This window comes from Hyla sarda, chromosome 4 (genome assembly GCF_029499605.1).
Source record: "Hyla sarda isolate aHylSar1 chromosome 4, aHylSar1.hap1, whole genome shotgun sequence".
Classification (NCBI taxonomy): Eukaryota; Metazoa; Chordata; class Amphibia; order Anura; family Hylidae; genus Hyla; species Hyla sarda.
Genome location: NC_079192.1, coordinates 386,067,318 through 386,139,406, shown reverse-complemented (window position 1 = coordinate 386,139,406; position 72,089 = coordinate 386,067,318). Strand labels below are relative to the sequence as shown.

The following is a 72,089-nucleotide window of genomic DNA, read 5'->3' as shown; positions in this document are numbered from 1 at the left end:
CAAAGCCTGTGTTCCAGATCTTCTGCTATCGTCATTGACTACGAACCTTGCCGCCTGCCCCGACCTTCTGCTACGTCTGACCTTGCCTCCGTCTAGTCCTTCTGTCCCACGCCTTCTCAGCAGTCAGCGAGGTTGAGCCGTTGCCGGTGGATATGACCTGGTTGCTACCGCCGCAGCAAGACCATCCCGCTTTGCGGCGGGCTCTGGTGAATACCAGTAGCAACCCTAGAACCGGTCCACCGACACGGTCCACGCCAATCCCTCGCTGACACAGAGGATCCTCATCCAGCTAGCCGAATCCTAACACATGGTATATAGCATGAGATGATAAATGACTGCAGCCCTCCCACGTCCAATGGTATAATCATGCAAAGGAGCCTCCAAGGTTCGACGGGATAGCAAGGTGCTGACACAGAGGTAAAATGGGAACTGACATTTTAATCATCCATGATGCAACGCGTTTCACAGTACAACTGCTTCATCAGGCCTGATGAAGAAGTTGTGCTGTGAAACGTGTTGCATCATGGGTGATTACAATGTCAGTTCCCATTTTACCTCTGTGTCAGCGCCTTGCTATCCCGTCGAACCTTGGAGGCTCCTTTGCATGATTATATTTCTCTTCTGAGCATTGTAGTTCGCCAGTAGTGCACTTCACGTCAACTTATGGGGTACCTCCATACTCAGATGAGATGGGGTTACAAATTTTGGGGGGGTAGTTTCAGCTATTAACCCTTGCAAAAATGTGAAATTTGGGGGGAAACACATTTTTTTTTTTACATATGCAAACGTCGTGAAACCCCTGTGGGGTATTATTGCTCACTTTATTCCTTGTTACATTCCACAACGGGTCTAGTTTCCAAAATGGTATGCCATGTGTTTTGTTTTTTTGCTGTCCTGGCACCATAGGGGTTTCCTAAATGCAACATACCCCCCCAAAAACCATTTCAGAAAAACGTACTCTCCAAAATTCCCTTGTCACTCCATCGCTTCTGAGCCCTCTACTGCGCCCGCCGAACAATTTACATAGACATATGAGGTATGTGCTTACTCAAGAGAAATTGGGCTACAAGTATACATTTTCTCCTTTTACCCCTTGTAAAAATTCAAAAATTGGGTCTACAAGAACATGCGAGTGTAAAAAATGAAGATTGTGAATTTTCTCCTTCATTTTGCTGCTATTCCTGTGAAACACCTAAAGCGTTAAAATGCTGACTGAATGTCATTTTGAATACTTTGGGGGTGCAGTTTTTATAATGGGGTCATTTGTGGGGTATTTCTAATATGAAGACACTTCAAATCCACTTCAAACCTGAACTGGTCCCTGAAAAATAGTGAGTTTGAAAATTTTGTGAAAAATTGGAAAATTGCTGCTGAACTTTGAAGAACTCTGGTGTGTTCCAAAAGTAAAAACACGTAAATTTTATCATGCAAACATAAAGTAGACATATTGTTTATGTGAATAAAAAAAATTATTTGAAATATCCATTTTCCTTACAAGCAGAGAGCTTCAAAGTTAGAAAAATGCAAAATTTTCTAATTTTTCATAACATTTTGGGATTTTTCACCAAGAAAGAATGCAAGTTACTACAAAATTTTACCACTATGTTAAAGTAGAATATGTCATGAAAAAACAATCTCAGAATCAGAATGATAACTAAAAGCATTCCAGAGTTATTAATGTTTAAAGTGACAGTGGTCAGATGTGCAAAAAATGGCCGGGTCCTAAGGTGTAAAATGGCTGGGTCCTTAAGGGGTTTATAGATTATGTTAATGAGAACAAATCAGGTGAACTCCAAGATATGCTTTGCATTTTTTGATGCCTGGAGGCCATATACTGAATTATTTGATTTTTATAAGTATTCATCAAACTAAATGAAACATTTACATTTGTTTCCAAACATTCAGCAAAAATTACTGAATATTATCAGCTGATCTAGAAATAGTATTGTTATTACAGGATACATATATAGCACCTGTCAAAGATTTCCAGTAAATTTTCTCTAAAGCTCATTGTAGTTAAGGACATATATTAAATATATTAAATGGTCTTTACTAAATTATTATTAGCCATTTTCTTGTAATATATTGAACAGCATATATTTATAGCAATGAATAAATGGACAAAACTTGAATTTTACATCAAAATGACACATCCACCTCTCATAGCAAGACATTGTGATTTCCAGCATTACACGACGGCTCAGTAAGTTTATCACATGCATCAGTTGGTACATTATACTCAAGAGGAAAGGAAAAAAAAAAAAACATTTTCAGAATATTTTTACAAAAATAAATATAGAAGAAGTAACATGCATTTAGAGACAACTTTCCGAAAAAAATATAGAAATTGAAAACATGATTTTTTGGGTTTTTACCTTGAGGCGACTATAAAATATTTAAAGGGTAGCTCCCACCATCATGTTTTTTTTTTTCTGTCCCTGCCTATTGCCCTTCTATCCCTAACACCCTCCCTGCCTTTATTTTTATTTTTTACTATTTTAAAAATGGCATTTCGTCTGCCTGGTAGTGTGCTCACTACCAGGCAGACTTCCCCAGCAGGCACCACGTCACTGATGCCTGCTGGGGGCCAACCTCCGCCCTTAGTTCTCCTAACAGGGTGCCTCCAGCTGTTTCACCACTACAACTCCCAGCATGCCCTGACATCTACTGGCTGTCAGGGCATGTGGAAGTTGTAGTGGGGAAACAACTGGAGGCACACCGTGATGGCCGCTCATCCTGCTCCCTGCCGCGCAGCCCGCAACCCCCGCCCAGCCCGGCCCCTTCGCGCCGCTCAACTCCCTCCCCACCCCCCTTAGTTCACCTATTCAGCGTCCCTCCAGCTGTTTCCCCACTACAACTCCCAGCTTGCCCTGACATCTATTGGCTGTCAGGGCATGCTGGGAGTTGTAGTGGGGAAACAACTGGAGGCACACCGTGATGGCCCACCCCGCTCCCGCCGCGCAGCCCGCAACCCCCTGTCCCCGCTGCGCCGCACAAACCCATAAACCCCCCCCCCCCCACGTCCCCTCCCCGCTTCCCGCAAAAACATTCAGTAACAGACACATAGATAATCTTACCTGTCGCCGGGGCCTGCCAGGGAGCCTGCGCGCGTCCTCTTCATTCAAAGCGCTCGCTCTGATTGACAGGCGGGAGCGAGCACCGCAGTAAATGAATTCCGACTCGTTGCCAGGCTTCAACGAGTCGAAATTCATTAGTGACGCCACTGCCCAATGCATTCGGCCACTAGGAGGGCGACCCCTAGTGGCCGAATTTAAAAGTGATTTTAAACTGTTTTAAAATCACTTTTTTTTTTTATTAAAGTATATTAGAGATATGTTGTAGTACTTAAGTACTACAACATATCAATTTTTTTATTTCATGACAGTGGCCATTTAAATATTTAACCCGGGACTGGATTTTTTGATAGATTTTTTTTTTTTTTTTTTGCATAACAACTTTATATTACATGTTTTTAAATCAACCTTGAGGGCTTGCTCCCACAGTTAAAGGGGTTATCCACCATAAGGGGACTTTAGTACTTACCTGCCAGAAAGCAATGGACATGCCTAAGAAGGATCTGTGCTTATCTAGGAGCTAAATGTTTGTGTTGTGAATCCACCACAAAGCTGCTGCTTTCTTTATGTGAAATGGCTATTTCCTGTTGGAGTCCCCTCGCACCATGTCCCATGATCCCTTGTTTGTAAGTGTGAGGTCACGTTTCTTCCTCCCACACATCAACCACCCCATCCTTTGCAGTATAGCTGAGCTATTTGTTCTGTTTATGAAAGTATAATTCCCTGCAGCTCTATTGAGAATGATCTCCCTCCCACCCAGCGCTCGCTCCACCCATTAAAGCTGACAGGCTCCCCTTTTAAAACCTGGATAGTGATATAATGTCTTGGGCTGCACTGCAACCTGGGAAAACCTGAGATAAGACTGATTTTGTATGCGGCTAAAAATTGAATACCCCTGGAATTCCCTTGTAAAATCATGCCTCTGACGTGGAATCTGCATTGGTTTCCTTAAAGGGTTACCCCGCCCCTCGACATCTTAATACCTATCCAAAGCATAGGAGATAAGATGTCTGATGTCTGCAGCTGGGAACCCCCGCAATCTCTCCTGCTGCACCCCCTGTCATCTGCTGCACGTGCCTGATGATGTGCGATACAGGGGCCGGAGGATTCACAGACCCGCCCCCTCATGATGTCACAGCCGGCTCCCTCAATGCAAGTCTATGGGAGGGGGCATGGCAACCATCATGCCCACTCACATAGACTTGTATTGAAGGGGCGGAGCATCATGAGGGGGCGAGGCCATGACATCACGATACTCCGGCCCCTGTATCACCCGTCATCAGGTACGGAGTTCAAAGTTTGCTCCGTGCAGCAGATGACATGGGGTGATGCAGGAGAGAATTTGTGGGTTCCCAGCAGCGGGACACCCGCGATCAGACATCTTATCCCCTATCCTTTGGATAGGTGATAAGATATCTAGGGGCGGAGTATCCCTTTAATCTTCTTTATTTTTTTTCTTCATAATTTTTTACTTGCAATTGTTCCAGATTGTCCACACCATGTTTATTATCTTTATCCAGAGAAGAATACAGCTATGATTCCAATCATTCACCTGCTGTCACACTACCGAAACTCGGCTTGTAGCAGCCTTTTATTGTTTTCAATGGGATTCTGTTACTCTGTGCACACTGCAACATCTTCAAGACAGAAATTACGGCCTCTGGTCTTTGTCGAAAGAATGACCATGTTCCGCAATGCATTGCTGTTAATAGGGCGTCGCTTAGAGTTTGTGCAGTCATTAGCGGACCCACTCCTAGTCAGAGTGGGTCCCTAACCTAATACTGGCATAGTGCCGGGGAGCAACCACTGCTTCTGTGGCACCAAGCCCACAGGGGGAATGACCCAGTGGTTAGGCAGCCCCATGGCTGCCCAACTAAGCCCGGCTGCAGGACACACCACTCCACAGACAAAGCATCACAGCAACAATGGCCACCACAGAGCACCACACCAGCGTGAACACCTACCGGGGGAGATTTATCAAAACCTGTGCAAAGGAAAAGTTGCCTAGTTGCCCATAGCAACAAATCAGATTGCTTCTTTCATTTTGCAGAGGTCATGTTAAAAATGAAAGAAGCGAACTGATTGGTTGCTATGGGCAACTGGACAACTTTTCCTCTGGACAGGTTTTGATAAATCTCCCCCACCATGTTTCTGTCTGACCACAGTACTCTTTGCTGACACCTCTTTCCATGTCAGAAACTGTCCAGAGCAGGAGCAAATCCCCATAGCAAATCTATCCTGCTCTGGACAGTTCCTGACATGGACAGAGGTGTCAGCAGAGAGCACTGTGGTCAGACAGAAAAGAAATTCAAAAAGAAAAGAACTTCCTCTGTAGTATACAGCAGCTAAGTCCTGGAAGAATTAAGATTTGTAAGCAGAAGTAATTTAAAGAACCATTTAAAGGGGTATTCTGCCAATAGACGACCCCTCCCATAGACTTGCATTAAAGGGCGAGGTGTGATGTCATGAGCGGGCAGAGCCATGATGTCACGAACCGACGACCCCTGTATCGTGAGTCATCAGCCACAGAGCAAACTTAGCTCCATAGAGCTGATGAATCAGGGGGCTGCAGGAGAGATCGCAGGGGTCCCCAGCAGTGGGACCCCCGTGATCAGACATCTTATCCCCTATCCAAGCACCAGTTGATAAAAAAAAACAGTTGATTAAAAAAAAAGGTTTTCACAAGAGTACCACTTTAATAGCATGGCAAAGCTTTCATGGAGAGAGGAGGGGAATATTGCAAGACATCTTAACTTCTTGGGGACCCAGGGCGTACCTTTATGTCCTGATCCCGCTCCCACGATATAAGGCGGGTGACCCCGTGTCATATTGGGTCGGTCCTGGCAGCTAACGCTAGCCGGGACCCGGGTCAATAGCACGCGTGACCGATTGGGGTGACGCACGCTATTAAACCTTTAGACGCTGCGTTCAAAGTTGATCGCCGTGTCTAAACTGTAAAAAAAAGCATTCCCGGGAGCTCAGTCGGGCTGATCCGGACCACCTCAGTGAAACCGCGGTGCACCGATCAGCTAGGACGCGAGTGGAGGGTCCGTTACCTGACTCCAGCTCGTAAGATCCAGGCTTGAGCAATCAACCGCCGAACACACTGATCGATGCAATGCTTAGGCTTTGCATTGAACAGTGCTAGCAGTCAATGTACTGCATGTTATAGCCCCCTATGGGGGCTATAACTTTGCAAAATAAAAAAAAGGGTAAAAAAATACTTAATAAATGTGATTTTACCCCTTCCCTAATAAAAGTTCAAATCACCCCCCTTTTCCCATTTAACAAAATAAATATAAATGTACATAAAAATAAATATAAACATCTGTGGTATAGCCGCATGCGTCCAAACTATGAAAATATACAATTAATTTTTTTCTTTAATTTTGATGCAAGTCCTATTACAACTTTGCACAACCCCATATTTTAGCCTGCCACATCCCTAAGCATAAAGCGAAAGGTGATGTGACCATTAATTGGCCCAATAAGTTACCATGAAAAGCCTGGTTTAACAACTTATATATTCCTTTTACACCAGGTTTATAGTATACATATTTCTCAATACAAGAAGTATTAAAGGGGTACTCTGCTATTAGACATGTTATCCCCTATCCAAAGGCAGGCCCCCTGCAATCCCCCCGTAGCAGCTCGCTACCTCAGCAGCCTGGACGGGGCATTGTGATGTCACGGTCCGCCCCTTCGTGACATCATGCCCCCCCCTCATTACAAGTCAATGGGAGGGAACGTGATGCCCCTTCCATAGACGTGCATTGAGGGGGGTGGACATAACATCACAAGGGGGTGGGGCTGTCATTAGCCTCAGAGAAAACTTAGCTCCAGGCTGCTGAGGTACCGGACTGCTGCAGGGGGGATTGCGAGGGTCCCCAGCGGCTGGCCCCGCGCGATCAGACATCTTATCCCCTATCCTTTAAAGGGGTACTTCGGTGCTTACACATCGATAGGGGATAAGATGCCTGATCACGGGGGTCCCGCAGCTGGGGACGCCCAGGATCATGCACGCGGCACCCCGTTTGATAGCTGTCACACCCCCTCCCATAGGCTTGCATTGAGGAGCGGAGCGTGACGTCACACGGGGACAGAGGCGTGATGTCACACGCCGCCGGCCCTGCGGTCGACCGTAATCAGACCCGGAGCAAACACGCTCTGGGCACTGATTACAAACGGGGTGCCGCGTGCATGATAGCGGGCGTCCCCAGCTGCGGGACTCCCGAGATCAGGCATCTGATCCCCTATCCTTTGGATAGGGGAAAAGATGTGTAAACACTGGAGTACCCCTTTAAGCTCTCTACACATTGACTGGTCCCTCTAAATGTGTTCCTTAGAAAAAGGCTGGCATTTCATATTAAATATAGACCTTGCTAAGTAGAAAAGATTGGATTGTTCTGTATTTATTAGAAGATTATCAGTTAGATGATAAAAGTCCTAAAGTATTTGTTTGAAGGAATGTGTCCCATAGTATAGCAAGTACATCTCCTCATTTATCCCTGACCCTTTACTGCTGAAAATATTATTCTAGAACTCAAATAGATGAACATGCTATAGTTCTTGTGTTACTCATTCATGTATTATATTGTACTACTACGCTGTATTGTTGCAATGCAATACAAATAAATGCATGTTTCTCACAAATAAAGCTTTTTATCATCATGCTTCATGGCCACTTGCAAACTCTACGTGAAAGACAAAATAGTGAATGGTATTTCAACATCTCTTTATATTGCGTTAGTGCTCCAAGTTCAATAGCAGCTATCCTCCTCAGTGGTGACCTCTGGACAACTACAAATCCTCTGAGAATCATAGTGTAGAGTCGAGTGTCTCCGTACAGTGCATGACCGAATGGGCTGAAACACCTGTTGAAAGAAACAATCTGTGTTTGGTGTCAAAATATATAACAAAGCAATTTTGCTAATATAATGTTATTAGCCATAGTGCACAGTTTTTCCATATTAGCATTGATGTCACTAGAGATGAGCAAACTTTTGAAAAATTTTATTCAGCCAATTCGCCAAATTAAAAAAAAAAAATTTGGTTTGATCCAAATTTATTTGCGGTGAATCTATATTAAAAATGGCTATTTCTGGACTACAGAGAGCCTCAATAGGAGTGTAGAATATTTTGCCTTGTTCTAACACGCATATGGAGTGTGCTGGGGTAGTGAAATAATACTGTTATTCAGAATGGCATGCAGATTACAGGCATCGCTTTTAGAATCACTGCCATAGAGTGGCACAATGACAGAGCCTGGAGGTGGCATCAGTATGAGGAGACCATATAGTGGCTGAATGACACAGCGTAGAGGTGTTGGCAGTATGAGAAGACGATACAGTGGCTAAATGACACAACGTGGAGGTGTAGGCAGCATGAGGAGACCATATAGTGGCTAAATGACAGAGTGTAGAGGTGTTGGCAGCATGAAGAGACCATACATTGGCTGAAGACACAGCATGGAGGTGTTGGCAGCATGAGAAGACCATATAGTGGCTGAATGACACAGCATGGAGGTGTTGGCAGCATGAGGAGAGCATATAGTGGCTGAATGACACAGCATGGAGGTGTTGGCAGCATGAGGAGACCATATAATGGCTGAATGAAAAAGCTTGGATGTGGCTGAAGCATGAGGAGACCATATAGTGGCTGATTGACACAGCATGGAGGTGTTGGCAGCATGAGGAGACCATATAGTGTCTGAATGGCACAGCCTGGTGTTGGCAGCAGTATGGGGAGACACTAGGGCTTAACAATCCCTAAGATTAAAAGACGAATTTTGAAATTTAAATTGAAGATTTAGGGTAGCTATTGCTACCATAAAAAATGTTTAGGCCCAGAACCAGCAGCTTCAGTAAACCATATATTGTCTGAATGACACAGCCTGGAGTTGGCTGAAGCATGAGGAGACCATTGACATTTAAGATTTTGAAATTGAAATTAAGGATTTTGAAATTAAAATTTCAATACTCTTCCTGACATACGGTACTTATTGCATATATGAGGGGAGTACAATACACTTCACTATGCTTAAAACAGTATTTATCTAGAACAGCAGCAGGTGTGTACTATTGGCTGTCCTTTCACAGTATATAGACCCTTGACAGATTAACAGGTACAGAATAGTACACTACTTAGATGTAGGTATGTGGTATGCACTTTTGAGGGCAGAAAAATGTGCTACAGTACACTTAAAAATACTTATTTTTACCTGTGTCGCAGATTCCAAAATTCCTTTATAATCAGAAAATTTCAGAATACCATCTGACATTCAAAATAAGAAAATGATACATACATTCTCTGAAGAAAAGGATCCTTCATGATACAACTTAATTCTGCAAGTGAACAACGACAACAAAGAATGAACGACTTAAAGCCTACTGGAACTGAGGAACTTCAAAATGGTAAATCTACCACCTGGGATAGTCAGTCAATTCCAAAAGCCGATGGTCAGTATCCACAGTTCCCTGTTTCTGCTAGTCCTTGGCAATATTCCTTTTGTTACTGGTATCAACGTGGCAATAATGCTGGGAGAGTAACTCAAGGATATAGTGTCTGAGACCATTGAAATTTAAGATTTCTAACGTGAAATTAAGGATTTTGAAATTGAAATTTTAACTCCCAAGTTTTAGTGTCCCAGGCCCCAGCGTATGGGTACAAAGGACCAAATCTAACAAGGAGTCACATGTCACATGGCAGCACAATGACAGAGCCTGGAGGTGGCATCAGTATGAGGAGAACATAAAGTGGCTCAATGACACAGCATGGAGGTGTTGTCAGCATGAGGAGACCATATAGTGGCTGAATGGCACAGCCTGGAGGTGGCTGAAGCATGAGGAGAGACCAAATAGTGGCTGAATGGCACAGCCTGGAGTTAGCGGCAGCATAAGGAGACCATATAGTGTCTGAATGGCACAGCCTGGAGTTGGCAGATGAGGAAACAATAGGGCCTCACAATCTCTAAGAATAAAAGATGAATTTAAAATTTTCAATGAAGATGTGTGATAACTAGTGCTACCATAAACATATATAGGTAATGTCCAAGGCCCAGCAGCATCACTAAAGCATGTAGTTGCTGAATGACACAGACTGGAGCTGGCTGAAGCATCAGTAAACCATATATTGGATGAATGGCACAGCCTAGAGGTGGCTGAAGCATGAGTAAAACATATATTGGATGAAGGGCACAGCCTGGAGATGGTTAAATCATCTGTAAACCATATATTAGATGAATGGCAAAGCCTGGATGTAGCTGAAGGATCTGTAAACCATATATTGGCTGAATGGCACAGCCTGGAGGTGGCTGAAGTCTGAGGAGACCATTGAAATTTAAGATTTTTAAATTGAAATTGAGGATTTTGAAATGGAAATTTAAACTCCCAAGTGTTTGTGTCCTAGGTCCCGGCATGTGGGTACAAAGGACAACATTTAACAAGTCACATGTCACATGTCACATGGCAGCACAATGACAGAGCCTGGAGGTGGCATCAGTATGAGGATAGTGGCTCAATGACACAGCATGGAGGTGCTGGCAGCATGAGGAGACCATATACTGGCTGAATGACACAGCTTGGATTTAGCTGAAGCATGATGAGACCATATAGTAGCTGAATTGCACAGCCTGGAGGTGGCTGAAGCATGAGGAGAGACCAAATACTGGCTGAATGGCACAGTTTTTTTCCCTGTTTCCCTGTTGTATATGTTTTTAGTATTAAATATTATACTATAATTTTTATTTTCCTAACCAAATGACTCCATAGTTCTTGTGTAGTGTAGTTCAATCAGGAGTTCATATAACGAGCCCCAAATCTACCCAGTTAACCTTGATATATTTGATAATATATGGCATGTGCTGTATCACATAGACCTATTTATACATTAACTGTGTCTGGTAGAACTATTGAGGTAGCTATTTGTATTTCCAACATGGCTGAATGGCACAGCCTGGAGTTTGTGGCAGCATGAGGAGACCATATAGTGGCTGAATGGCACAGGCTGGAGTTTGTGGCAGCATGAGCAGACCAAATAGTGGCTGAATGACTTCCTGAAGTTTGTGGCAGCATGAGGAGACCATATAGTGTCTGAATGGCACAGCCTGGAGTTGGTGGCAGATGAGGAGACAATAGGGCTTCACAATCTCTAAGAATAAAATATGAATTTTGAAATTTCCATTGAAGATGTATGGTACCTAGTGCCACCATAAACATATATAGGTAATGTTCTAGGCCCAGCAGCATCACTAAAGCATGTAGTTGCTGAATGACACAGACTAGAGCTGGAAGCAGCATGAGTACACAAGAGGGCTTCACAACCCCTAAGATTAAATTATGAATTTAGAAATTTCCTTGGAAGATGTATGGTACCTAGTGCTACCATGAACATATATAGATAATGTCCTAGGCCCAGCAGCATCACTAAAGCATGTATTTGCTGAATGACACAGACTGGAGCTGGCCGATGCATCAGTAAACCATATATGGGATGAATGGCACAGCATGGAGGTGGCTGAAGCATGAGGAGACCATATAGTGTCTGAATGGTACAGCCTGGAGTAGGCAGAAGCATGAGGAGACCATTGAAATGTAAGATTTTTTAATTCAAATTTAAGATTTTTAAATCAAAATTGAGGATTTTGAAATTAACATTTTAACTCCAGTCAGTTTTAGTATCCCGGGCCCCGGCGTGTGGGTACAAAGGACCAAATTTAACAAGGAGTCACATGTCACATGGCAGCACAATGACAGAGCATCAGTTTGAAGAGACCATATAGTGGCTGAATGACTGCATGAAGTTTGTGGCATCATGAAGAGACCATATAGTGGCTGAATGGCACAGCCTGGAGTTTGCTGAAGCATGAGGAGACCATATAGTGGCTGAATGGCACAGCCTGGAGGTGGCTGATGCATGAGGATACCATATAGTGGCTGAATGAGACAGCCTGGAGGTGGCTGCAGCATCATCAGGAGTCCTTAAAGTGACCCTAATGCAGAGGAATTTCTGAAACTGGGGACCAGCACCTTAATTATGTTTTGCAGTATCCATGGCAGCACAATGAGAAAGCCTGGAGGTGGTAGCATCAGCATGAGTACACCATAGAGCAGCACAATTAGAGAGTCTGGAGGTGGCAGCATCAACATGAGGAGACCATATGGCGGCACAATGACAGTGCCTGGAGGTGGTTGCATCAGCATGAGGAGACCATATGGTGGCACAATGACAGAGCGTGGAGGCGGTAGCATCAGCATTAGGATACCATAGAGCAGCACAATGAGAGAGCCTGAAGGTGGCAGCATCAGCATGAAGAGGCCATAGAGCAGCACCATTAGAGAGCTTGGAGGTGGCAGCAGCAGCATGAGGAGATCATATGGTGGCACATTGACAGAGCCTTGAGGTGGTAGCATCAGCATGAGGAGACCATATGGTGGCACAATGACAGAGCATGGAGGATGTAGCATTAGCATGAGGAGACCATAGAGCAGCACAATGAGAGAGCCTGGGAGTGGCAGCATCAGAATGAGGAGACCATATGGCGGCACAATGACAGAGCCTGGAGGTGGTAGCATTAGCATGAGGAGACGATAGAGCAGCACAATGACAGAGCCTTGAGGTGACAGCAGCAGCATGAGGGCCATGTCAAGTGATGGTTGATTCTGAGGAACCCACCAACTGTTGACTGGGGGTGTCGGATGTCACTTGGGAAGAAGTGGATGACCGAGTGAACTGATCAATCACGGCTGCTGGGTTGTTGGTCGAGACACAACTGCTAGCTGACACCGGGAGCTCAGACCTCTCGCTGCGACTCTGGCTGGCACACGCTCCTACTCTGCTGCCAAACTCTGCCTGCGCCTGATGAATTTAGGCCTCTGCCACTCCACTGTGCACGTCTTGGCACTACTCTGCCTGACATACTTATTGCGTATATCAGGTGAGTACAATTCGCTTCACTACACAGAAAACAGTATATGCCTAGAACAGCAGCAGGTGTGTACTATTAGCTGTCCTTTCACAGTATATAGGCCCTTGACAGATTAACAGGTACAAAATAGTACACTGCTTGGATATATGCATGTGGTATGCACTTATGAGGGCAGAAAAAATGCATTTCTGTACGCTTCAAAAATTATTTTAGTAAAACACCAGCTGGTGAATACTTTTGCTTGGACTTTCACTGTATGTAGGCCCTTGACAGATTAACAGGTAGAAAATAGTACACTACTTAGATGTACGTATGTGGTATGCACTTATGAGGGCTGAAAAATGCGCTACTGTACGCTTCAAAAATTATTTGAGTAAAACACCAGCGGTGATTACTTTTGCCTGTCCTTTCACAGTATGTAGGCCCTTGACAGATTAACAGGTATAAAATAGTACACTACTTAGATGTAGGTATGTGGTATGCACTTATGAGGACAGAAAAAATGTGTTTCTGTACGCTTCAAAAATTATTTTAGTAAAACACCAGCTGGTGATTACTTTTGCCTGGACTTTCACCGTATGTAGGCCCTTGACAGATTAACAGGTACAAAATAGTACACTACTTAGATGTAGGTATGTGGTATGCACTTATGAGGGCTGAAAAATGCGCTACTGGACCCTTCAAGTACAGTTCACTTAAAAAAACATATTTTAGTAAAACACCCGCTGGTGATTACTTTTGTCTGTCCTTTCACAGTATGTAGGCCCTTGAGCGATTAACAGGTACGAAATAGTACACTACTTAGATGAAGGTATGTGGTATGCACTTATGAGGGCAGAAAAAATGTGTTTCTGTACGCTTCAAAAATTATTTTAGTAAAACACCAGCTGGTGATTACTTTTGCCTGGACTTTCACCGTATGTAGGCCCTTGACAGATTAACAGGTACAAAATAGTACACCACTTAGATGTAGGTATGTGGTATGCACTTATGAGGGCAGAAAAATGCTGTAAGGGCTGTGACAGGGCTGTGACATCCCAGGGGTGACTGGCTGCTGAAAAGGCTGCATCCTGCATGTGATTCAGGGTCACCCCACCTTCTTCCCTCCCCACCTTGCCTTCCCGCCTTCCTAGCGATCACCACAATATTCGTATTGTTGCAAATCGAATATAATTTGAATATAATTCGGGTTTGTCAGCTTCGATTTGCTCATCTCTAGATGTCACATCACAGGCTATGAAAGCAGATAGCTCTGTCCCTCCTACCCCTTTCACTCCTGTCAGCACGGAACAAGACCACTGATTGGAAGGGGTAGCTGGTATTACTGCTAATCAATAAACCAGCAGTGACCCTGTTTTCAGTGACAGTAGTGTTCCATCAAAACAGGCTTCCGCTTGCCTTATCTGAGTCATGAGCAAAATGTGCAATTTTCAAATGTGCAATATTCAAATTATATTCGATTTGCAACGTATTATACTTTTTGACACCAAACATAGATTTCACTAGGGATGAGTGAATCGAATCTGACGAATCTGAATTTGTTATGAATTTCAGGAAAAATTTGATTCGTGATGAATGCGAACATCGCCTCGATTCAATCGTGCAAATTGCTTCATTAAACTCCATTTAGTTCGATCCAGGCATCTAAAATGGTGGATCCACATGTGAGGACATGGGGCAAGGAATCCTGGGAAGGCCGGAACCAGGGTCGGTGGGATGACGCTGAATCACATGTAGCATGCAGCCTATCAGCAGCCCCTGTGATGTCACATCCCTATATAATCCATAGCCATCTTGTGGCCAGTCACATCAGCATTCTATTACAGAGAGAGGGACAGAGAGCAGTGTGTGTTGCACAGAAAAGCATTTTTACAGTAGTGATTCACCTCAAGCCCAAATCCAGCCTAGAAGCACTGACAGGAAAGAGAGTGAGACTGAGAGAGAAAGTGCAATTTTGGGTGTAGTACACAGCGACTATGTGCTGCAGCATTGGTCTGTACAACAACTGAAAAGCTAATAGTAGTCAGCCAGTTAGGGTGAGCAGAGCACTAAAAGCATATTGTCCTCTATTAAGTGTAACCTGTGCGTACATCTAAGTGGTGTACCATTTTGTTCCTGTTAATGTCTTTAGGACTTAGATACTGTGAAAGGCCAACCAAGAGTTAGTGTTGCTCACGAATATTCGCATTTCGAATATTCGCAGCGAATATCGTATATTCGCGAATATTAGGAATTTTGCGCAAAAAAATCGCTATTACGAATATTCATCTTTTTTCAAACTGTTTTAAAAACTGAGCACATTGTAGGGTTCTCCTTCGACTGATAAATGCAATGTTTGTATCATTAAAGACCCAGGGATGAGACTGTGAGGCGAAAGGTTTATGCATGCGAATATTCTTTGAAATTCCGCCCTACTTATGCCTGTGAGCCAATGAGAGTTCTGCAAGCACAGTTGTCAGAGCTTAGCAACGTCCCTAGCAACCAATAGAAACTTGCTGGCACGACCAGTATATAACATCACTCCCCACCAGCATTCCGTTGCAGATTCACATGGTGGTTTAGAGAGGAGAGTGTTTCTGTGTTTTTGCTTGCGTCCTTTGTGCCTTGTATCCTGTGACAACCAATTGCTTTTTTAAAAGCAGAAGAGAACCAAATTGTTTTTTTTTTTTTAAACAGAAGAAGCACAACTGATAATACAGTGATAACTGTATTGAGTATAGATAATGTTGTAGATGTGACTTGCAGTCCTATGTAACACCACAGATAACACAGTGATAACTCTCTGAGTACAGATAATGTAGTAGATGTGACCTGCAGTCCTATGTAACACCACATATAACACAGTGATAACTCTCTAGTACAGATAATGTATAGATGTGATCTGCAGTCCTATGTAACACCACAGATAACAGTGATAACTGAGTACAGATATTGTAGTTGTTGTGAACTGCAGTCCTATGTAACACCACAGATAACACCGTGATAACTCTCTGAGTACATATAATGTAGTAGATGTGACCTGCAGTCCTATGTAATACCACAGAAACACAGTGCTCCAAAGTGAGAGTGCCTTGCGCATTTGAGGACTAAATTAGGGAATTGCATAGGGGTGGACATAGGGGTATTGTACGCTAGTGCTTCCCAAACAGGCTGCCTCCAGCTGTTGCTAAACTCCCAGCATGCCTGGACAGTCAATGGCTGTCCGGTAATACTGGGGAGTTGTTTTGCAACAGCTGGAGGCTCCGTTTAGGAAACAGTGCCGTACCAGATGTTTTTCATTTTTATTGGGGAGGGGAGGGGGGCTGGGTAGGGGTATGTGTATATGTAGTGTTTTTTACTTTTTATTTTGTGTTAGTGTAGTGTAATGTAGTGTTTTTAGAGTACAGTCACACGGGCGGGGGTTCACAGTAGTCTCCCGCTGAGAGTTTGAGCTGCAGCGCAAAATTTGCTTCAGCTACAAACACACTGTAAGCCCCTGCCCATGTGAATGTACCCTGCAGCGAGTTGCATGCAGGGAGTTGTAGTTTAGCAACAGCTGGAGGCACAATGGTTGCGAAACACTGAGAGTTTTTTTACCTAACTCAGTGTTTCACAACCAGGGTGCCTCCAGCTGTTGCAAAACTACAACTCCCAGCAGGCATGGTCTATCAGTGCATGCTGGGAGTTGTAGTTTTGCAAAAGCTGGAGACACACTGTTTGGGAAACACTGCTATCTGATCTTATATCATAACTTTTAAACTAGTCTAAAATGCAGTTAAATATAATGAAATAACTGTGGTGAAATTACTTACACAAATCAGCAGTTTTTCCTCACTTGGTGAAAAGTTACTCCCCACCATCTTCGCTTCGCAGTGCAGCAGAAAATCGCGATGCGAAAACAACTGGCAAAGATCCAGGAAATGATCTCCGTTCTCGCATGATGTCATAGCGTGCATGCGCAGACAAGCGAAATTTCGCAATAGCAAAATTTCACAATGGCGAAATTTCGCAATGGAAAAAAAAAACTCACAAATATCACGAATATTCGAATTTCACTAATATGGGACAAATTCTAATATGGCATATGCCGCTCATCACTACCAGGAGTACACACCTGCTTTTGTTGTAGACAAATTCTGTTTCAAGCGTACTGGAGCGCATTGTCCTCCCCTCATAAGTGCATATCACGTACGTACATCAAAGTGGTGTACTATTTGTTCCTGTTATAGTCCTAAGGGCCTAGTTACTGTGAAAGGCAAGCCAAAAGTACACACCTGCTGGTGTTGTAGACAAATACTGTTTTAAGCGTAGTGGAGTGCATTGTCCCATTGTCAGGCTGTTGCCATCTTCAGGCTGGATCATTCAGCCACTATATGTTCTCCTCATGCTGCTGCCACCTCACGCTGTGTCATTCAGCCACTATATGGTCTCCTCATACTGATGCCACCTCCAGGCTCCGTCATTGTGCCACTCTGTGACAGTGATTCTAATCGAGACGCCTCTAATTTGCATGTCATACTGAATAACAGTATTATTTTACTATCCCAGCACACACCCTATGCGTGTTACAGCAAGGCAAAGTCTACACCCCTATTGAGGCTCTCTGTAGGCCAGTAATAGCCGTTTTTAATAGAGATTTGCCACAAATAAATTTGGACCAAACCAATTTTTTTCAGGAAATTCGGCAAATCGGCAGAAACGAATTTGTCAAAAATTCACTCATTTCTAATTAACACATCTATCCAATCCTCTTTAAAAAGAATATCAGAGAAGGACCTACTGATTAAATCAGGTTTTTATGTTAATCATATTTTTTAAGAATTTATGTAAATTGTTTTTTCAAAAAGGTCACAGATAATACTCAGTAGTGTCTCCAATTCATCTAAATTGGACATGTCCTGCCTTTTGCTGATGTCCATGGGTCCGTAAAGCAGATCTCTAAAGACAAAATAGCTAAAAATACTCATCAAAATGATGTGTGTGAACTCAGCCTAAAAGTTTTCTCATATCCAATGCTTACTTTATTCTGAATGGAACTTCTAAACATCAGCTATGCCTGGAAGTCCCATGGAAGCACTGCCCCTTTATTCACTCAGAAGACAATTTGCCACCATTCTTGTAATCAGCAGGAGTCTCACCAGTCAACCCCAACCAATCATGTCCTGTTTATTTACTTATTTTCCTTAAAAGGGTACCTCTAATGCACTGTGCACAATAGTCATTTTTCACATAGACATGTATTTCAAATAAACACTGGAACAAAGGGCTATTCCTCATGTTGCCATTGTATATCAATATTCATATGATATAGAGCTTCCCACTTTATCTCCATAGCAGCTGCCTCTAATATGAGACCCAGCAAAATGCTATTTTATAGCAATAGGTCTTGCGATGGAGATGGCTGCTATAGAGATTATTATAATGCAGGCGGAAAGCAGAGAGAACGGCGCACCGTCTCAGTGTTTCTGTTTCTGTGTCATTCTCAGAAATACCTAATATACTTCAAAAACATGTTATCTCCTTTTTATATAAAAACAAATACCACTAGGGGTCCCCATACCATCTACAACTTAATCCTGTCATGCTGCAGCATCATCTTTCTCCCAGCTGAAGCACACTTTGGGACAAAGTTCAGGAAGTAAGGGTGGGACTAGAACTTCTCTGTGCTCACTTCTGTCCTATCAGACTGCAGCATGAAAATAGAGAGGAGGGTGTTACAGAGCAGCTTGAAATGATTGGATGAGGAGATCTAGCACAGCACAGCAGACTCAGGGAGGAAGTGAATGCATGGTAAGTGAGGGGGGCTTAGTGTTTGCCTCAGACACGCCCCTTCCTGAGCAGTGGATGTCAGAATGAGTGAGCAGCAGAACTGAGGGATTTATTAATACAATACAGAAGCTAGACACATAAAAAAAAAACATGTAAAGCATCTGCATGATCTAGTGAGCAACATATAGAAGCATTTTTTCTTTTTTTCTGTGATATGACAGGTACACTTTAATGCAAGATCATAGCTGTAAATCCGGATTTACATAATACTTTGAATGTATATTTTGATTTCACATTTTTTTTTTCTGCAGTCAATATCAAGAATGAATAAAAAAAAGAAAAAAATCCCTATAGCAAATCTCTCCTGCTTTGGACAGTTTCTGACATGGACAGAAGTGTCAGCAGAGAGCACTGTGGTCCGACAGAAAATAATCAAACAACTTCCTTTGGAGCATACAGCAGCTTATAAGTACTGGAAGGGTTATGATTTTAAATAGAAGTCATTTACAAACCTGTTTAACTTTCTGGCACCAGTTAATTAGAAAATAATAGCTTTCCATCGGAGTACCCCTTTAAAGGGGCAGTAGGGTGCTGCTGATGAGTACAAACTGGAGAAACAAAACACTGAGACATAGAGATGTGCTATTATTCTAGTGTTTGAGGCTTTTATTGTAGAATTGTCCGAGAAATATACGTTTCCTTCTATTCCGATACTTCACATTCTAATTTTTTTTCTCCCATTCCATCAAGAGGGAACGTGACAGGCCTTGTGATAATTTCCCTATTGTTTTAGGGATAACAGCATGATAATAATAATGCTAATGCATTTTGCTCTGACATCCATTAGCGACAAAGGAATTCGGCTTGGTGACATAAATAAGGCACGGTCAGGTGATCCCTAAGAATATTCACGGCGTTACAAGTGTGACGGCACTCACATCAGGCGCTGTACGAGTCAAGGGTCAAAGGTCGCTTGTGCATTTACTCCCCTTTTCTTCCGCATACATGTTCTTATGGTTTGTTAGGAATGTTTTTTTTTTATTTATTGCACTTTCCATTAACCTTTTCAAGTCTGTTAAGCGTCCTACTCAATATCTTAATGGTCATATACCTAATATGTGCATAAAAGCTTCAGGAGAATTTATAGGCAGTCGAGAAGGATGACAGATGTTCTACAATTTGAAGGCAATTATTGTGATACATAACCCTATCTGACCTTATCTACAGCTATACTCCACTGACTAACATTACCATCAATGCACAGAGCTGCATGTCAGTACATAGTGCCGTGTCCATCAAGAAGGAGTGTTTGAGTAATTTAAAGGGGTACTCCAGTGCTTAGACATCTTATCCCCTATCCAAAGGATAGGGGATAAGATGCCTGATCATGGGAGTCCCGCCGCTGGGGATGCCCGTGATCTTGCACGCGGCACCCCGTTTGTAATCAGTCCCTGGAGCGTGTTCGCTCTGGGATTGATTACCGGCGACTACAGGGCGGGCGGAGTGTGACGTCAAGCCCCCGCCCCCATGTGATGTCATGCTCCGCCCCTCAATGCAAGCCTACGGGAGGGGGCGTGATAGCTGTCACACCCCCTCCCGTAGTCTTGCATTGAGGGGCCGAGCGTGACATCACACGGGGGCGGAGGCGTGACGTCACACGCCGCCCGCCCTGTAGTCGCCGGTAATCAGTTCCGGAGCGAACACGCTCCGGGGACTGATTACAAACGGGGTGCCGCGTGCAAGATCACTGGCGTCCTCAGCGGCGGGACTCCCATGATCAGGCATCTTATCCCCTATCCTTTGGATAGGGGATAAGATGTCTAAGCACCGGAGTACCCCTTTAAGGTGGTGTCTGCCATCTTTTTTTTTTTTTATCAATAATGTATTTTCCGTAATATAGATGCAATGCTAGATTTGTTATGATCTTCTTGATATTTTTTTAAATTCCTAATGTACAATTAGTTATGAAGGTTTTTAATCCACTCAGGGCCGGCCTTAGGTGTTCAGGCGTGAGAGCTAACCTTGTGCCCCCTCCCCCTTATTACCCCATAAACATACACAAAAAGGAAAAAAAATCTTTGAAACAAATATTATTTTTTAATATTTAATCATTCCCCTGCCCCCTTCACCAGTCCCCTGCCCCCCTTAATCAGATGCAGTACAGTTCCCCCACATTAGGTGCAGTATAGCTCTCCACATTAGGTGCAGTATAGTTCCCCACATTAGGTGCAGTATAGTTCCCCACATTAGGTGCAGTACAGCTCCCCACATTAGGTGCAGTATAGTTCCCCACATTAGGTGCAGTATAGTTCTCCCACATTAAGTGCAGTATAGCTCTCCACATTAGGTGCAGTATAGCTCCCCACCTTAGGTGCAGTATAGTTCCCCACATTAGGTTCAGTATAGTTCCCCCACATTAGGTGCAGTATAGTTCCCCCCATTAGGTGCAGTATAGTTCCCCACATTAGGTGCAGTATAGTTCCCCCACATTAGGTGCAGTATAGTTCCCCACATTAGGTGCAGTACAGCTCCCCACATTAGGTGCAGTATAGTTCCCCACATTAGGTGCAGTATAGTTCTCCCACATTAAGTGCAGTATAGCTCTCCACATTAGGTGCAGTATAGCTCCCCACCTTAGGTGCAGTATAGTTCCCCACATTAGGTTCAGTATAGTTCCCCCACATTAGGTGCAGTATAGTTCTCCACATTAGGTGCAGTATAGCTCTCCACATTAGGTTGGCAGTATAGTTCCCCACATTAGATGCAGTATAGTTCCACACATTAGGTGCAGTATAGTTCTCCACATTAGGTGCAGTATAGCTCCCCACATTAGGTGCAGTATATCTCCCCCACATTAGGTACGCAGTACAGTTCCCCCACATTAGGGGCAGTACAGTTCCCCCACATTAGGTACGCAGTACAGTTCCCCCACATTAGGTGCAGTACAGTTCCCCCACTTTAGGGGCAGTACATTTCCCCCCACATTAGGTGCAGTATATCTCCCCCACATTAGGTACGCAGTACAGTTCCCCCACATTAGGGGCAGTACAGTTCCCCCACATTAGGTACGCAGTACAGTTCCCCCACATTAGGTGCAGTACAGTTCCCCCACTTTAGGGGCAGTACATTTCCCCCCACATTAGGGGCAGTACAGTTCCCCCACAATAGGCGCAAAACAGTTCCCCACATTAGGTGCAGTATAGGTCCCCACATTAGGTGCAGTACAGCACCCCACATTAGTTAGGCAGCAGTTTCCCCACATTAGGTAGTAGCAGGTTCCCCACATTAGGTAGTAGCAGGTTCCCCACATTAGGTTTTAGCAGGTTCCCCGCATTAGGTAGAAGCAGGTTCCCCACATTAGGTAGTTGCAGGTTCCCCACATTAGGTAATAGCAGTTTCCCCACATTAGGTAGAAGCAGGCTCCCCACATTAGGTAGTAGCAGGTTCCCCACATTAGGAAGAATCAGTTTCCCCACATTAGGTAGTAGCAGGTTCCCCACATTAGGTAGAAGCAGGTTCCCCACATTAGGTAGAAGCAGGTTCCCCACATTAGGTAGTAGCAGGTTCCCCACATTAGGTAGAAGCAGGTTCCCCACATTAGGTAGAAGCAGGTTCCCCACATTAGGTAGTAGCAGGTTCCCCACATTAGGTAGTAGCAGGTTCCCGAAATTAGGTAGTAGCAGTTTCCCATATTAGGTAGTAGCAGATTCCCCACATTAGGTAGAAGCAGGCTCCCCACATTAGGTAGTAGAAGATTCTCCACATTAGGTAGAAGCAGATTCCCCACATTAGGTAGTAGCAGGTTCCTCACATTAGGTAGTAGCAGGTTCTCCACATTAGGTAGTAGCAGGTTCCCCACATTTGGTATCATTGTCATTCCCCCCCTCCCTCCCGACTCGCGGAGGAGGGCAGGGTAAGTGAAGCCTTCGGGTGTAATGAAGAAAACTGAACCCTGAAGCGGAGTGTGATTCTCCGCATAGGGACACAGTTGAGGGAGGGTAGTGGGAATGGAATGAGAGGGAGCGGCCTGCAAAGCAGAAAACTGTGTCCCTGTGCGGAGGGTCACATTCTGCTTCAGGGCACAGTTTTCTTAATTACACGTGCATTTAGCGCTGCTTGCCCGAAGCAGGGCTAAATGTCTGAAGACGTTACCTACCCGGCGCCCGGCACTGCATGTCCCGGGCATCGGGCAATACAAATTACATATACATGGTGGGAGCTGTGTCAGCCGCCCGGCGCCCCTGTTGCTATGGCGACCTGTGTGGCCGCACAGGTCGCACACCCCTAAGGCTGGCCCTGAATCCACCTGTTTCTAATATAAGTGAATAGTGTGTCCCACTTATCCAGCCCAGTAGTGGTTAACCCAACATAATACTGGGACTTTAGCTGCTGCTTTTAAAGAGGATGTCCAGTTTAAAATACCCATTTCCATGCAACCTATTAGGGACTAATAAGTTAATAGGGGGGGTCCTCTGTTCAGCATCTTTATTAGGTGACCATAGTGGAGATCATCTGGAGGACCTGCCCTGTGCTGCATAACATCAACAGTCCATGGTCATTGTGTCAAGCTTAAAGGGATATTCCGCTGAAAAAACATTTTTTTTTTAAATCAACTGGTGCCAGAACATTAAACAGATTTGTAAATGACTTATATAAAAAAAAATCTTAATACTTCAAGAATTTATCAGCTGCTGTATGCTCCAGAGGAAGCTCTTTTCTTTTTTAATTTCTTTTCTGTCTGACCACAGTGCTCTCTGCTGACACCTCTGTCCATGTCAGGAATTGTCCCGAGCAGGAGAAAATCCCCAAACCTATCCTGCTCTTGACAGTTCAAGAGGCAGACAGGGGTGTCAGCAGAGAGCACTGTGGTCAGATAGAAAAGAAATTCAAAAAGAAAAGAACTTCCTCTGTAGCATACAGCAGCTGATAAGCACTGGCACCAGTTGATTTAAAAAAAAATTATAATAATAGTTTTTCACCAGAGTACCCCTTTAATTTTACCTGTGGTGGCATGGTTGAAAAATGTAACACTAAGGCCATGCTTATACAGCCAAAAATGTGCAAAATGTTCCGATGGAGCTGGCACTTAATGGTAGTGTGGGCATTGAGCAATACAGTTCTAGGACGATTCCAAGGAAAGAATAAACAAGTTAATTCTTTTGGCAGAATTAGGATCCACATGGTTGTTCCGCTACAAAACTTTTGTAGCATGCACAGTGCAGCAGAATTCCATTTTGCCCTTGAGTCCTTACTGACAGGTTGCCCCAGAGATAACAACTGGTAGTTGGGGTCACAGTAGAAGGAAACTTGATACTTTGCGTATTGCCAAAGGGATCAATCTAACAAATGTAAATTGCTCAATGTGGAGAACCCCTTTAACTTCATCAAAGGGCTATACATCACATTATGGCAAGTACTGTATTCAGAAGAAACCACGGTAGAAAGTGGTGGCCAATAGCACATGAGTATTACCAGCAAAATTGGGTACCTATTGGCCACTGTATGTGGACAATGCTTCACCAACATGTGGTAGCTGCAATACGACATCATTTCCTGAGGTCAGGTTAAGGGGTAAGTAAAGATGGGTGAATAGATTTGGCATAAATCACATTTGGACTTAATTATAAAAAAAAATCAATCCCAACTTGTTACATTGAGCAGCCTAGAGGTAAGTGGCAATGTCCTTGTCTCAGTCAACTACAGGGTAGTTGGCACACTTATAGGAGTAAGCCAGTGCATTAGCTGATAGGTCAGAAAGGGTTGGGGAATGGGCACTGGGTATTGAATGGCAGGAGGCACCAAAAAGTCACAATGTACAAAAAAGAAAGTTGCAACAGCACTCTAGGTCAAAAAATGGAGGCTCTTAGCGCACTTTTTGATCAAAATGTGTCCCCCCATCCACCACACGGAGGTGGCCTCATTTCTCCTGTTTTCCCCTGCTCATCATTCTCCCCCCCCCCCTCCTACTCATCATTCCCCGCCTGCTCATCATTCTCCCCCCTGCTCATCATTACCCCCCTGCTCATCATTCTCCCCCCCTGCTCATCATTCTCCCCCTGCCCTGCTCATCATTCCCCCCCCTGCTCATCATTCCCCCCCCTGCTCATCATTCCCCCCTGCTCATTATTACCCCCCCTGCTCATTATTACCCCCTGCTCATTATTACCCCCCTGCTCATTATTACCCCCCTGCTCATCATTACCCCCCCTGCTCATTATTACCCCCCTGCTCATAATTAACCCCCCTGCTCATCATTAACCCCCCCTGCTCATCATTAACCCCCCTGCTCATCATTAACCCCCCCTGCCAATCATTAACCCCCCCTGCTCATCATTCCCCCTGCTCATTATTATCCTCTTGCTCATTATTACCCCCTGCTCATTATTACCCCCCCTGCTCATTATTACCCCCTGCTCATCATTACCCTCTGCTCATTATTACCCCCCTGCTCATCATTAACCCCCCTGCTCATTATTACCCCCCCTGCTCATCATTAACCCCCCCCCCTGCTCATCATTAACCCCCCCACTCATCATTAACCCCCCTGCTCATCATTCCCCCCTGCTCATTATTACCCCCTGCTCATTATTACCCCCCTGCTCATCATTACCCCCCTGCTCATTATTACCCCCCCCTGCTCATCATTACCCCCTCTGCTCATCATTAACCCCCCCTGCTCATCAATAACCCCCCTACTCATCATTAACTCCCCCTGCTCATCATTAACCCCCCCTGCTCATCATTAACCCCCCCTGCTCATCATCCCCCCCTCCCCCAGCTCATCATTCCCCCCTGCCAATCATTCCCCCCATAATTGCTCCCCCCTCCTCCAGTTTTTTCTGTATTTCATATTTCCTTACCTGGCTGCGCTCGGCAGGCTCAGGTGATGTGTCGTGTCTTGTGGTCTGTGACGAGTTACGTCTCCTGCGGCTCCTCTGCACAGCATCAGGGATATCACTCGTCATTTCCTGCAGCGCTGGGGTGTAATGAAGAAAACTGTGCCCTGCAGGAAATGATGAGTGATGCCCCTGACACCGTGCAGAGGAGCCGCAGGAGACGTCACTCGTCACAGCCCACATGACCCGACGCATCACCTGAGCCAGCCGACCGCGGCCAGGTAAGGAAATATGAAAAATCGGAAAAGCAGGAGGAGTCCGGGGCGGGCCCACAGGAGCCGCCGCTGGTCACTGTTTTAAAGTGGCCGCGGCCGGGCTATCGGGGGGCCCTGATCCGCTACTAAGCAGCCCGCAGGGATTTCCCGAATGTGACAGGGCCCCCTGCGGGCACGGGGCCCGGAGCAGGTGCTCCAAGAGCGCCAATGATGATCCGGCCCTGGCTGTGCATATAGTCTCTGACTGTGTGACATCTTGTATCAGCCATTGACTAAACCACCTCCAGTCTGAGAGGGGTGGGGTGCATGGCTAAAGAGGGTGCCACCCCCCCTCCAACTTACAAAGTAAAAACAAAAGGAAAAATAGCCAGCACAACAACCAAAAAGTCACAACCTGTACATCTAAATGGACACACAGCTTTAAAGAGAATCTGACAGCTATTCACCTGCACTAAACCTGATATACTGAGTGAATAGCTGTAAAAGAAAGGGTCACTTACATTTTTCGGTTAGGTATGTCCGAAGTTCTGCCCGTTACAACAGCATTTTCCTTGCGTAGCAGGGCACATTGAAGCTGGGGAGCTGGCTCGCCCAGCTCCCCTGCCTCATGAATATTCTGGCCCACCCCCTTCCGTGATGCGAGGGCAGGGAGGGGGAATTGGGGGTTGGCGGAGGGGCAGATTGAGTGTTCTACTCCCCACTACACCAGGCCCTCACATCACATAAGAGGGCAGGCCGGGGATGCAATATTGATGAGGCAGGGGAGTTGCAGCTCAATTAAAATGCAGTTGTGATGGGCAGAAGTACGGACATAAAGCACCTAAAAATGGAAGTGACTTTTCCTCTTACAGATTTTCACCCACTCTGTAACCCAGTATATTTAGTTTAGTATACATAAATAGCTGTCAGATTCTCCTTAACTGACTAAAGGAGCATTCACATCACGTTCCGTGCCTCTGTGGCCCAGGTCAGTTGGAATAAGCTCAAAATCATCTACCGACATATCTGTGCTCGTACTGGCCCAGAATCCATTCAATGCAACAACCCAAAAGGAGTCACCTACTGATTTTGGTCAGGTCACTTTCCAACCGTATCAGATTTTTGGTTCAGACTTAAAAACCGTGGCAGATACTGCCTGATACGGTCAGTTCAGTGACCCACTAGGTGACCCCATTTGGGTCATTGAATTGAATGGGGTCCTGGCCAATCCAAGCATGGATATGTCAGTTGCCGATTTTGAACTTCTCTCATGGATCTGTGCCACTGAGGTACAAAATGTCATGTGAATGCATCCTTGCAGAGCTGGGGCTCGATTTTTCTATGTATTGTGGCCAAAATACAGTAAAAACACAGAAATATTACAAAACAGATGTTCTGGTTCAATGTGTATAGTAGAAAAACCAACGGCAGGTATGTAAAGAAGCTTAGACATAGGTGTGGGGTGTCCCAGCACCAAAGGCTGGCCTCTTGGGGAAAATCACGTCTTTAGTCAGTCAAGATAAATCTCTCAAATCAGCTTGGGCTGCTGCAGCAACAGCAACTACAACTCTCATCAAGGGATAGGTTCCCCAAGTCACACTCTGCACATCCCTCTGCAATAAAGCTTGTATTGTCAAGGATTCAGTCTTCTCAGCGACAGTAAACATAGTTATCCGTAACATCGGTGCATTCATTACCCCGCGCCTGGCCCAAAAGAAGCAATCTAACCCTTGGACTGTGGAGGTTAACGGTGCCCTGATGTCACAAATTTTGTCTTACACCCTCACCATTAGTGGCACCACAGCCTTGTATCCACACCATAGTCACCACAGGTGCATTTACATAAACACGGAGATGTAAAGATACTATAGTGCCCAGAAGTAAAGGTACTATTGTGAAGCAGAATAGTTTTTTTTAGGTGAATGTATAAATTTTCCTTCCACCGTGGCAATGTTTCCCAACCAGGGTGCCTTCAGCGGTTGCGAAAATAGAACTCCCAGCAAATAGTGTTTATTGCACTTTCTCTTTTGTTACTCACTGAAGAACTTGCAATGCATTTAGCTGATACTGAGGTACAGTATATATTTCCCGTCTTATCAGAAGAAGCAAACAAAGCAACTGCACAAAGAGATCATTTAAAATTATTAAAGAATTGGGCTGATCTCCCTGTAAGCAGTAGGCGGACCTGCCAGCCCTCGGTGATTTTCTGTAAGTCTTGCTGATTTGGAGCCTGGATGTATTGTAGCATAACACATCTCATAAATGTCAGTGGAGGAACACTGGAAAATAAGGTGTTTTTACTGTTTTAGAAATATAGGACGAGCTTGAGAATCAAAGTAAAGAGCGTCAGACATTACCAGTGCTCCCTACAGGCTTAACCCCTTCATGACCCGGGAGTTTTCCGTTTTTGCACTTTTGTTTTTTCCTCCTTACCTTTAAAAAACCATATCTCTTTCAATTTTGCACCACAAAATCCATATGATGGCTTATTTTTTGCACCTCCAATTCTACTTTGTAATGACATCAGTCATTTTACCCAAAAATCTACAGAAAAACAGAAAAAAAATCACTGTGCGACAAAATTGAAGAAACAACACAATTTTTAACTTTTGGGGGCTTCCGTTTCTACGCAATACATTTTTCGGTAAAAATGACACCTTATCTTTATTCTGTAGGTCCATAAGATTAAAATGATACCCTACTTATATAGGTTTGATTTTGTCGTACTTCTGGAAAAAATCATAACTACATGCAGGAAAATGTATGCATTTAAAATTGTCATCTTCTAATCCCTATAACTTTTTATTTTTCCGTGTATGGGGTAGTATGAGGGCTCATTTTTGGCACCATGATCTGAAGTTTTTATCGGTACCATTTTTGTAATGATCAGACTTTTTGGTCGCTTTTTATTCATTTTTTCATGAATTAAAAAGTTACCAAAAATAAGCTATTTTGAACTTTGGATTTTTTTTTGCGCGTACGCCATTGACTGTGTGGTTTAATTAACTATGTATTTTTATAATTCGGACATTTACACAGTTTTTTTTTTAAATGGGAAAAGGGGGGTGATTCAAACTTTTATTAGGGAAGGGGTTAAAATGATCTTTATTTACAATTTTTTCACTTTTTTTTTTGCAATTTTATAGCTCCCATAGGGGGCTATAACACTGCACACACTGATCTTTAACATTGTTCAATGGTTTCTCATAGGAAACCATTGATCAATGATTCTGCCGCTTGACTGCTCATGCCTGGATCTCAGGCACTGAGCAGTCATTCGGCGATCGGACAGCATGGAGGCAGGTAAGGACCCTCCGGCTGTCCTGTAAGCTGTTCGGTATGCCGCAATTTCATTGCTGCGATCCCGAACAGATCCCTGAGCTAACCGCCATTAGTTTACTTTCACTTTAGATGCGGCACTCAACTTTAAATGCCACGTCTAAAGGGTTAATAGTGTGTGGCACTGCGACCAGTGCCGCGCGCTATTAGCCACGGGTCCCGGCAGTTGCTGGGTGCCGGGCCCGACCCGCTACACCGTGGCCCCACGTTATAGAATGGGAGACAACCTATGACGTACATGTGTCATGGGTCGGGAAAGGGTTAAAGCGTATCTGTCAGATCCCACAAAATAAAAGTAAAAAAAAAAAAAAATGGACTATGTTACCTAGTACCTAATCCTGATCATGTAAATATAATTTATGTGTCTAGCATCTTTAATTTTATTTAAAAAAATGATAATAAACTTTTCTGTAGCTCCCTTGGTTTGAAATCCTCTCAAAGGGAGGGGGCGTGTCCTCACTGTGCATGCCTTATCTTCCTTCCCTGCAGCCAGACCCTTCCTGTTCACATCTTCACTACTCCCACGATTCTCTGACTGTGAGGACATGTTGGGGGTTGTAGTTTTGCTCATGCAGCCTTGTCTATGAGTAATCTCTTGCCCATGACTCATGGACAAGCGTGATATTGACGCAGGAATCCTTGGTGTCCCAGTATACCCCTAGTGGTGGGATTTTCAGGGGTCAGGGGGGACGAGGCTATGCTGCAGTGGGTGGGTGGATAGCAGTGTGGAAGGGATTTATCAAAACCTGTGTAAAAGAAAACTTGACCAGTTGCCCATAGCAACCAATTAGATTGCTTCTTAAATTTTTAAGAGTCTCTTTTAAAAATGAAAGAAGCACACTGATTGGTTGCTATGGGCCACTGGACAACTTTTCCTCTACACAAGTTTTGATAAATGTTCCCCAATGTCTCTGGCCACATGAAATGCTGAGAAAGATCAGAGACCACAGTAACATAAAAAGACCCGGAAGTGAACTACGGTGCATGAAAACAGGACAGAGCAGTGAACAGAGGTAATAGAAGCGAATTACACTGTATTATAATTTGGCTTCATGGGCTCAAAGGCAAAATAATAATTTAAAAAAATCCTGGAATACCCCTTTAAATGGGAGCTGTCAGATTCAAAAACTTTGTATATGCTGTTACTGGTGAAAATTCAAGGCCTTTCATAATATGGTTATTACAAAAATTTTGAATTTTTAATAAAGAAAACAGCTCCTGAAAATCCCACCACTATGGGTCCCCCATTAGTGATGAGCAGAAGGGGCCATGTTCAAATTCGTTATATTTTGCGAATATATGGACGAATATTCGTCCTATGTTCGCGAAATTCACATATTCGCTATGTTCGTTCCCTTCTTTTTCCATGGGAAAATTCACAATGAAACTTACATAGTGCGCATGCGCAATTATATCTTAAACCTAAAAGAAGGGAGGCATCAGTGTCCTCTGGAAGTGCGGAAATTACTTGAGAATATTTTCATATTTGTATATACGAAATATTTGCACTCCACAGCAATTCACACAGTAAATAATATTCCAGCCTTCTTTGGACTACAAGTTGGAAGCAGGGAGGGATGATCACTTTTTTTTTTACACAGTACACATCATGGCTGTGATGTGTACTGTGAAGAAAAAAAAAATACGAATTTCGTCATTATGAAATTACGATATTGCTATATTATAAATATTTGCGAAATCGCCAAGTGTCGATATTTGCGGTAAAAATTTGCATTTTGAATATTCGTGCTCAACACTAGTCCCCATAACTACTGGGACACTAACCAGTCCTGCAGCCAGGGCCGGTTTTAGGCTTAGCGTGGCCCTGGGCAAAATCAAAAGTCGTAATAGTGCACTAACCAGATTTGCACATGTTTGGTCACTTCAAATACCATAAACAAATATCTAAAAAGCTATTGAAAAGTCCCATCAAAACAAAAAAGGGACCAATAAAAACTACAAATCACAGCACAAAAAATGACCCTGATACTTCCCCATATACAGAAAAATAAAACAGAGTTATAGGGATCAGAATAGTACAATTTTATATTTTTGTATGGTTCCCCCACATAAGTTTGGCAACATAGTTCCCCCACATTAGGATGGCAGCATAGCTCCCCCACATTAGGTTGGCAGTATAGTTCCCCCACATTAGGTTGTAGTTCCCCCAAGTTAGGTTGTCAGTATAGTTCCTCCACATTAGGTTGGCAGTATAGGTTCCCTCACATTGGGTTGGCAGCATAGTTCCTCCACATTAGGTTGTAGTACCTCCAAATTAGGTTGTCAGTTTAGGTCCCCCCACATTAGGTTGTCAGTATAGTTCCCCCACATTAGGTTGTCAATACAGTTTCCCCACATTAGGTTGGCAGTATAGTTCCCCCCACATTAGGTTGGCAGTATAATTCCCCCCACATTGGGTTGGCAGCATAGTTCGTCCACATTAGGTTGGCAGTATAGTTCCCCCTCATTAGGTTGTAGTTCCCCCTACATTAGGTTGACAGTATGGTTCCCCTGTATTAGGTTGTAGTTCCCCCACATTAGATTGGCAGCACAGTTCCCCCACATTAGGCTGGCAGTATAAGTCCCCCCACATTAGGTTGGCAGTATAGTTCCCCACATTAGGTACAGTATAGTTCCCCCACATTAGGTGCAGTATAGTTCCCCCACATTAGGTGCAGTATAGTTCCCCCATATTAGGTGCAGAATGGTTCCCCCACATTAGGTTGGCAGTATAGTTCCCCACATTAGGGTGGCAGTATAGTTCCCCCACATTAGGTGCAGTATAGTTCCCCCACATTAGGTGCAGTATAAGTCCCCCCACATTAGGTTGGCAGTATAGTTCCCCACAATAGCTGCAGTATAGTTCCCCACATCAGGTGCAGTTTTGTTCCACTATATTAGGTGCAGTATAGTTCCCCACATTAGGTGCAGTATAGCTCCCCACATTAGCTGCAGTATAGTTCCCCACATTAGGTGCAGTATTGTTCCCCACATTAGGTGCAGTATAGTTCCCCCACATTAGGTGCAGTATAGTTCCCCACATTAGGTGCAGTAAAGTTCCCCATATTAGCTGCAGTATAGTTCCCCGACAGACATACAGCCTTCAGCCATATACAGTGTATGGCTGGAGGCTGTATGTCTGTGTACTGCCTCACCTCAGTGCTCTGACCACCGCTCCTCCGGTCCGGGGTCATGATCTACTGCTATGGCCTATAGGCCATAGCAGTAGGTCCCGGGACCGGAAGAGCGGTGGTCGGAGCACTGAAGATGACGTGCATGTAACTTACCATGCGCGCGCCCGTCGTCCTCCTCCTCGATGCTCTGATGCTCCGCTCCTCCGTTCCTATGGGCGCACGCACCTGACGTCAGTGACGTCCCTGCGTGCGCTACCTCCCGGCGGCCCCTGCATTTCTACAGTTAACGCGGGGCCGCAGAAATGTAACCGGGACATCCTTGTGCCCCGAAAAGATCTTTCAAGACACAGGGATGTTCCGAATGGGAGGAGGGCCCCCTGCGGGCTGCTCAGTGGTGGATCCCCACCCTGGATCCGCCACTGAGCAGCCCGCAAGGGCCCCCCTGGGGGATGTGGGCCCTGGGCAATTTCCCGGTTTGCACTGCCTTAACGCCGGCCCTGCCTGCAGCAGCATCAGCTTGTCCAGGAGTCATGGACAAGAGATGACTAAAGAACAAGGCTGCATGAGCAGACACATCAATCACCTCCCACCACTGCAAGGAGGGACACGCCCCCTCATACCACAGACCAATTCCCTCCCACCACCACATGCCTTCTTCCCCTGAGAGGATTTCTAACACTTTGAGCTAATTTTATATTAAATTAAATTTTATATTAAATTAGATTTTATAATAAATGTAGGTGATAGCGGCATAAAGATTAGATGTACATGGTCAGGATTAGGAACTGAGTAACATATTTTTTTAATTTGTGGGATCTGACACAGGTAGGTTTTAAAGAAACCAAAAAGGTTCCCTGTGTCATCCCACTGGCAACCCATAACCACAGTAAGTAGATCGGGTACCATGATGGTACGGCCATACAGTTAATCGCTGACAGCTTTATCTATCTAAATAGAAAAGATTCCATTAAAAGTGTTTATTTTGTAAAAGTGTCACCAAATACACATAGGGCATTGTCACACTGTGACTGTAATGACCCAAAAAATTAAATGATTTCAATCACATGGTAGATTCTGGTTGAAAAACAAAAATGTATATAAATAATTTATATAATTATTTTTTTTCAATCAGAATCTACCATGTGATTGAAATAATTGTATTTTACCAAATGCAAATCCCCCCCCCTTTTTTTTTCTTTTTTTTTTATACACACAGCCTGACGGGAAGGAGTCAGGTCACCAGCAGGGAAAGGGGTAAGCCAAAATTTACAACAATCATTTTACAAGTGGCAAAGTACAAGAAAGTTCAATCGGCAAGCTTGTGGAGTAACAATTGCAGCAAATGATCCGCAGAGCATACACGCACAGTCTCTTTAGTGAGGCCACATTAGTATACAGATACGGATACAATATTTGTCTCTATTTGTTAAATTAATTATAAAGCGCAAGTTTGGTTGGTGCCATTCAAATCTTTTCTTCAGGATTGTGTCATACTACAGCAGTATTTTTCAATGTGCCTCTAGCTGTTGCAAAACTACAATTCCCAGCATGCCAGGACAACCAATGGCTGTCCGGACATGCTGGGGGTTGTAGTTTTGAAACAGCTGGAGGCACACTATTTGGAAAACATAGTATTTCTGGTTGCTTGTCTGCATCTAATTCTTATATTAACTCCCTCTGCTGGCCAAGAGTGGAAAATGTGAAAAATAATTGTTTAATTTCATCCTATTTCCTGAAAAGTGGAAAAACGCACACCAAAAAATCTAACATTTCAGTTTATCATTAAAGGGGTACTCTGGGGAACTAAAGCCCATGCTTTCCTTCTCTTTCACCTTTTTAATTGTCTAAACATCATTAATTATCTATATAGAGCAGTTTTCCTTCTTTGGTTGTCACTTGCATGCATGGAGTTAAGGAATTACATAATCCAGCCATCCACTCTGTCTCTGTCCGAATCCCTTTCTGAAAGCAGCCCCCACCCTTCTGAGAAACACAGACAAAGAGGTTTCTGCGCTGCACTGATGAGTCACACTCTCTTTAGTGGTGAGAGCTGGGGGATGTGTATGGCCTCATCCAATCACACATTGAACTTCTCTCTGCTGCTCAGAGCAGGAGGGTGGGGGCTGCTCTGATAGAGTGAGCTGGCTTTCAGAGTGAAGCTGCAATGATTGCTGGGAGATAAAGGCAAGGGGAGGGAGGGATGGCAAAGAATATCAAGCAACCAGAGAAGAAAGACAAAAGGGCCACAGGAGCCATGCATATTAGGCAGGATGGTTTACAGGGAATATATCCAGGTAGTGTGGTGGCTTTGGAGCTTTTTTTTATATCTACAAACTTCCCTGGAGTACCCCTTTAAATGTGAAAAAAATGGGTGACTCACTCCCTAAAAAGAATGCTCTTGTGTCTACTTTTTACTGATACATACTTGTCATTGTGCCCCCTGGAGTTCATTTGAAATATCCAACAAGTGTTGAGTGCAGGTGAAAAGAAGCTGGCGTGGGGGACCTGCGATGCATGTCTGACCTCGCAGAGCTGAGCATGTTAGATGGACAGATGAATTCTAGTTTTAAATAATGGATATGTCTTGTGTGGTCTAACAAAGGACTTAAATCATATATTCCCTGTAAACCTTAATTTACCTCCTGCCACTCCAATATTGCTGCCATCCTTTTCCTGGTTGGCAGGGTCAGACCATTAGATTGCAGCCCAGCTGATTGCTGGTCGCAGCAATGTCCCGCCTTTGCCAATGATAGGCTGAGAGGCAATGTGATACATTGGGCCCAGGCATCAGGAAGAAGACATTACATCACACATAACACTGGTTAAGCGGCAGGAGGTAAGAAACATTTTTTTTTTTTAAATCAATGTATCCCTTTAAAGCCCTACAGTAATTATTGGCTGAAAATGTCTATGAGGGTGCACATCTTCCCCATGCAATAGGGGTTGTGCAGCCAACGAGTGATTGAAGTAAAGGGCTGAACTGACCATCCAGCAAATATTTGTGCAGCCCTCCCCGCATGTTGGTAGGCTTAACCCCCTTAAGGACCACAGGTTTTTTCATTCTTGCACTTTCCGATTTCCACCACACCTTCTAAAAATCAGAACACTTTCAATTTTGCACCTACAGACCCATATGAGGGCTTATTTTTATCACCACCAATTGTTATTTGTAATGACATCAATCATTTAACCACAAAATTTATGGCGAAACCAGAAAAAATTAATATTTGTGGGGCGAAATTGGAAAAATAAAACGCCATTTTGTAAGTTTTGGGGGCTTCCGATTCTACGCAGTGCAATTTTTTGGTAAAAATGACACCATATGTATATTCTGTAGGTCCATACGGTTACAACAATATCTAATTTATATAGGTTTATTTAATTTTACTACTTAAAAAAATGATAACTACATGTACCAAAATAAGTAAGTTTAAAATTGTCATCTTCTGACCCCTATAACTTTTTTATTTTTCCATATACAGGAATGTATTATTTTGATGGGAATTTTTGATCGCTTTTTATAAAAAAAAAATAATGGTATACAAAAATGCGCAATTTTGGCCTTTGGAATTTTTTTTACGTGTATGCCATTGACTGTGCGGTTTTATCAACATTATATTTTTATAATTGGGACATTTACACACGTGGCAATACCACTTATGTTTATTTATAATTTTTGTTTAGATACATATTTTATAAATGGGAAAGGGGGGGGGTGATTCAAACTTTTTATTACTGAAGGGATATTCACATTATTAACTTTTCATTTTTTTACATTTTTTTTACCTATCTAAAAGATCATTGCACATTTACCTCTCTAATAGGGCCCTCAGATTTCCTTGGAATCCTGCCCTCTAAGGATCTATTCACACGGCAGAATTTCCACATGCAAAATTCCCCACAGATTCTGCATGCAGATTCCGTCTCAAATTAAAGCCCAATAGACTTCTATGGGATTGAATTTCCACATGTATATTCTGTACCAATTCCGCACAAAATCTGCACAAGCCAGAAACCACCCAAATAAGTGCGAAAGCAAAATTGGTGCGGATTTACAGAAAATTCCAAAGTGTGAATAGACACTAAGGATACAGTAGATGACTTCTGACCCTCCTTCCAGCACATTGTACACAGCACAAGCTGAAAAATCAGCTATGCAAAACAGTACGAAAAGGACTCAGAGACCAATGTGAAAACTGCAAAACTGTATTAAAAATCTCTATTTGTAGAAGATTAGGAAAAAAAAACGATGCAGATTTGATTGTGTCTGAAACAGATTGTCACCATTTATTAACTCTTTGGATATTTGTAAATATAGAGCTGTGTTCCTTTGTATCCTATGAGTTGCCTAAGATAAGAATTGCTTTGTTTCGTGCAGGGAATCAGCCGCCTAGGAATATTTGCATATATACATATGTAAACATGCTAGCTGGGAGCAGGCATATAGGGAATAAAATGTGTGAAGAATGCCAAGCAGAATTGTACTCCCAGCGCGGATCATGTAATTATAAATATCTGAAGTTCTGTCAAAGTATGGGAAGTGTTTGACATGTTTGTAAATGTTACCGAGTGCTTACTAATGTACAGGGATCTTGGATTTTTTAATTTTCCTTTTTTGGAAAAAAAGACTGTTTTTGGGAATTAGGTAACACAGTGGTATCCAGCCTGTAGCCCTTGGGCTGTTACGAAATGCAACTCCCAGTGTGTCCTGGCAGAGATGTGGTGGTGACAATGTTATGGGGATGCTCTGCTGTATCGGGACCTGTGCAGCTTATTAACACGGTAATATAGTTAGACAAATATCCATCAAGTTGAATATATATTCCCATTGTGTCCCTACTGTGTTCATCCAGAAGAAGGCAAATGTGGTGGCCCAGTACAGAAGTGGCCCTTCTGTACACTGTTTGGTCCTTTCAGGTGGACTCAGTCCCAGTCCCCTGGCCCCACACTCCTCAGGACTCTCATCACCCTCTTATGTTGTGTATAGAGTTAATATATTATAGTAATGTGGTAAATAAGTGTTTATACCTTTAAGTGTTGTTACTAAGCCTCTGTAACTAAGGAATGTGCTAGTGACCAGGTGACTTGTTGGTAACCTAGGCTTCAAATTCAATCCCCTTATCGGAAGGTGACCCCTCTAAAATATAACTTTTATTGATTCCATTTAAAAGATTTATATTTTAAATTCAAACACAAATAAGGATTAAAATTGTCAGGTAGTGTGTGAGGCACTTCCAGTTTCAGCCCACTAGGTGGTGCCATTATATAGGTCTCAACTCGTGATGCCGGTTAGCATCAATTTATCCAGCATATGCATACTTTCTTGTTGAGACTGTGTCTCAGTGTCTCTTCCCACACTCCTGTCTAAAAACCGCGCACCCCGCCTTAATGTTTCGCTAGATAACTAGCTTTCTCAAAAGGACACTGGATATTTGGTAACGTATGGGACTCCTCCAAATTACTCACGTATATACTGGGGAGGAGCTAGTCAGTGCAGTCTAGAGTTGTTGCTGAGGAGCAGTACTGTCAAGACCTGAGAGTGTCTGGTGTTCTTAAGGGAGACCAAGGCCTAACCACACAGCCACGCCTTAATCATCAGTGAACCCCCTTTAGGTGAAAGTCAAAACCTGGAAAGCAACCACAGGGGAGAAATCTAATCAGAATAGTCAAGTCTGTGAAGTCTAAAGTCATTGTGGGACTGCATAATTGGTTTCAAGTCCTCTACAAGTCCCAGTGAGCCCGCAAGTCTCCTAAAATCACTGGTCATCTCCTTGAACCTAACTGAGCTGTAAAGAATATAATACCTCTTTGCCTCAGTAAAGCTGCCGTTGTTCCGTAACCTTGCATTGGAGTGATTATTTGCCCCGTGCCGGGCCCAGGAACCAGCAGCCATACCTCGGGTGGTGTAGAGGATAACCACTCCCTGGCATCACAAATACCAAGGGTTAATAACATCTGCGCTAAGGGTAATAACATCTGCCCTTCATCACACCCCTCAGCACACAAAAAACTCTTATAAGGCGGATGCCATTTGCCCCACAAATATAAGAAAGCAGAATAAATCCCATGATCAATGTTTTGTCCCTATAAATCTAGTATCCACAACCTATAATATTGCATTTGTAAGAATGAAATGAAAGCAGGGGGGGGAGGGGCACTTACGAGTTGGAGTCTCTTGGAAGGTGCAGACTTTGTCGGGTGCATAGAAAATCCTAAAAGTAGGACGCCAGGGTCCACAGTGAGGTGCAGTTAACAGCTGCTTTGACGCCGAGAGGCTGCGGGTGGCGCTTCTTCGTAAGTCGGAAGAAGCGCCATCTCTCGGCGTGAAAGCAGCTGTTAACTGCACCTTGCTGTGGACCCTGGCATCCTGCTTTTAGGATTTCTATGCGCCCAAATAAAAAGACAAAGTCTGCACCTTCCAAGAGACTCCGACTCATAAGTGCCCCCCTGCTTTCCTTTCGTTCTTACAAATGCATTGTTATGAAGTCTAGGGAAGGGAAGCCGATAGCATACATTCAAGGGAAGAGTGTAACGCCTGGGTATTCATTCAACAGTGCCAATCGCTGTGTCTTTACTTACTGTTGATAACCTATAATATTATCACTCTTCAGAAAGGCATGCAGGCCTCTTTTGAAGCCTTTTATTTAAGGAAATGTGTCACCAGTGTCACCTGCCCTAACCTGTCGGTACCGACAGGTGGTGCAGGTGACACTGATGACAACGGTACTTACCTTGTCCCCTTCCGTGCAGTCGTTCTCCGGTAATCTTCTCCGGTATCTTCAGCTCTGGGCCCGGCTTGCAGCACGGACGGAGCTTAGTGACATCACCGCTGCTGCTCTCTGCTGGGTCCCGCTGCTAAAGAACAGAAGTGGTGACGTCACTAAGCTCCACCCAAGCTTCCTTTAAGTTCCACTGCTCTTACAGTAAAGAACCCCCTTCTTTGATGGTGAACAAACCTTCTTTCCTTTTCAGCAGTGGTCTCAAACTGTGGTCCTCCAGATGTTGCAAAACGTCAACTCCCAGAATGCTGCTGTCCGTGCATGCTGGAAGTTGAAGTTTTGCAACATCTGGAGGGCGACAGTTTGAGACCACTGCTCTACAGTAATGAATGGATATCAGTTCTGTACAATACCTGCCCGGTTAGACACAGGTTTTGCTGACTGTAGGACAGGAGCAGGATGGATGAGTTCACAAGGGGTTAATGGCCCAATCTGCACTGCAGGTTCCACTCTTTTTTCCTCTTGTGTAAATGGTTCAGACTGGACTGGTGAGTGGGCCACTGTGTGGTCCACTCAGGGTTAGCCATGTCACCAAGGGGTGCTGTACTGTATGGGCTTAATGTCCCTTACATATCTATCTATCTATGTATATATATATATAAAAAATTCCAATGACGCAGCACTCCAGAAAAAAAGGTGCATTTATTCACACATATCTCAATACAGCAACGTTTCAGCTCCTATGAAGCCATTATCAAGCCTTAGGCTTGAAAATGGCTCCATAGGAGCTGAAACGTTGCTGTATTGAGATTAGTGTTGAGCGGCATAGGCCATATTCGAATTCGCGAATATTCGCGAATATATGGACGAATATTCGTCATATATTCGCTAAATTTGCATATTCGTAATATTCTCGTTTTATTTTCGCATATGAGAAAATTTGCGTATGCGAAAATTAACATATGCGAAAATTAGCATATACAAAAAGTAACATAAGCAAAAATTTGCATATGCCAAAATTAGCACGCCAGTCTCACACAGTAGTATTAGAGCCTTTTTTACACCACACAAGCTGGAAGCAGAGAGGGATGATCACTGTGATGTGTACTGTGAAGAAAAAAAAAACGAATATTCATAATTACGAATATATAGTGCTATATTCGCGTATATTCACGAATTCACGAATATGCAATATTCGCAAATAAAATTTGCATTACGAATATTCGTGAGCAACACTAATTGAGATATGTGTGAATAAATGCACCTTTTTTACTGGAGTGCTGCGCCATTGGAATTTTTTATCTACAAGGGACCCTGATCAGGTTTTGGACGCTGGCACCCATCTTGCATTGGGACAGAGCTGTGCTGCAACTACTTCTTATATATATATATATATATATATATATATATATATATATATATATATAATCACCTCTCCCTCTCTGGTGTGCAGGATACTTACCGGCAGCCGTGGAAGCTGCCTGCCCGCCCAATCTCTTTTTCTTTCTGGTTGCTTTGTGTTTTCAGGTTGCATTTGTATCTCTTGCATCATGTTTTGCATCTTATTGTTTTATTTTTGTAAAGAAAACAAACATAAAAAAAAGGTAGAAAAAAAAATCAGAAGATGCTTGAGAATGAGTGTACATTTAGATCAGGGGTCTCAAACTCCCGGCCCGCGGGCCATTTGCAGCCTGCAGAATGAAAGTTTGTGGCCCGCACCAAGTATGTGTAATTTGTATTGCCCGAAGGCCGGGACATGCAGTTCCGGGCGCCAGGAAGGTAACTTCTTCAGGCATTTAGCCCTGCTTCGGGCAAGCAGCGCTAAATGCCAGAAGGCTTCACTTACCCCGACCTCCTCCTCCTGGCCTCTGGTTGTCCGGCTGGCCGGAGGCTGATGAGGGACATCGCGTATGTGACGTCCTTCCGCAGACCAGCACAGGAGGACGTCAGTGATGTCACTCATCAGGCCGCCGCCGGAGAGAAGCACAGCACAGAAAAGGTAAGTGTGTCTATGTGTGTGTGCATGTGTGGGTGTCGGTCTGTGTGTGTCTGTGTGTGAGTGTGTGTGTGTGTGAGAGTCGGGGGGGGAGGGGGGTAAACGACAATGCTACTTAATGTGGGGAACCTGCTTCTACCTAATGTGGGGAACCTGCTACTACCTAATGTGGGGAACCTGCTTCTACCTAATGTGGAGAACCTGCTACTACCTAATGTGGGGAGCCTGCTATTACCTAATGTGGGGAACCTGCTAATACCTAATGTAGAGAACCTGCTACTACCTAATGTGGGGAACCTGCTACTACCTAATGCGGGGAACCAGCTACTACCTAATGTGGGAAACTGCTACTACCTACCTAAGGTGGGGAACCTGCTGCCTATCTAATGTGGGGAACCTGCTGCCTACCTAATGTCCATTTTAGGAACTGCCCAGAGCAGGATAGATTTGTCATGGGGATTTACTTCTACTCTGGACAGTTCCTAAAATGGACAGAGGTGTCAGCAGAGAGCACTATGGTCAGACAAAAAGGAAATTCAAAAAGAAAAGAACTTCCTGTGGAGCATATAGAAGCTTATAATTACTGGAAGCATTAAGATTTTTTAATAGAAGTAATTACAAATCTGTTTAACTTTTTTGGCACCAGTTTAAATAAAAAATGCTAATCAGCTGCTGTATGTTCCACAGGAAGTTCTTTTCTTTTTACATTTGTTTACTGTCTGACCACAGTGCTCTCTGCTGACACCTATGTCTGTCTTAGGAACTGTATTGAGCAGGAGAGGTTGGTTACGGGGATTTGCTCATGCTCTGGACAGTTCCTGACATGGACAGAGGTGTCAGCAGAGAGCACTGTGGTCAGACAGAAAATACATTTAAAAGAAAAGAACTTCCTGAGAGGCATACATGCAACTGATAATTACTAGAAGAGTTAAGATTTTTAAATAGAAGTCATTTACATATCTGTTTAACTTTCTGGCACCAGTTTATTTAAAAAAAAAAATGTTTTTCAACCGAGTACCCCTTTAACTATTTGCATAATAGTAATGATAGTGTTTAGAAAGAGGGTCATGGCCTATAATGCCCAGGGGGGCAATATCACTCTAATGTCGCTAAAATATACATCATTTTATATAATCTTTACTAAGGACGAACAATGTATCTCCATACAAACATCTGCAATCTCTTGTACACAGAGACCATTTGCTAAGGGTTAAACAGGAGCTGCAGGTGCAGGCATAAGGAGAGCATAAAAATTTGTGTAGCTTGTTTAAAGCCCATAATATCCATAAAGCTGAGAATTTTATAGCATAAAGGACTTTATACCCTATGTATCAGGCTCACTCCCTCCTTCATCCAGACATATACGTTAAAGGATCAAAAATCAACCGGTGGGTTAACTGCTATCCGACCCACGGCTTAAAGATTTTGCACATGGGGGTCTCTAAATTGCTTTAGCATCAATATGGCTTTCTACCCTCTCTTTTTAATACCCCCTCCCCTAAAAAAAGAAAAATAATTTCAAAAGATGTGAGTATTGTAGGGATTTATTCTGCAAAGGTGTGATGCCATCTACTGGACATCCATGGTAAACTTTTTCCGTTTTCGAGAGAAAGAGCCGAAGTTATTAAAATTAACCTTTCGCCTTCTTCTCGGCTCCATGAAATTACTAGCTGACCACTTGTATTTCCGATGACTAAAAATTGTTTCTTATACTTGAAGATTTCCATTGTCATGAACTAAAAAAATGTGAAGAATCACAGCGTCTCTCACGGGCCTGACACAAGGTCAAGAAGACTGTCCTGCTTTAATTTTCTCCATTACCCTCTTGATTCCTAATACCCACAGCTTTATTTCGCCTATTATGTACTTTTCCTATAGTTGTGTGTATATGTATTAGAGAAAAGACTGCTCCGGCTTACACTGGTGTGGTGCTGTGCGGTGTCCGTTGCTGCCGTGGCGCCGTGTCTGCAGGGGGGGGGGTGCGGCCCATAGACTGGTTTGAGTGGCATTGGGGCTGCTCTGCCGGTGGGTCGTTCCCCCCCCCTGTGGGCATTGGTGTTGCGGCGGTGGTGGTCGCCGCTCGGTGCTGCGCCATTTTATGCTAGGGACATTAGGGACCCACTCTAAATAGGTGGCCTTGACGTGGCGAGTGGGCTTGTACTTTTTGATCAAAAATGTATACTAGCAACCTGTTAGTTTTTGATATTATGCTGAGAAGCAATCAGATCATTATACAAGATTGTAGATGTGCACCATGTCTGTTTTTCTACCCGAATTCACACTGTGATTTCTATCCCCTCTTTTTTTTTGTTTGAACATGTGCTGCACTCTTCCCCACCCCCTCAGCCCAACCCTATATAAGTAGTAGTTAGCTACACATGGGTCATTTCTTTCCTAGCAGCCTCCCAGTCTGACTGAGAGAGCATGGTAAGTGAGCCATTACACCTTGTTCACACTGGTGTGGTGCTGTGCGGTGTCCGTTGCTGCCGTGGCGCCGTGTCTGCAGGGGGGGGGTGCGGCCCATAGACTGGTTTGAGTGGCATTGGGGCTGCTCTGCCGGTGGGTCGTTCCCCCCCCCTGTGGGCATTGGTGTTGCGGCGGTGGTGGTCGCTGCTCGGTGCTGCGCCATTTTATGCTAGGGACGTTAGGGACCCACTCTAAATAGGTGGCCTTGACGTGGCGAGTGGGCTTGTACTTTTTGATCAAAAATGTATACTAACAACCTGTTAGTTTTTGATATTATGCTGAGAAGCAATCAGATCATTATACAAGATTGTAGATGTGCACCATGTCTGTTTTTCTACCCGAATTTACATAGTATAAAGCCTGTCTGTGTGTGACTACTCCGAAGACATGAAGACATGGGTGGTATTCCATGGAGGGGAGTTTGGTACAGTCATTGAACACGCAGTAAATTTACTATGCCTCCCGAGAATATACATGTGTCCAACAGAGACAGGATGATTTCTAACACTTGTTTATGAGCAAAGAATGAATATTAAAATAGAGAAATCAGATTTATCTTATTGAAGAACCACATTAAAATATTGTTATTGACCTAGTAATCTGGATAATGCATGGGGAATGGAGTTATGGACGACACCAATAATTCCTTCCCTTCCACTGGCGCGTATTGAGCATCAATGGCATCAAAATTGGTTTATCCTGGCATACTTATGTATTTGTGCATCTGCAGAAAAGAGCCAACCGTATCAATTACACATTATTTTGGGATCTGTCAGAGGAACCCGTCTGAGGTAAGATGAACAGGCACAAGGGGTTGAGTTATGGAAGCCAAAGTGGCCATAACTTCATGAGTCTTGCTGTTCGTGTCATTACATGAGAACCATTTTTATTTTTAATTTTAGCAATAAGGTTTTGATGTGAGTTTTTGAAGGACCATCTTAGTCATTCATGTCCGTATTAAAAGGCTTTGGCTTTAAATCACTTAGTGAGACAGAAAATCAACTATTTGTCCTAAACAACAAGTCATTTCATTTTCTGAGTCTTTTTATTTCAGTCTTAAAGCCCATCTTAACAGGAGAAGGAGTTTACATAGGAACCCAATAAAACAACAAACAATCATCATTTAATGTACCCCTTCCAAAAAAAAAATATATATATTTACTACACTTGGATTTTGATATGTCCAAAATATGGATGCACAACCACCGGAGATGTCTATTGGTAGCACCAGTTTTTGGCCAAGGCCTTGCAAGGATGCTTTATTTGATTGTACTTGGGTCCTCAAGACATGAGACTTGGCTGACTACCACACCAATTACTCTTGTATGCCACATGCTTCTTTAGGCCTGTAGCCTGTAATATATTGCTTGGTGCCAGGACGACCATTGTATGATGAAACCATTGTATGCTGAGACCATAACTCTATGGAAACCTGGTAATTGGTTCTGAATCCCCCAAAATGACATCCAAAATAGGAAAAAAGTGAGGAATAAAGAAAAATAAGTAGATAACTAATACAGATAAAGAAAATCCTTACGTATAACAGTAAGAAAGATCTGCTGTAAATCACTGTCTATATAGAGGACATGAGCTTCTTCAGGGTCCTACAGTACACAACTTCCTAAAAAAGTAAAATGGAGCCGCCCTCACTTGGTGTCCAAAGGAACAGCTAACCCTGGCACAGGTAAAGAGTAGTTCAGAACATGTAGTACCTCCTTGTACTGTATCGAGGCACCACCAGACAGCCAGTCAGTGCATGTACTTCAGTAATACAGGGGTTTTACCAGTTGGACAATCGAGACCTAAATGCAGTACTGGAGGTGAATATTAGGAGTGAGCAGGAATGAGGTACCCTCAAACAGTCAATAGGTTATGGTAGTGGAGATTTTTTTGCCAGTAAAGTGAACATATGGGGGGAGATTTATTAAAACCTGTGTAGAGAAAGAGAGGTACAGTTGCCAATAGGAACCAATCACATTTCTTTGTTTCATGTTTAAAAAGCCCTCTGAAACATAAAAAAAGTCAAATGATTAGTTGCCATGGGCAAATGCAACACTCTTCCTCTACACAGGTTTTGATAACCCCCCCCATCGTGTGCAATCACACCTTCACAAAGAGTTACAATGCTCTTGGTCCGTAATTTGGGTCACATACTGGGAAGGGAATGACTTTCATAAACCAATGCTCACTCTTTCTGATACAACTATCTTGGAACTACATGTACAGTAAGCAGAGAACAATAAACTGGGGATATGACCAGATCTACAATGAGTCTCCTGAAGAAACACAAAGGAGCAATTTTCTGTTATTAAGTAGGAAGAAAATGCATCTCTTTTTCGATGGAGCATTGATGTCCCTTACATTGTATGTTACAATAGTAGAATTAGCCATCACAGTAACATGGAGAAGAAAGCATAGTTCAAGGCAAGGCACGTTCTATACAAAACATGGAGGTGGTTACAATTGTAAAAAAGACATATACTGCAACACATGATTCTGAACATGATACTTAGGGGTAACTAAACTGCAGAACACTACTTATGGAGAAAACATATGACCCACATTGGAACAGTCAAAAATTTGCAGAACCAACCAGCCTAGTAAAAAAGTAGGTGTATTCAAGTTAGCATTACTATCCAGATAAAAAAAATAAGCCCTACTGACTGATTTTCAACTATAAAAATAATCTTTATGGACGTATAATGGCCAGAAAAGAAGATTAATTGAATTGTGTGTGAACACGGCCTATCTGTCTTAGTTCTAATACATGTCTGGATAAATAGCTAGATATGATAGATAGATAGATAGATAGATGGATAGATAGATAGATGGATAGATATTAGTGTTGCTCGCGAATATTCCCAATTCGAATATTATTCGCGAATATCACATATTCGCGAATTTCGCGAATATATCGCTATATATTCGTAATTACGAATATTCGTTTTTTTTTTTTTTTTTTTTTTTCTTCACAGTACACATCACAGTGATCACCCCTCTCTGCTTCCAGCTTGTGTGGTGTAAAGAAGGCTGTAATACTATTGCGTGAGACTGGCGTGCGAACATTCGCATATGCGAAAATTAACGTATGCGAATTTTCGCATATGCGAATTTTCACATATGCTAATCTTGTATATGCGAATATTCACATATATGTGAATATTCGCATATACGAAAATAAAACGAGAATATACCGAATATGCGAATATTCGCGAATATATGATGAATATTCGTCCATATATTCGCGAATATTCGCGAATTCGAATATGGCCTATGCCGCTCAACACTAATAGATATATAGATAGATAGATAGATATACAAAGGAAGGTTGCAGTACTCAGGTTCAGGTGAAACATAGGATTATTTTATTCCATCCAAAGTGCAACATTTCGGTCGCCACATGTGACCATTTTCAAGCATGATAACAGAGTGAATGTGCAGCATATAAATAGGGGTGATACATAAGTGTCAATTTACATTAAAAATGTTATCTCATGAGAATATACAATAATATATTAGCTTATAGTAGCTAATAGCATATATAAAGTTCGACAAATCAGTGCATAATTATAGGTACATAATCACATGTACAGTAAAGTGGCCAAAGTGCGAAATGTGTAAACAAGGATAATTATCATCATGTGCAAAATAAAGTAATCAGTACAAGCAGGATGGAGATTACACTCACCAATAGGAAAGAACAGCGTCCCGACATGGTCTCGGGGACGCCATGTCCCACGTGTGCCAGCGCCTAGTAAAGGGCAGTAAACACATGAGGAGCCATTAGGAGTATTTGACGTCTAGTGCAGGCGTCAACAGCGTGCGCATGCGCCTGACAGGTGGCGGTAGTGCGCAGCCATCTTAGTACAGGGCATAGCATAATGTGTTTAAATGGCAAAAGAGAGCACTGCGGAATAATAAGGTGTATACAGTCCATAATAAGCCTTAACCACTGCAGTCCCTATGCATATCGGGTAGCCGCAAAGTCGATACTCCAGGTAGCTATCACCCCGAAGCGGACCAAAGATAGCATCGCCATCTGTCGGTCATGTATCAGGAGTGCAGAGACAAGCCATTCTGCACATCTTGGGACAGTGGTCACATCTTGGCAGGGCCACACCATAACCGAATCCAAATCGCATCAGTGTGAACAAGGACATAAGTTTTCTGCAATTTTTACAAATATTGGCTCCTCAGTTTCCCGTCCTGAAGAAAATAAGACTGTATACATAAATATATCAATATTTCTTCTGGTGGTGCTATTCTTCCTCTGCATTTCCATCTGTAAAAAACAGAGACACAGAAAAAATTTGAACGGTTCAGACTAAAAAAAGCAAATCTTAAACAACTTTAATATAACAACATGATGGGGACATATTGTATACATCATATTATAATAAATCAGGTGTAACATTAAATTCTACATTAGGACCTTTAGGATGCAGCTAGAGATGAGCAAATTGAATCTGAAGACTCCAAATTCATTACGAATTTCAGGAAACATTTAATTTATAACGAATGTGAATATTGGTGCAATTTGATCGCGCAAATCACTTCATTAAACTCCATTTAGTGTGGTCCAGGTTCCAGGGCATCTAAAATGGCAGAACTACATGTGAGGACATGGGGCAAGGAAAACTGGGAAAGTGGGAACAAGGGTAGGCGGAATGACCCTGAATCACATGCAGCATGCAGCCTATCAGCAGCCAGTCACGCCTTGGATGTCACAGCCCAATATAATCGGCAGCCATACTGCTTCCAGTAACTTCAGCCTTTCATTGCAGAGAGATAGATAGGGACATACAACACTGTGTGTTGGCCAGAAAAGCTTTTTTCCAGCAGTGATTCACCTCCCAGTGTGTGTTGCACAAAAAAGCATTCTTACAGCAGCGATTCACCTCCCAGTCACTACAGCAATCTATTACAGAGAGGGACAGAGAGCAGTGTGTTGCACAGAACAGCAGAAATTCAGCTCAAGCACAAATCCTGCCTAGAAGCACTGATAGGGAAGGGAGTGAAATTGAGAGAGAGAGAGTGCAATTTTGGGGGTAGTACACAGCGACTGTGGGCTGCAGCACTGGTGTGTACTGCTGGTGTTGTACACAAATACTTTTTTAAGCGCACTGTAGCGCATTGTCCTCCCCTCATATGTGCATACCACATACGTACATCTAAGTGGTGCACTATTTTGTTCCTGTTAAAGTCTCAAGGGCCTAGATACTATGAAAGGCCAGGCATAAGTACTCACGGGCTGGTGTTGTCCACAAATACTTTTTTAACCATACTGTAGGGCATTGTCCCCCCCTCATAAGTGCATATCATATATGTACATCTAAGTGGTGCACTATTTTGTTTCTGTTAAAGTCTCATAAGCCTAGATACTGTGAAAGGCCAGGCAAAAGTACTCACCGGCTGGTGTTGTACACAAATAATTTTTTAAGCGTACTGTAGCACATTGCCTCCCCTCATACCACATACGTACATCAAAGAGGTGTACAATTTTTTTTCCTGTTAAAGTCTCAAGGGCCTAGATACTGTGAAAGAACAGACAAAAGTACACACCGGCTGGTGTTGCACACAAATACTTTTTAAAGCGTACTGTAGTGCATTGTCCTCCCCTCATAAGTGCATACCGTATATGTACATCTAAGTGGTGTACTATTTTGTTCCTGTTAAAGTCTCAAGGGCCTAGATACTGTGAAAGGCCAGCCAAAAGTACTCACCTGCTGGTGTTGTAGACAAATACTGTTTTAAGAGTAGTGGAGAATATTGTATTTCCCTCACATACATACTATGTATGTCAGGCAGAGAAGTGCAAGGATCTGCACAAAGGAGTGTCAGAGGCCTAAATTTATCAGGCAGAGGTCGCAGTAGACTAGGGGCAAGTGGCAGCAGGAGTCGCAGAGAGAGGCCTGAGCTCCCAGTATCAGCTAGCGATCGTGTCTCGACCAGCAACCCATCTGCCGTCATCGATTGGTTAACACGGTCATACACTTCATCACAAGTGACATCTGACACCCCCAGTCAACAGCCGGTGGGTTCCTCAGACACAACTCTCAATTGGCATAGCCCTGGAGCAGTCCCTGTCCTCCCATAGCCTCTGTCCTATGCTGTTCCCTCCCGCATAGGTTGCATTCAATTCCAGGCAGTGGAAGAGAGAGGTGATTTTTGGTAAATATAAAAGAAAGTACACTAAGCGATTGTTTGAGCTAGCGATTGTGTGTCTATATACAAGAGTGTGAAGTATACAAGTGAGTGTAAGTATAAAAGTCAGAGGGACTTAAAATTATGGGACTTTAAATTCAGGGAGTTTAAATTTAAATATTTGATTGCTTTTTTTTTACTGTTAATTTTTGCAATCCCCAAATCTAGTATGGCATCCATGTTGGGAAATGCAGTGTACATCTTGCACAATGTATGCAATCCTTGAACAGCAGTTTGAGGGTGCATATTGAAGTGCAAAATGTGTGCGAGTTGTTCATTTGGAAGCCCAGATCCTGGATCTAGAGGAGTAACTGGCAACACATTGACAACCTGCTCACTGAACAGGTACTCTCTGGGGTAGAGGTGGGGGTGGATAGTGGGACGGAGGTGCAGGACAGTCAGGCAGTTAGCTGGGTTACAGTTAGAAAACAGGGTAGAGGGAAAATGTCAGGGAGGCTAGTCCTTAAATGGCACACCCCAACAAGTTTGCCCGGTTGGCAGATGAGGGGGATACCATTTCAGAGCTAGCAGTACTGCAGCAGGACTCTGCCTCTGACCGCCAAGGAGTTGTCTGCTCCAGTAAGGTAGGAGGGAGGAGTGCAGGGCAGGCCAGACAGGTACTGGTTGTGGGGGACTCAATTATTAGGGGGACAGACAGGGCAATCTGTGACAAAGACCAGGATCGCCGAAGAGTGTGTTGTCTTCCTGGCACTCGAGTTCAGCACATCATGGATCGAGTTGACACTTTGCTGGGTGGGGCTGGAGAGGACCCAGCAATCATGGTACATATTGGCACCAATGACAAAGTAAAAGGTAGGTGGGGCGTCCTTAAAAGTTATTTCAGGGACTTAGGCCACAAGCTTAAAGCAAGGACCTCCAAGGTAATATTTTCTGAAATATTACATGTACCACGAGCCACACCAGAGTGTGATGTCACGCCTCTTCCCCCGTGTGATTTCATGCTCCGCCCCTCAATGCAAGCCGACGGGAGGGGGCGTGATAGCTGTCACGCCCCCTCCCGTAGGCTTGCATTGAGGGGCGGAGCGTGACGTCACAGGGGGGACGGAGGCGTGACGTCACACACCACCGGCCTATATAAATAGCAAAAAGGTCAAAAACGAGAGAGTAAGCCCTTTAAAAAATGATGAGGAAGAAATTATAAATGGGGATCAGGAAAAAGTTAATATATTAAACAAATTCTTCTCCACTGTATTTACCGAGGAAAATGAAATGCCAGGTGAAATACAGCAAGATAAGCTAAACTCTCCAGTACAGGTCACCTGTCTAACCCAGGAAGAAGTACAGTGCCGCCTACAAAAAATCTAAATAGACAATTCACCAGGTCCAGATGGCTTTCACACCCCATGTTCTAAAGGAATTAAAGGGGTATTCTGGGCAAAAGCATTTTATCCCCTATCCAAAGGATAGGGGATAAGATGTCTGATCGCGGGGGACCCGCTGCTGAGACCCCCCACGATCTCCATGCAGCACCTGCATTCTATGCGGGTGCTGAATCTCCAGTTTCGAAACCTCAGGGACTGGGGACATGACATCACGCCACCTCCCATGGACATGAATGGAGGGGGCGTGGCGTGACGTCACGTCCCCAGTCCCGGAAACCAGGAGGTTTCCAAAACTGGAGAATCAGCACCTGCATAGAATGCAGGTGCTGCAGGGAGATCGTGGGGGGTCTCAGCAGTGGGCCCCCCATGATCAGACATCTTATCCCCTATCCTCTGGATAGGGGATAAAATGTTTTTGCCCGGAATACCCCTTTAAGTAATGCAATAGACATACCCCTATTTTTTATATTCAGGGACTCCACAGTGACAGGGACAGTTCCCCAGGACTGGTGCATGGCAAATGTGGTGCCAATATTTAAAAAGGAGTCAAAAGGTGACCACGAAATAATAGACCTGTTAGTTTAACCTCCGTTGTATGTAAATTGTTTGATGGTTTTCTAAGGGAAGCTATTTTGGAGTATCTTGATAAAAATAAATGTATGACTCCATATCAGCATGGCTTTATGAGGGATCGGTCCTGTTAAACTAACCTGATCAGCTTTTATGATTAAGTGAGCTCTAGACTGGACTAGAAGCAATCGCTGGATGTCGTATATCTGGATTTTTCCAAAGCATTTGATACAGTATCACATAAAAGGTTGGTGCACAAAATTAGAGGGATTGGGCTGGGGGAGAATGTGTGTAAGTAAGTGAATGGCTCAGGGATAGGAAACAGAGGGTGGTTATTAATGGTACTTATTCTGAGTAACTGTTACTAGTGGGGTACCACAGGGGTCCGTCTTGGGTCCTGCCCTATTTAATATATTCATTAATGACCTTGAAGAAGGGTTGAATAGTAAAATAGCAATCTTTGCAGATGATACTAAACTCTGTAAAGCAGTAAACACTATAGAGGACAGTGCACTGTTACAAATGGATCTGGATAGGTTGGAGGTTTGGGCTGAGAAGTGGCAGATGAGGTTCAATACTAATAAATGTAAGGTAATGCACATGGGGAGGAAAAATCCAGGCTGGGATTATGTATTAAATGGGAGAACACTTGGGACGACTGACGTGGAAAAGGACTTGTGAGTCTTAGTTAACAGAAAATTTAGCTGTAGTAACCAGTGTCGGGCAGCTGCTGCCAAGGCAAATAAAATCATTGGGTGGATCCATAGGGGCATAGATGCCCACGACATGGAAATAATTCTACTGCGGTACAAATCACTAGTCAGACCACACATAGAATACTGTGTACAGTACTGGGCACCAATGTACTAGAAAGATATAGTGGAGCTGGAGAGGGTTCAAAGACGGGCAAGCGGGAGGACGGGAAATGGGAGGACTACAGTACCCAGTAAGATCTGAATTAGGGTTATTTTTTTTTTTTTTTATAGAAAAAAGAAGGCTTAGGGGAGACCTAATAACTGTGTATAAACATATCAGGGGACAGTACAGAGATCTCTCCCATGATCTATTTATACCTAGGACTGTATCTATAACAAGGGGGAATGCTCTACGTCTAGAGGAAAGAAGGTTTCAACACCAGCACAGATGGGGGTTCTTTACTTTAAGAGCAGTGAGACTGTGAAATTAATTCTCTGCCTGAGGAGGTGGTCATGGTGAACTCTGTAAAAGAGTTCAAAAAGGGTCTGGATGCATTTTAGGAGAATAAGAACATCACTGGTTATATATACTAGATTTATAGGGACAGAACGTTGATCCAGAGATTATTCTGACTGCCATATTTTGGGAAGGAATTTTTACCTCTAGTATGAGGGTTTTTTGCCTTCCTCTGGATCAGCTCAGTAGGGGCTCATTAGGGTTAAAGGTTGAACTTGATGGACTCTGGTCTTTTTTAAACCTTATTAACTATGTAACTACGTAACTATGTTACTATCTTATGCTGTGGGTTCAGTTCCACTATTTAGTGAGGACCATCTAGAGGAAAGTCAGCAGCTACTGCCCAGCCAAAAGTGCAGGAGACACCCAATGGTGTTGCGAGCATTAAGGCTCCTAAAGCAGACACTGTAGAGGAACTTGAGGAGGATATCAGTGATGTGCAGACACAACTCGATGATGATGAATCCGATCACACTTGGGAGCTAGGTGCAGAACGGGCTTCATCATCTTCATCATCAGGAGAAGAGGGTTGCAGGTTGCCCGTGAGGCAGCAGCTGAGCCAGCAAGGTGGTAGCATGGTTGGCAGTCAGCATGATGGCAGAAGTGGAAAGTCTGGAGCCAAATGTGCCCGGGGTAGACCACCTGCTTTGCGGCAGCCTACCTTCCCGGGAGGCAGTGGAACAGGGGTTCCTGGAGTCTGCAGCAGTAGCAGTCAATCAGTGTGGACTGTTAGTGGGAAAATCAGCTACTTGGCGGTGTGGCAGTTTTTCATCAAGCATCCGGAGGATGTTAACCTGGCCACATGCAAGGTGTGTCGGCAGAAGGTGAAGCATGGCCAGGGTCCTAATGTTGGCACCACGGCCCTGCGTCAACATATGCAGCGTCACCATAAAGCTGCCTGGGAGAATCATGGCACCGATGTGGTGGTCCAGCCTGCTGCATCACCCAGCCGAAGGGAGCTGTGTGTCATACCCATCTTCTGTCGCTCAAGATGCTCCTGCTACTCCTATTTTGAGTCTGTCATTCCGCCAGCAATCCATCGGCGAAGCCATGTCCAAGAGACAACAGTATGCGCCCACTCATCCAACGGCGCAGAAGCTGAATGTGCTCCTCTCCAAGTTGCTGCTGCTGCAGACCCTCTCTTTTCAAGTGGCGGACTCTGCACCTACCAGGGAACTGATGGCTTGTGCCAAGCAGAGGTGGAAAGTCAGAAGCCATCATTTATTTGCGAAGAAGGCAGTACCAGCCCTGCACAATTTTATGGAACAGAAGATGGGCCAGTCCTTTAGCCTGTCGGTGTGTACCAAAGTGCACGGCAGCACCGACATGTGGAGCTGTAACTACGGTCAGGGACAATAATGTCCTTTACGGCCCACTGGGTGAATGTGGTTCCTGCACGGCCACAATAGAAACTTGGACAGGTCACGCCGCTTCCGCCTTTATCCTCTCAGGCCGTTGGTCCTGTAAGAGTGTGCAACTCCCCTCCTCATCCTGCCCCATCTCATCAGCCTTCACTGCAGGGACAAGTCTCAGTGCCCCTCCAGCATACCATGTGTGCAGGGCACGGCGGTGTCACGCTGTTCTTCACATGGTTTGCCTTGGCAAATCACACAGGGGAGGAACTGCTAAAAGTCAATCTTAAAGAAATTGAATCAAGGCTTACTCAACGAAAACTGGAAATGGGAACCATAATGAAGACAATGGAAAGAACATCTTGTATGCGCTTCGACAAGGAAGCCTGAGCCATGTGCCCTGCATGGCACATGTGTTCAATATGGTTTTCAAGCGGTTCCTGAAGTGTTCCCCCCATCTGCAAGACATCCTAACAATGGTAAGGAAACTTTGCATGCTCTTCAGCCATTGGTACACTGCAAAGAACACCCTTCTTGAGCTGCAGCATCAGAACGGCATCCCCCAACATAGTCTGATTTGCGACGTTTCCACACGTTGGAATTCCACCCTCCATATGTTGGACCGACTATACAAACAGAGAAAAGCCATCACTGATTTTTTGATGATCCAAGCGCATAGGGGGAATCCCCTGGGTAACTTCACTGGAGATGTGGCCACATGAGCCCTGTGGGGGCTGAACTGGAGGAGGAGGGAGAGGGGCACAGTAGAGCACAGTTTAGGTTTCGCGAGAGGGGCAGTTTTTCTAGTAATCTGACAGGAGAGGAGGAGCAGGAGCTGCTAGAGGAGCTAGAGGGTTATGAGGAAGGCGAGACAAAGGACCCAGACACACTGTGGCAGTCTGCAGTGGAGATGGAGGCAGGGAGTCCCTCTGAGTCACTAACACAAATGGCACGATACATGCTCACTTGCTTGCGTAGGGACAGCAAAATTGTCACCATTCGGCACCGGGATGACTTCTGGCTCTCCACCTTATTTGACCCTCGCTACCGGCACAAAATGGGGGCCTTTTTCACACCCACTGAGAGGCTGACCTACTACAGAGACATCCTACGTAGTTAGTTGGCCGATGCCTATCTGTGCCATTGTCCATCCTTTCGCAGGTCTGACTTGTGGGGCCCTCTGCGCTCACCTTCCACTGCCATGGCTGCTGGGGAAGGGTGGGGTGGCAGGAGCAGTACCAGGTCCATCAACAGCAGCCTGATTCTACAGTCGCTGATGAGTAGCTTTCTTCACCCGCATAGTGAAGCAACTCATCAGCAGCAGATAGACCTGAGCAGGACCTGAATCATCAGGTGATAGCATATCTTGATATGACCATGCCAACACACCATGAAGATCTGCTGGACTTCTGGGCAGCCATACTTGATTTGTGGCCGCAACCAGCAGAGTTTGCGCTGGAAAAGCTGTCCTGCCCGGCCAGTAGTGTGCCATTAGAGTGGGTGCTTAGTGCGGCGGGGGCCATAGTAACCCCAAGGAGAACTCGTCTGTCCACGAAAAATGTGGAGAGACTGACCTTTGTGAAGATGAATCAGGCATGGATCAGCCAGGATTTCCACCCACCAATGCCTGATGCATCAGAGTAGATTGACCATGGTGCTACACCAACACTTCACGAATACTAATAGTGCTAAACATATATGGATAAAGTTGGATGAGTTAAAAATCAATACATTTATTGTATTAACTGAAAGAAGTAGTCAAATGCATATACACAGTCCACCCTCAGGGCCCTTGTGGGTGGTTATGGTAAGATAAATGTACAAATGATGCAAACAAATAATAATAATATATGTATAAAAAGGGGGGGGGTCATAACTCAGTTGCAGTAAAAACAATGCTGATAATAATGTTCCAATGTTCCAACATGAAGGGGGGTAAAAGATTAGCCCTGTGCATAATGCGTAATTATGTATATCATGAAATAAACATGCGGTATGTATGCGAAGATTGTGGCCTTTGTTAACAATGTTCATCAATAAAGCTCAAATTAAATATCCTGTAATATGATACTGGTATACGGTACCGCTCACCCTTAGCTGTTTAAGCGAGCCCTCCCTGGTTCTTGCAGTGAGAGCTGCTGCTAGCGGAGCTCCGCGAGCCCTCTTAGTATGCAGACCTGGATGTGGCGAAGTGGGGGTATAACGCTGGGTCCGTGGTGGAGGCTGCGGTGTGTAGTTCTTCCTGCGCTGCTGTATGTGGTTCTTGTTCCTCTGGCCGGCATATATGGCAGTGTGCAAATACGGCAGATGAATTCGGCGAGCCGGCGTCTGCCTCGTGTAAAGTCTGCTCGCTGGGTCTGAGGTTTTCCAAAAGGTATGGACTAGGACTCATAAATAAATAAATAAAATAGCAGAGAGCGATATGAGATAAAATGTAGTATAGTGGTACTACAGTGGTGGCGGTGCTAAATCTATATTAGACGCTTTTCAGAACCTCCATCGGTTCCTTCTTCAGTAAAATAGATATTTGCAGTAAGTAAAGTCCTTACTGCAAATATCTATTTTACTAATATTGATGTGATTCAAAGACCTCTAAAAAGTGGACTAGAATAACGTATGATCCATTGTAACCGGTCGGGGATAAAAACTTCCCCTGTAAGGCACTTCCCTTCTTGGCAAGTGTTACTTGCCCTAAAAAGGGCAGCCCCACACAGGAACTCTCCCTATTTCCCCCCTACAAACATTGCCATTTTCCAGGGGTTTTAGATGGAAATAGAGAAAGTTTCCTGAGTGGAGCCACCCTTTTTAGAATGAGTAACACTTGCCAAGAAGGGAATTAATAGGGCGAGAGTAGGGCCTTACAGGGGAAGTTTTAACCCTCACCGGTTACAATTCACCATACATTGTTCCCTTCCACCTTTTAGAGGTCTTAACATCACATCAATACTTGGTGGTGTAGGTGGCACATGGTGTTTTTTGCACACCTTTCCTTTTGATTGATTAAAAAAAAAAAAAATTTTGGTTCCATATATTTTGTCCTAAACAAATTATTAAAAGTTAAGTTTTACGTAATGCATATCCTCCATACTTGTGCACACTAACACTTTTACAAAAGAGATTGTTTTCTTCTGCCTACCTGCCTCAACTACTAATCTGATCCTACCACCCACCTGATGGCACACATCTGATGCCAAGTTCTCCTTTTTTCACCCACCTTCGTCACCGGGTACTGGTATTGACACCCACCGGGTCACTTTCAGGACTCCTGATGCTGCTGCTGCCACCTCCAGGCTGTCTCATTCTGCCACCATATGTTCTCCTCATGCTGATACCATCTCCAGGCTGTCTCATTCTTCCACCATATATTATGCTTATCCAGCTCCAGGCTGTCTCATTCTGCCACCATATGTTCTCCTCATGCTGTTGCCAACTCCAGGCTGTGTCATTAAGCCACTATATGGTCTCCTCATACTGCTGCCAACTCTAGGCTGTGTCATTCAGCCACTTTATGGTCTCATCATGCTGCTGGGACATTACCTAAAAAATTTTTATGGTAGAAATAGCTACCAAAAATCTTCAATTAAAATTTGAAAATGTATCTTTTAATCTTTGGAATTGTGAGGCCCTATGGTCTCCTCATGCTGCTGACACCTCCAGGCTGTGTCATTGTGCCACCATGTGGTCTCTATATGCTGTTGCCACCTTAGATTAAACTTAAAAATCTTGAATTTAAATTTAACAAAATATCTTGTCGGGCTGCTGCTACCTCTCGGCTCTGTCATTGTGCCACCATGTGACTCCTTGTTAGAGTGGGTTTTGTGGTCATACAGTATTAGTTCAAAGTAAATACTGGGACATTAAACTTGGGAATCTAATATAAATCTTAAATTTATAAAAATCGATGTAATCTTTTCAAGACTGAGGCCCTATGGTCGTTGACGTCATATTACCTGTGGAACGCCACATTGGGAAAAACTAGAGTCCATCCGATCAAGTGATGGTTCTACTAGTGGCTTCGGAAAATGTAGCACCAAATTGCTGGGTGGTAAGATGATTATTTTCTATTGTCACAAGGGTGTCGAGAAATTGTACCAAACTGGGAGAGTGAGTCAAAGTGAACTTGATATTGGGGTCCATATGATTAAGAAAGCCCAACAATTCATGGCACTCCCTTGCCACACAAGGAAGATATCATCTATGTATCTTCACCACCCTAGCACAAGGCTGAAGTGGTGGGACACATAGACCAGGGACTCCTCGAGGGAGGCCATGAAAATGTTGGCATAGGTGGGGACAACATTGGTCCCCATGGCGGTGCCCGCTATCTGAAGAAAAAAATGTTCAAAAAATTTTAAGTAGTTGCACGTCAGAACAATTTGCAGTATAGAGAAAATGAATTCAGTTTCGGCTGGAGAAAATTGGTGTTGTATGAGATCTTGTACAGCTGTTATGTCCTTATCATGGGGGATAGACGTATACAGACTGGTTAGATAGAGATAGATCTATATGAGATAGAAAGATATGAGATAGATAGATAGATAAGATAGATAAGATAGATAGATAGATAGATAGATAGATAGACAGAGAGACAGACAGACAGACAGACAGACAGACAGACAGATAGATAGATAGATAGATAGACCAGATAGACCAGATAGATTAGATAGATAGAAGATAGATAGATAGATAAATAGATATGAGATAGATAGATATGAGATGATAGATGATAGATAGATAGATAGATAGATAGATATGAGATAGAGAGACAGTTAGATAGATACTACAATGTGACTAAATATGTTTTCATCCCTTTGTTATCTTTTATAATCAAACAGAAGCTTTTTCAAAATTGATATGACTTAATATTATTTTCCACACCTTTTGTCCCCACTTTACTTAGGTTACGTGTAAATTGAATTAATAGCAGATTTTAATAGACTTGCCTAAAGGAAATGAAGCTGCCATTCTCTGTCTATCTTTAGTTCATCTCCCTCCTTCATGATAAACCAGTATTTTCTACATTACAAAAGCAATTATATCACTTCTGGGTTTTATTATGCAGCTTAGCAAGCAGCTGGGATGTGATACAATAATAAAACTAAACTCAAATATGTAATGGTGCCTTCTGTATATATGAAGAGTTGATCAATAAAGGAAAAAACATGAACACACAGACATAAAATGAGCTGCAATGACATCTACCCATAGTACATTTTTTTACACTACCAAACACGACAATCACAAAACAGTAAAAATAAAAATAATTTTTGTTTATCCTTAATGTACTGTACATTAAAACAACAAAATATGTAAACATACCTGTCATATGACAGGAAAAAAATGCCTATGTATGATACTTGCTAGGTCATACTTGCTGCTGCTTACTCATTCTGAAATCCATTGCTCAGGAAGGGGTGTGTCCAAGGCAAACACTGAGCCCGCCCTCCCTCTTCAAGCATTCACTTCCTCCGTAAGTCTGCTGTGCTGGGCCTCTTTATCCAATCACTACAGGCTGCTCCGTAACCCCCTCCTCTGTGATAGACAGAACAGGAGTGAGCACAGAGGAGTGCTAGTCCCGCCCTCACTTCCTGGACTTTGTCCCAGCCTGTGCTTCATTTGGGACAAAAATGATGCTTCAGCCAGACAGGATTATGTTCTGGGTGGTATTGGGATCCCTAGTGGTCTCTTTTTTTTTATAAGCCATGATTTCTATAAAAATGAGATACATTTTTAATGAAGTACCGTATTTATCGGCGTATAACACGCACTTTTTAGGCTAAAATTTTTTAGCCTAAAGTCTATGTGCGTGTTATACGCCGATACACCCCCAGGAAAGGCAGGGGGGGAGAGGCCATCGCTGCCGGCTTCTCTCCCCCTGCCTTTCCTGGGGTCTAGAGCCCTGCTGCCGGCCCTTCTCTCCCCCTGGCTATCGGCGCCGCTGCCTGTTCTGTCCCCCTGACTATCGGTGCCAGGGGGAGAGAAGCGGCGCCGACAGCCAGGGGGAGAGAAGGGGCACCCATTGCCGGCACCGCTGCCCCGTTGCCTCCCCCCATCCCCGGTGGCATAATTACCTGTTGCCGGGGTCGGGTCCGTGCTGCTTCAGGCCTCCGGCGTGCGTCCCCTGCGTTGTTGCTATGTGCTGCACGGCGCGGCGCATGACGTCAGTGCGCCGCGCCATGCAGTGCATAGAAACGACGCAGGGGACGCACGCTGGAGGCCTGAAGCAGCGCGGACCAGACCCTGGCAACAGGTAATTATGCCACCGGGGATGGGGGGAGGCAACGGGGCAGCGGCGCCGGCAATGGGTGCCGCTGCCCCTTCTCTCCCCCTGGCTGTCGGCGCCGCTTCTCTCCCCCTGGCTATGGGGCGCCGGCACCAATAGTCAGGGGGACAGAACGGGTAGCGGCGCCGATAGCCAGGGGGAGAGAAGGGCCAGCAGCAGGGCTCTAGACCCCAGGAAAGGCAGGGGCAGAGAAGCGGGCAGCGACGGCCTCTCTCCCCCTGCCTTTCCTGGGGGTGTATCGGGGTATACACGCGCACACACACGCACCCTCATTTTACCATGGATATTTGGGTAAAAAACTTTTTTTACCCAACTATCCTTGGTAAAATGAGGGTGCGTGTTATAGGCCGGTGCGTGGTATACCTCGATAAATACGGTATATTAGATTTGTTGTTTTTAAATCTGATTACCTATTTAAGCATGGATATGGACTCAAACATGCAACAATAACATGGGAGGACATTGACCACATTGGATAGGTACAGGTATCTGGTATAATTTTCTTAATTAGCTTCCATAGTTTTTGACTGGTGAAGCAGAATAATAAAAGGAGGTTATTGCACCAGTAAGATAGAGGTAACGTGTTCAAAATCATGTAGCCATTGGTCACATTTGGGCTGCATGAGGCTGGTTAATTGTATGGAGCTGAGCCTGCTCCATATGTGGAGGTGCTGTCTGTAAACTGCAGTAGTGTTGAGCACGAATATTCGTAATGCAAATTTGTATCACAAATATTTAGAATATAGTGCTAGATGTTCGTAATTTTATTTCACATGCAAATCTTTATGCAAATTATTTATGTGAATTTTCGCATAGAAAAAAGTGAACGAACATAGTAAATATGCAAATTTCGTGAACATATGACAAATAATCGTCAATATATTCGCAAAATATCGCAAATTCGAATATGGACCCTGCCGCTCATCACTATACTGCAGCTGACACTCGCTGAGAATCTACAGGGATTGGATCTCAGTTGCATTCTCCAAAATGCTTTAATAGCCACCATGTTAGATCTGGTAGTATATTCTGCCCTAGGCAGGCTGTACTAGTAGATCACTGTCACACCACACCTGTGGTTGTGGTAAAGTAAGGGTTTAAGCAGAGCGCAATAACTAATACTACCCTTATAACATTTTTAAAAAGTGCTATTCTGCTATGTTATACTGTTGTCAGTTGCATAACTATAGGTATCACAGAGGTCACAAGGTCACAGTTGCGATTGGGCTTCTAATAGAGCAATAATAGAGCTCACAGCTTCCCAGCACAGACCTGGGTGCAGCAGTCTGTGTATCCTGCTAATCTGAATGTACAGTGTCCTCCTCTGAAAGGACACTGTACACCCAAGCAGCTGAACACATGATCTTTATTAATTTCATGACCATGTGATCAGTCACATGTGTGGGAGGAGTCAGACTACAGACTGTGCTGTCAGAGGAGATTCCTGTACATCTGTCTTATCACGAAAACATCATTAGTAAATAAAGTTGGGAAAATCAATGTGTGCTGCATGTTTTACTCATCTTTGAGCTGTGTGTACATATCATGCTTTACAACCACATGTATAGTATAGAATACATCACAATTACAACAACTTTAGGGGAACCCCCAAAAGGATACCCTAAACTAAGACACACTTGTGTGATATAAAACTTGGTATTATAAGACATAAAAAGAGGTTATGCAAAGAAACCCATGAGGAAAGCATATGCTAGAGTATCCAATAGCAACCAGACAGATTTATTATCTACCAACTATGCATCAAAGCAAACAGATAATAGAAATATAAAAAAGAAGATGGTGGGAGGCACTCACCAGGCTTCGATAAAAAGTAAAATTTATTCTTCATGCGGCGTCTGTACCTGACCATGCTGATGTATTTGCACTTATGAAGAATAAAGTCTACTTTTTATCGAAGCCTGGTGAGTGCCTCCCGCTATCTTCTTCTGCACACTTCTAAGCTCCTGCACAGGATAATATCGCAGTTAGTGCCACTACCTATTTCTATTTGTACGAGATAATAGGATTAGATGCATCAGAACCTATTATGCTTATGCATCACAAGTGATGAGAATCCTGCAATGACATTGGCATGTTCTTATGTCAGACCACGATCTGACTGAGAGATTGGGCTCCTAACCAAATATCACCTACAGGAGCGGTCCCAACCTCATAGACATTTTAGTATATAGCCACCTTGAGGAGCCTCAACAACCAAGAGACACTTGGTTACCAACAAAACCACAGAGTTTATTGTACTTTTTGTAAATACATGCACAAAACCAAAAAGTTTACCAATCCCACTGATGATTGGGTATACACTATATTTAATTTCATTAATTGTACAAGCAAAAATGTCATCTATGCTATACAATGCACTTGCCCCAAACTGTATATCAAGAAGACCACTCAGGAGTTGCGTTGACACATCAGCAAACACATCAGTACTATAAGAACTTATGCTGATACTCCTCTATCCAGACACATTAGATTTCAACATGGCAACAGCCTAGAGGCTTTTATTGTCTGGGGCATTCGCCATTTGAAACTGGGCCCACGGAAGGGCAAAATGGATGGTATTCTTTTACAAGAAGAGGCAAGGTAAATCTACCATTTAAATTGTAGAAGCCCATTAGGTCATATTTGGATTGGTTTATTACATTATAATTGATTCATCACACCTTTTTCTCACAATTCTTATGTGATTTTCACCCCAATATATATTTTTAACAGCATACAAAATTATTGTTGTCTCAGATTTTTCCCAAGTTGCAATGTGGCCGAGGCCTGACTCACTAGTCAGCTGATGACAGGGAGCCTGTCTGCCTCAATGGGTGGAGCGATCGCTTGGTGGCAGAGAGATCAATCTGCAACTAATGCAACAGCTGTAGGCACCCTGATTGAAAACCACAGGTCTTTTGAATGGATGCAGCTCATTTATGTTTCAATGGGTGGGGTGGCTGATGTGTGGGAGGGAGGAAAATGGAATTATGGGATTTGTAGGCAAAGAAGAAAACTCAAAAAGGAACTACCAGTTCTCAAAAAGCTAGCCAAAGTGTTATGGTAATCTCACAACATAGCCATTTAGCCCCAAGACCAGCGCAGATTCTTCCTAAGCATGTCTATTACTGTCTGCCCTGCACCTACTAAAATCACCTTATGGTGGATAACCCCTTTAATTTATGATATGGTGCATACTTACCTAGTGGAGATGGCATTTCAGTTGACGGAGTTCTGGGGGTGTGCAGTGTGTACTGTGTGCCCTCTATGATAGTGGTCCATCTGATAAGTTATGAACATCATGGTTAATGGACTTACCCATAAATTGCTAATTAATAATTGCATATAGTCATTGATGGTTACACTATTGGCATGAGGAGACGTGTTTTTTGAGATTCACTTACCTTGCAGGAATTGCAGGATCTGATATGGTGACGGGGTTGATCCTGGTTGTGGAAGAGTGTGGTTCTGTTTTTGGTCCCAATTAATAAGCTAGAATATATAAGATAATATTTATATCCACTACCAAAAACATATATTATTTACGTTTCATATCTATTATTTTATGGGACTGTGACAACATACTGTTATTCACCTATTTCAGGGCCATTATATCTCTTCAAAATGAGGTCATGAAATGATTGACCCTTTTTCATCTATATACAATATGGATCTGTAATGTAGTTTATGCAATATAGCATATATGGACTTATCTATATGGCCTAATAAATATTTATGGCCTAATAAATACTTAGGGTCCACCAAACACTTGTATAATACCTATAATGCTGGTGGACACTCTGTATATCCAAATGCGATGGAATAATATAGGCACCATATTGTCCGCCGTACATCACGCTATCCACATGCCTTATAATTAATTTATATATTTATTAATTTGTTTATATACCTAAGATAATCTAGTTTATTTTATCTAATTATATATACAAGAGTTTACCATTTAGACTATGTTGAACAGCCACATAGATGGCACCAATTGATCCCCAGCATCAGTATAAGTGCATAGATAGATGCATCATGCAAGAGATTTTTAATGCCAGTATATGCGCATAGCCAGCTGACATAATATTTTCTTATGTGCCATACATGCGCACAGCTCATTATGCTGTCAATTTATTTTCTAAGTCTGAGATTCTGCACATTGCCAGCGCAGCGCTGAGATACGAGCGGCGTTGGATATAGACTAAGTCTGCTGTCAAGCATGCAGATCCAATGCCTGTGCAGTGACACTCGCAGGAGTAGATACGAGCGGCGCTGGATACAGACTACTCTGTACAGGGACACTCATAAGGCACAGAATTGCTACAAGTCGGCTAGTATGCATGGCATTTTCAGATGACATCAGAGGGAGTAAGTACCACATGATAACAATCTCAGGTTGTGATTGGAGGAGAAACTGGGACACATTTTTATGATGTCAGACGCTAAACTATTTAAGGAACCACGGCATGCCCACTGGCCATTAGCCACTAGTCCTTCTGATGAAGCTGGGGTACCAGCAAAACGTCAAGGAACTAGCTATTGGGAACTTTTAAATAGCAGCTCCTATAGTTAGCTCTAATGCAACTATTAACTGGCCTGCTCTTGAATGGCATTTCCTACTAGTGCACATTCAATCATACTAAGTGTCACGATGCCGGCTGGCAGGTAGTGGATCCTCTGTGCCAGAGAGGGATTGGCGTGGACCGTGCTAGAGGATCGGTTCTAAGTCACTACTGGTTTTCACCAGAGCCCGCCGCAAAGCGGGATGGTCTTGCTGCGGCGGTAGTGACCAGGTCGTATCCCCTAGCAACGGCTCAACCTCTCTGGCTGCTGAAGATAGGCGCGGTACAAGGGAGTAGACAGAAGCAAGGTCGGACGTAGCAGAAGGTCGGGGCAGGCAGCAAGGATCGTAGTCAGGGGCAACGGCAGGAGGTCTGGAACACAGGCTAGGAACACACAAGGAAACGCTTTCACTGGCACTAAGGCAACAAGATCCGGCGAGGGAGTGAAGGGGAAGTGAGGTGATATAGGGAAGTGCACAGGTGTAAACACTAATTGGAACCACTGCGCCAATCAGCGGCGCAGTGGCCCTTTAAATCGCAGAGACCCGGCGCGCGCGCGCCCTAGGGAGCGGGGCCGCGCGCGCCGGGACAGAACTGACGGAGAGCGAGTCAGGTACGGGAGCCGGGGTGCGCATCGCGAGCGGGCGCTACCCGCATCGCGAATCGCATCCCGGCCAGAGGCGGTATCGCAGCGCCCCGGGCCCGGAGCGCTGCAGTGAGAGGAGTGTAGCGAGCGCTCCGGGGAGGAGCGGGGACCCGGAGCGCTCGGCGTAACAGTACCCCCCCCCTTGGGTCTCCCCCTCTTCTTGGAGCCTGAGAACCTGAGGACCAGACTTTTGTCCAGGATATTGTCCTCAGGTTCCCAGGACCTCTCTTCAGGACCACAACCCTCCCAATCCACTAAAAAGAAGGTTTTCCCTCTGACCTTTTTAGATGCCAAAATTTCCTTGACGGAGAAGATGTCCGAGGAGCCGGAGACAGGAGTGGGGGGAACAGATTTGGGAGAGAAACGGTTAATGATAAGTGGTTTAAGAAGAGAAACATGAAAGGCATTAGGAATACGAAGAGAAGGAGGAAGAAGAAGTTTGTAAGAGACAGGATTAATCTGGCGCAAAATCTTGAAAGGACCAAGATAGCGTGGTCCCAACTTATAGCTAGGGACACGGAAGCGGACATATTTGGCGGAGAGCCATACCTTGTCTCCAGGGGAAAAAATGGGAGGAGCTCTTCTTTTCTTATCCGCGAATCTCTTCATGCGTGAAGAAGCCTGTAAGAGAGAATTTTGGGTCTCTCTCCATATGATGGAGAGATCACGAGAAATTTCATCTACAGCGGGCAGACCAGAGGGCAAGGGGGTAGGGAGGGGGGGAAGAGGGTGACGGCCGTACACCACGAAAAACGGGGATTTGGAGGAAGATTCAGAGATTCTGAAATTATACGAGAATTCGGCCCAAGGTAGAAGATCTGCCCAGTCATCCTGGCGGGAGGAAACAAAATGTCGTAAATAGTCACCCAAGATCTGGTTAATTCTTTCTACTTGTCCATTGGATTGAGGATGGTATGCAGAAGAAAAATTTAATTTAATCTTGAGTTGTTTACAGAGAGCCCTCCAGAATTTAGACACAAATTGGACGCCTCTATCCGAGACGATCTGCGTAGGCAAGCCGTGAAGACGAAAAATGTGTACAAAAAATTGTTTAGCCAACTGAGGCGCTGAAGGAAGACCAGGAAGAGGGATGAAATGTGCCATTTTGGAGAATCGATCAACGACCACCCAAATAACAGTGTTGCCATGGGATGGGGGTAAGTCAGTAATAAAATCCATACCAATCAGAGACCAAGGTTGTTCGGGAACAGGCAGAGGAAGAAGAAAACCAGCGGGCTTCTGGCGAGGAGTCTTATCCCGGGCACAGATAGTGCAGGCTCGCACAAAGTCCACCACATCAGTCTCTAGAGTCGGCCACCAATAGAAGCGAGAGATGAGTTGCACAGATTTCTTGATGCCCGCATGACCTGCGAGATGGGAGGAGTGACCCCATTTGAGGATTCCGAGGCGTTGGCGTGGAGAAACAAAGGTCTTTCCTGGTGGAGTTTGCCTGATGGAGGCTGGAGAAGTGGAAATCAGGCAGTCAGGAGGAATGATGTGTTGAGGAGAGAGTTCAATTTCAGAAGCATCTGAGGAACGAGAGAGAGCATCGGCCCTAATGTTCTTATCAGCAGGCCGAAAGTGAATTTCAAAATTAAATCGGGCAAAGAACAGAGACCACCTGGCCTGACGAGGATTCAGCCGTTGGGCAGACTCGAGGTATGAGAGGTTCTTGTGATCGGTGTAAATAATAACTGGAAATCTTGATCCCTCCAGCAGATGCCTCCATTCCTCAAGTGCTAATTTAATGGCTAGAAGCTCTCGATCCCCGATGGAGTAGTTCCTCTCCGCCGGAGAGAAGGTCCTAGAAAAAAACCCACAAGTAACAGCATGCCCGGAAGAGTTTTTTTGTAGAAGGACAGCTCCAGCTCCCACTGAGGAGGCATCAACCTCCAATAGGAAGGGTTTAGATGGGTCAGGTCTGGAGAGCACGGGAGCCGAAGAGAAGGCGGACTTGAGTCGTTTAAAGGCGTCTTCCGCTTGAGGAGGCCAAGACTTGGGATCGGCATTTTTTTTGGTTAAAGCCACAATAGGAGCCACAATGGTAGAAAAATGTGGAATAAATTGCCTGTAATAATTGGCGAACCCCAAAAAACGTTGGATGGCACGGAGTCCGGAGGGGCGTGGCCAATCTAAGACGGCAGAGAGTTTATCTGGATCCATTTGTAGTCCCTGGCCAGAGACCAAGTATCCTAGAAAAGGAAGAGATTGGCATTCAAACAGACATTTCTCAATTTTAGCATAGAGTTGATTGTCACGAAGTCTCTGAAGAACCATACGGACATGCTGGCGGTGTTCTTCTAGATTGGCCGAAAAAATTAGGATATCATCAAGATATACAACAACACAGGAGTATAACAGATCACGAAAAATTTCATTAACAAAGTCTTGGAAGACAGCAGGGGCGTTGCACAGGCCAAAGGGCATGACCAGATACTCAAAGTGTCCATCTCTGGTGTTAAATGCTGTTTTCCACTCATCCCCCTCTCTGATGCGGATGAGGTTATAGGCGCCTCTTAAGTCCAATTTAGTAAAGATGTGGGCACCTTGGAGGCGATCAAAGAGTTCAGAGATGAGGGGTAAGGGGTAGCGGTTCTTAACCGTGATTTTATTAAGTCCGCGGTAGTCAATGCAAGGACGTAGAGAGCCATCTTTTTTGGACACAAAGAAAAATCCGGCTCCGGCAGGAGAGGAGGATTTACGGATAAAGCCCTTTTTTAGATTCTCCTGGACGTATTCAGACATGGCAAGAGTCTCTGGGGCAGAGAGAGGATAAATTCTGCCCCGGGGTGGAGTAGTGCCCGGGAGGAGGTCGATAGGACAATCATAAGGCCTGTGAGGAGGTAGAGTCTCCGCTTGTTTTTTGCAGAAAACATCCGCGAAGTCCATATAGGCCTTAGGGAGACCGGTTACTGGAGGAAGCACAGAGTTACGGCAAGGGTTACTGGGAACCGGTTTTAGACAGTCCTTGGAACAAGAGGGCCCCCAACTCTTGATCTCCCCGGTGGACCAATCCAGGGTTGGGGAATGAAGTTGAAGCCAGGGAAGTCCAAGGAGAATTTCCGAGGTGCAATTGGGGAGGACCAAAAGTTCAATCCTCTCGTGATGAGATCCGATGCTCATTAGAAGGGGCTCCGTGCGGAAACGTATGGAACAGTCCAATCTTTCATTGTTTATACAATTGATGTAAAGGGGTCTGGTGAGACTGGTCACTGGGATGTTGAACCTGTTGACGAGAGAGGCCAAAATAAAATTTCCTGCTGATCCAGAGTCTAAGAAGGCCACAGAAGAGAAGGAGAAGGCAGAGGCAGACATCCGCACAGGCACAGTAAGACGTGGAGAAGCAGAGTGGACATCAAGGATTGTCTCACCTTTGTGCGGAGTCAGGGTACGTCTTTCCAGGCGGGGAGGGCGGATAGGACAATCCCTCAGGAAGTGTTCGGTACTAGCACAGTACAGGCAGAGGTTCTCCATGCGGCGTCGTGTCCTCTCTAGAGATGTCAGGCGAGACCGGTCGACCTGCATAGCCTCCACGGCGGGAGGCACAGGAACAGATTGCAGGGAACCAGAGGAGAGAGGAGCCGAGGAGAAGAAACGCCTCGTGCGAACAGAGTCCATATCTTGGCGGAGCTCCTGACGCCTTTCGGAAAAACGCATGTCAATGCGAGTGGCTAGGTGAATAAGTTCATGAAGATTAGCAGGCATTTCTCGTGCGGCCAGAACATCTTTAATGTTGCTGGATAGGCCTTTTTTAAAGGTCGCGCAGAGGGCCTCATTGTTCCAGGATAATTCAGAAGCAAGAGTACGGAATTGTACGGCATACTCGCCAACGGAAGAATTACCCTGGACCAGGTTCAACAGGGCAGTCTCAGCAGAAGAGGCTCGGGCAGGTTCCTCAAAGACACTTCGAATTTCCGAGAAGAAGGAGTGTACAGAGGCAGTGACGGGGTCATTGCGGTCCCAGAGCGGTGTGGCCCAAGCCAGGGCTTTTCCAGACAGCAGGCTGACTACGAAAGCCACCTTAGACCTTTCAGTGGGGAACTGGTCCGACATCATCTCCAAGTGTAATGAACATTGGGAAAGGAAGCCACGGCAAAGCTTAGAGTCCCCATCAAATTTATCCGGCAAGGATAGTCGTAGTCCAGAAGCGGCCACTCGCTGCGGAGGAGGTACAGGAGCTGGCGGAGGAGATGGTTGCTGGAGCTGTGGTAGTAACTGTTGTAGCATAACAGTCAGTTGAGACAGCTGTTGGCCTTGTTGCGCAATCTGTTGTGACTGCTGGGCGACCACCGTGGTGAGGTCAGCGACAACTGGCAGAGGAACTTCAGCGGGATCCATGGCCGGATCTACTGTCACGATGCCGGCTGGCAGGTAGTGGATCCTCTGTGCCAGAGAGGGATTGGCGTGGACCGTGCTAGAGGATCGGTTCTAAGTCACTACTGGTTTTCACCAGAGCCCGCCGCAAAGCGGGATGGTCTTGCTGCGGCGGTAGTGACCAGGTCGTATCCCCTAGCAACGGCTCAACCTCTCTGGCTGCTGAAGATAGGCGCGGTACAAGGGAGTAGACAGAAGCAAGGTCGGACGTAGCAGAAGGTCGGGGCAGGCAGCAAGGATCGTAGTCAGGGGCAACGGCAGGAGGTCTGGAACACAGGCTAGGAACACACAAGGAAACGCTTTCACTGGCACTAAGGCAACAAGATCCGGCGAGGGAGTGAAGGGGAAGTGAGGTGATATAGGGAAGTGCACAGGTGTAAACACTAATTGGAACCACTGCGCCAATCAGCGGCGCAGTGGCCCTTTAAATCGCAGAGACCCGGCGCGCGCGCGCCCTAGGGAGCGGGGCCGCGCGCGCCGGGACAGAACTGACGGAGAGCGAGTCAGGTACGGGAGCCGGGGTGCGCATCGCGAGCGGGCGCTACCCGCATCGCGAATCGCATCCCGGCCAGAGGCGGTATCGCAGCGCCCCGGGCCCGGAGCGCTGCAGTGAGAGGAGTGTAGCGAGCGCTCCGGGGAGGAGCGGGGACCCGGAGCGCTCGGCGTAACACTAAGCAGCTGTGACATGCCTCAAATGTAATAGGAGCTATACTGGAGCTGTGTTTTTAAATTAGAGGTGTGAAATTGACACCTATAAGGCAAGGTTCACACTACGGAATTTCCACCTTCAATTATGCTTTGGAATTGCAGGCAGAAATTCCGCTTACTAAAATGTATAGTATAGTGAATGGATTTTCGTTCACAAATTCACACCTCGGAATTTGTGAAGCGGAATTTGTCAACGGAAAATCCGCTTGAAAATTTCCACCTGAAGAATGGCATTGCTCATTCTTCAGGCGGGAATACTTGCTGAACACATTGCAGTCTATTGGAGACTGAAGTGTCCGGGGGTCCTAGCGCCGACTGATTCAGTAAGCACTGGTCGCACTCGGAAAATTTTCTGCCCGGACATTCCGCAGTGTGAACCTAGCCTAATATCAAGTTTTATATCACACAAGTGTGTTTTCACATTATCTTTTTTTTTTTTTTCCTTTTAATGGAGTAAATAAAAGTTATGTCTTAGAGGTAGGTGTCTTAGTTTATGGTACCCCTTTGGGGGTTTCCCCTAAAGTTGTTGTAATAGTGTATCACCCTGGTACCTCCTGGGGTTTTGTTATATAATTGAATACATCACACAAACCCCTCTACACTGTATACATTACACGCACAGACCCCTCTACACTGCATGCATTACACGCACAGACCCCTCTGCACTGCATGAATCACCTATCTCTACACTGCATGCATTACACGCACACACCACTCTAGATTGCATGTATTACACACACCTCTGACCTTCATGCATTACACACACCTACTTCTGCACAGTATGCATTACCCACACACTTATGCATACTCAATGTTTGGGGGCTTCATCACCATTATATGTTGAAATATGATTGAATAGGTGTTCTGACATATACTGAACTGCATCCATTGACTTTAGTAGACCAAACATAGTGAACTAGTTGTTATGTGGTCTGTTCATAAACTTTATGCTTTTTTGCATCTTGGAAAAAAAAAAGTCTTCCACACCTTTGTGTTGCACATATCATGTACAATATCTACAGTGTGTTCAATAAAAAGACCACATGACAGCTTTGTGAAGGTATTCTTATGCACACCTGTAATGGAGCAGAAACATAACAAAAATAGAGCCTTACACAAACACACAGCTCTGCAATGTATGCATGGTACAATTATATAAAGGGGGATAGCACCACGCGTTACTGTGAGAGGGCACAGGCACCATCACTATATTACTCAAAGGGCGCACATTAGGGGTAGCAGCAGGATGTAGGTTCATTAGGGGTAGCAGCAGGATGTAGGTTCATTAGGGTAGCAGCAGGATGGGGAGTTTGTGTGCGGAGACAAGTTAGGGGTAAAGTG

At 44.3% G+C, this 72,089-nt stretch overlaps 1 long non-coding RNA gene across 1 annotated transcript; it reads right to left on the bottom strand.

The window, feature by feature from the left end:
- Positions 1-47,484: 47,484 nt before the first annotated feature.
- LOC130367097 (uncharacterized) lies at positions 47,485-63,940 on the bottom strand. Its single transcript, XR_008892074.1, has 3 exons — positions 63,860-63,940; positions 63,658-63,737; positions 47,485-47,773 (listed from the first exon to the last, which is right to left on the bottom strand). It is a non-coding gene; the product is annotated as an uncharacterized LOC130367097 (long non-coding RNA).
- Between the last annotated feature and the right edge of the window lie 8,149 nt (positions 63,941-72,089).